The sequence below is a fragment of the Lissotriton vulgaris genome, unplaced genomic scaffold (assembly GCF_964263255.1).
Source record: "Lissotriton vulgaris unplaced genomic scaffold, aLisVul1.2 SCAFFOLD_5280, whole genome shotgun sequence".
In the NCBI taxonomy this organism is placed as follows: domain Eukaryota; kingdom Metazoa; phylum Chordata; class Amphibia; order Caudata; family Salamandridae; genus Lissotriton; species Lissotriton vulgaris.
The window spans coordinates 5349-77437 of NW_028243809.1; the positions used below are offsets into that span (position 1 = coordinate 5349).

Here is a 72089-nt window from a genome sequence, read left to right on the forward strand (position 1 = left end):
TCCTGACAATCCTGCTGAATATTTTCAGAGAAGTCTGTTTGACCTGAACATTCGTCTTACAGATAACGAACTTCAGACACACTTTCTACTTTTGTTCTATCAGTGCTACATTTCTCTAACACAGAATTCAACAAACAGCATAAACTTTGTTCAGAATTGATCACAATATGTTCTTTTAAAGTCTCTAGTGAAAAGACAACATTAACCACTACATTAGCATAGCAGTTGACACCAGAACTGTTTTCAAATTGAAAACGGACAACATCTTCAACAGAATCCATTTTCTTTCTGCTTACAATTTTCGGTTCATCGACTTTTGGGCTTTTTGCTACAACCTCCCTACTATTACTGATATTTCTTCGTTTCCGGCCTACCACACGTTTCTCAAATAAAGGATATTGAGGCAAATGTGGCGCATACTCTCTTCTTAACCTATTGTATTCCTTAACACAATCTAGATCTGCACAAATGTTTGTGACATCACAGTCAATCAAGTACAATCCTGATAAAGATCTAACTCGTGACAAAGCCACATATGCCATACCTTCCTTGAACACAGAACTTCCAATATTCACCAATGCACTATCTACACTTAAACCTTGCGATTTATGGATTGTCACCGCATATGCCAAGCAAACAGGAAACTGTTTACGGCGAACATATAAGTCTTTAACAAGCAAAAACCTTGCAGAACAACGACCAATTAGCTGTACTTCCTCAATGCCATCAAATTTAATTTTTAAAAATTCAATTCCATCTCTACTTCTGTATTTCTCAAAATCAACAACATTACCCATTGATCCATTTACCAGACCTCTTTCAACATGTAAATTCCTTCTCAAAATGATTCGGCAATTTAAACACACATTCAAAGTCTTTTCAAAACCCGCTGTTTTAGATATAGTCTTCTCTAATGAATCCAATTTTGATTTCAAATTCTCAGACAAAATAATTGTTGATCCCATATGCTCTATTCTGTCAATAGCTTCAAGTTTCACAATCTCTTGCTTTTCTAAATTCAACATTTTGTTGTTGAAGATGGCACATTCTGCAAGAGTTGGCATCAAACATATTCCGGATTTCTTCTCAGTAATTTTCTGAAAAATATTCTCAGGCACAACGACTTGTTCTGGATATAAATTTGACAGTAATCGTGCATGTAATGCTTTTTTTCCATGCTCGGTCACTTTTCCAATTCTAATATCTTGTAGAATATTCTTGTAATCTTCATCCTTTGCCTGACGCATATTTTCATGCAGTTCAGCATAATTGAAGTTTAACCATATATTGACGTTGCCAATGCTCCCTAGGCACTTCCTGGTATCTTCATGCGTGAGTATTTTGAACACAGGTTGTCCTTTTACTGGTGTCAGCTGTAGAAGATCTCCGAAAACAATGATGTGTTTGCCACCAAATAACACATCATACTCAGTTTTAAGAACTTCTTGCATTCTCAAATGCACAAAGGCAAGCATGACATTGGAAACCATGCTTATTTCGTCAATGATAAGAAGTTTCATTTTCCTCAAGACTCTTGAAACTTCACAACAAGCATCCCCAGATAACTTGTGGTATTGTAATTTGTTGTCATGCTCCACTGGCAGCATCAGTAGACAATGCAAAGTAATACCTTTAATGTTATGTGCTGCCAGTCCAGTAGGAGCGGTAACAACACAAGACAGCGATGACTCAGTCCTTTCCTGCAAATAACAAGAAATTGCTTTAATAAGGAAACTTTTTCCAGTTCCCGCTTCTCCACTCACGTACAGTCGGACAGGCTTCAACGACGTACATGAGCACTCTTTCTTCTCATGACTTAATCCATGATCAATTTGCTTGGTAACTTCGTCATATATTTTCCTCTGCTCAACGTTGAGTTGTTTTTCCAAGTCTTCTAAGTTAACCGCATCCTCCTGAGCATGTGCCATGGCTCTTTCCACTTCATTCATAGCAGTGGCAGCTTCATTTTCGATAATAGGTCCTCCTAGTGGATCCTGACTCAATGAAACAGAACTCTGACTGTCCTGAGAACTGTCTCTGGCAATCTCGGCTGTAATCGTTGCTTCCTGCTCAATTTCCAAAGTCAACATTTCTTGATATTTGGGAAAAGCAGGACATTCTATGGTCTCCTTGGCGGCAGTGAAAGAGTCTTCGTAACAGAGGAAATCTCCAAGCAGTTCCTCTTCTGCACGCCAAGGCTTGAACAGTTGCAAAAGTGCTAAATAGAAAAACTCCTTTTTTTCTGGAGATTCGCCACTCAATTTTCGATGATTTACCAAATTGCATTTTCTTTGCTTCACCAGACATCCCTCACTTCCAATTACAGCATACACTCCTTTCTCAATATCTTCTTTGATGTTCCTTTTGAATATGTAATTTTGTAGAACCTCATACAAACAAACATTCTCGAGGTGAGTGCTTCGATTTGGATAATATGTATCCAACATGTTGGTCTTCAAAATGTCGGTACTGTTTGGCTCCTTTTCCGCCAAATACTCAATTTCCCACACAGGTTTCAGAACTCGATTACGCGTTGCAGCAAGACCAAGACTCGCCCAAACGATACTCCTGGATTTAGAATAAAGACTTGCTGAAGACAACCGGTCAGAACATTCGTAAGCTCCAATTTCTCGATGCGACAACATCTTAAGACTGAAACTGTACAACTTCTTACTGAGGCTCTTTTCATGGGAAATGTCCTCCCACATATCCTTCAATTCTGTCTTTTCTTTTTTGGTGATGTAAGATGTCACATACCGAGCCACAGCCATACAGTTGTCAGCCACAAACTGTATATCCATGTTAGCATTCCACATGGACAAAATCACTGGGTTGTAGTCGTTGATGTACTTGGACTCTTCGTTCCTTTTCAAATTGTATGTATTTTTGGGTGATTTCCTCGTCACATTATGTCGCAGAGAAGACATTAAACTGTTCACTCTTCCTTTAGAAATCACCGGTCGTGGAAAGTTGAAACGACATTTGGTGTAGAACTTGTCCTTGTTTCTGAATTTACGACGACAGTACTTTCCACAACGATGGCTTTGGAAACGTAGAACTTGTTCTCTTAGGCTTTTCTTCTCCGTTGCGTTTGGAACAGCACACGTAGAATACTGTTCTATGAAATTCATCACTAAGTCATCCGGATCTGTTCCAAATTTAGGTGCATCCTTGATCCACAGCAACATATGTATATGAGGAGCACCTCTTGCTTGGTACTCCTTTCTCCAGAAGAAATCCAACACCTCTCCAAGAGGTGGATTCTTCTTATTTGTGATGAAAGACATCATAGCTTCAAATCTATGATTGAAGTACCTGCATACATTCACTGGATCCAAAGAGCACAGTTCTCAGGGTGTCTTGAATTCAATGTTTTCAATGTTTCCATTTGCCTCTTGTAGAAATTCAAGTAAGTCTTCCCAGCCATACTCGGCACAGCTCAGAGTGAGGAACCATGTCGGAGTTCCTAAGTTCCTCAGCATACATTTTAAATCACCATGACGACGGTACCAGTATTCATTAGTACCACGCTGACACGCCATGAGATTAATTAGGTGAGAATCCAAAATACTGTCTTGGACATTGACTTTATGCATAAAGTCACTTGCCGAGATGTTTCGCATCTGTATACCACTTTTTAAGATGTGGTTCACTGCATATGACAGTCCAGACAGATCGCTTTCAAACAGGAGATGAAACAAATAGGGAATACATTGACGAAACCTAGAATCTTCTGCATACAATCGTAAAGTCCGGTATTCAGACGCAGGAATTTGATGAGGTCGCTCATCATATCTTCCTCCTTGACCTGTTGGAAATAGCTGTGGGAAACACCGAGCTTCCAAACTTTCCTCCCAAACACTAATGGGACTCCCTTTGGCTTGTTTCATTTGAAACAACTCAATAGCATTCCCCATGACTTCCTTGGAATGCAAAGGATGAACACTATAATGTTCATATATTTCTTCACTTTTAGAGGCCTCTACTTTCTCAATTTGGCCAGAACACAAATCGCTATCCTCTTCATCACTTACTTCCTCTTCTGCAACATATACATTCTTATAGTACTTATTATTTTTCTTCAAATACAATGTTGCCTTTTTGACTTTCCTAATATCCACTAAATCTTGCCATATTTTCTTATTCTTTGTCGGAACCCCATTAACTAAGATAACCAGAGGTTCCTCTTCCACTTTTTCTACTCCAATTGTGTTTATGTTTTTGTTCAAATCTAGAGGCAAATAAACAACTCTTCCCTTTAATCCTCTCTGTAAATCTGATGGAGGCAACTTCCCTGTCTTTGGCTCCATTCTTACAATAGCCTGAAAGGGATGGATACTTTGAATCAAAATAGATTCATAAGTATTTAAATCCTTCAATTCAGAAGGAATCTCAACCAATTCCAGATTATTATGAGCCGCCCTAGCAGGCATCTGGTTTTGGTTTAATTTGTTACAACAATAAGTACACACACGTTGATCCGATCCCAAATCAAAACAATTTTCTACCATCAAGTATGTGGCAAAATCCTTCCATTCACTATTATTTTCCCTTTCAGTTTTTGCATATAAATCCACTAACTTAATCTGATTCTTGTAATAAGTGCGTCGACAACACACACAAGTGAAATTAGGCCTCTCACTTGATTTAATCTGAAACGTGGCAATTTCCTTCTGAAAATTATCTGTACTGGAAACCTGTACATTATCTTCAACATTACCCTCTACTTCTGGGTCAATTTGAACATTCTCATCTTTACTTCCAAAGTAACAAAACTCAATTTCTTCACAAATATTCTTGACATCTATTTCAGAACCATGCAAAAGAGCAGCACATAATTGTTTAAGCATAATTGCTGGACTCTTAGCATGATACAACATTCTGACTAATTTCCTCACTTTATTATGATGCACTGCTAGCATCCTGAAATGATGAAAAACACTCTGGCATACTCTCCTGGAAAGACAAGCCAGTGAATGACCACGCAAACCTGTCACTTGTCTCACTCTGCAAGGATCTAATTCTTGCAACAACTTCATTTTCTGCTTCAAACTTTTCTTATTAAATGTCCGTACAAAATCACAAAGCAAATTGATGGAATCCTGTTGCACACTGCAAATAGAACTACACTTCCAAATGTACACATGACCTTTAGGACGTCTTTCTAAAACCTCATTACCTAACATCTCTTCTATCTCTGTTGTCACAAGTTTTTCTTTTTCAACTGGACAACCATCCTTCACTTCATAAGCTCGACCACTGGTGTCAACTGCAAACACCAAATCATTACCCTGAAAATAACTCTCCTCATTAAAAAATGCCTCACAACTTGAACTATGCATCCATTCTCCGGAAAAAACTTCACAAAAATTACTTCGATTAACTACTCTCTTCCATCTACTATTTGATTTGAAATCAGAAATTACCTTGTTTAGTTTCCTAATTCTATTGATTACCAAAATAAATAACTTTCGCTTAATTTCGAAAGCATGATCAATAATTTTCTCTACATTTTTCTTTTTCTTAGAAAATGCCACTTTCTGTTGGCCTTTCTTAATATTTTTTAATAAATTAACTATTATCCTGTTGCGGAACATTCGTTTTCGAATGTCCCTAAACTGTTGTTTCCTTCTACTATCATAAACAGAGTTATCTCTTGCTCTAACAGTAACATTTTTGATTGGTCTTTTCTTTCCGTTTAAATTGCTTCTCTTTTTCTGGACTGAAACATTTTCTGTAGAAATACTTTTTTTACTACAAATATTTCTTATGAATGATTTTGTGGTCTTACCCGGAGCTTTCTTGGTGATATGACAGTTTTTTTTTGGAGAGGACTGCTGCAATAATAGACGATCCTGCTGTCTTTGACGTTTTCTAGCCTTTCTAATTCGATTCTTAGTTGGCATTTTCAAATTTTGAAATGATCTGCAGTTGAATCTGTGGAAAAATATAATAAAAAATGTTATTAACCACTATTACCAAACAGTAAATGAATAACAGTCATCAAAAACTTAACACCCTACTTATTATTTAACATAGCAAATCTTTTGCACCACCACTGCGTCACAAAAATGACGCACAGTGGTACAAAACAGGCATACACCTATCATAAATCTCTCCGTAACATTTTAACTGATTGATTCAGGATGACGATAAGGTGTGTCCTTTCCAGAGGTTTGTTTAAGGTGAGGCCTACTCACGGTTGCAGAAGAGTTTTTCGCTTGTTGAAGAATACAAAGGAGATAATACATGTGAAGGCCTACCAATGAAGTAAGTCATGTCCACTTCACTCTTGAACAAAGGGCAGACCTCTTTTGAATCTGTGGTCAGACCTAAACTTCATCTGCACAATGTCATTCATAAACTTAGGAAACACTACTAATGTAATTGAAAAAAGTGGTGTTTTTTTCCTTTTTTCAGAATTACATCACCTGTGTTTCCTCATTGTCTTAAAATGTCCTTAAGACACATGAACGCGTTTTTTGATTGCCCTTGCACCATTTTTGGGTCATTTTTTAAATGGCTATGTAACTCCCATAATCAAAATCAAAATTTGCCAAGCACAGGTGGGAGTGTATTTACAAGAAAGTTGCCCCATGGAGAAAGCTCTTCAATTAAAATGGGAAAAAATAACATCATAGACACTCAAATGCCTTATAAATATGGCCCAAACAACCTAAGAAGCTCTACCAGTACATATCCAGAAATGTAATTGTTTTCAAAAAATCGCTTTTAAACACAACATATAAAACAATTGTATACCTACATTCAAGAGGAAATGACTGAAAATGTCCTTAAGACACATAAAAGAGTTTTTTTTATTCCCCTTGCACCATTTTTGGGTCATTTTTAACATGGCTATGTAACTCCCATAATCAAAAACTAAATTTGCCAAGCACAGGTGGGAGCGTATTTACAAGAAACTTGCCCCATGTAGAAAGCTCTTCAATTAAAATGGGAAAAATAACATCATAGACACTCAAATGCCTTATAAATATGCTCCAAACAACCTATGAAGCTCTAGCAGTACATATCCAGAAATGTAATTGATTTCAAAAAACGTTTTTGAACACAACATATAAATCAATTGTATACCTACATTCAAGAGGAAATGACTGAAAATGTCCTTAAGACACATGAAAGCGTTTTTTTGAATGCCCTTGCACCATTTTTGGGACATTTTTAACATGGCTATGTAACTCCCATAATCAAAATCTAAATTTGCCAAGCACAGGTGGGAGCGTATTTACAAGAAACTTGCCCCATGAAGAAAGCTTTCCAATTAAAATGGGAAAAATAACATCATAGACACTCAAATGCCTTATAAATATGGCCCAAACAACCTATGAAGCTCTACCAGTACATATCCAGAAATGTAATTGTTTTCAAAAAATCGTTTTTAAACACAACATATAAATCAATTGTATACCTACATTCAAGAGGAAATGACAAAAAATGACCTTAAGACACATGAAAGCGTTTTTTTGATTGCCCTTGCACCATTTTTGGGTCATTTTTAACATGGCTATGTAACTCCCATAATCAAAATCTAAATTTGCCAAGCACAGGTGGGAGCATATTTTCAAGAAACTTGCCCCATGGAGAAAGCTCTTCAATTAAAATGGGAAAAATAACATCAAAGACACTCAAATGCCTTATAAATATGGCCCAAACAAACTATGAAGCTCTAGCAGAACATATCCAGAAATGTAATTGTTTTCAAAAAATCGTTTTTAAACACAACATATAAATCAATTGTATACCTACATTCAAGAGGAAATGACTAAAAATGACCTTAAGACACATGAAAGCGTTTTTTTGATTGCCCTTGCACCATTTTTGGGTCATTTTTAACATGGCTATGTAACTCCCATAATCAAAATCTAAATTTGACAAGCACAGGTGGGAGCATATTTTCAAGAAACTTGCCCCATGGAGAAAGCTCTTCAATTAAAATGGGAAAAATAACATCAGAGACACTCAAATGCCTTATAAATATGGCCCAAACAACCTATGAAGCTCTAGCAGAACATATCCAGAAATGTAATTGTTTTCAAAAATCGTTTTTAAACACAACATATCTGTTTCAGCTTACATGAGAGACCATGGAATGGGCTCCATGTACAACAATAACTTGCGTTACTGCATGCCAGATTTCTACACAGAATATGCAATTACAATTTCTCAAAGAAACAAAATCTATTTGTATATCACTTGAGACAAAGCAACATTTTAAAAACACAGCGTTCTTCATCATTTTCTCCTTAAATCATACTATTCTCTATCTTAATTAAATAAATCTTTTCTCACCTTAGCAAATACTTTTTGAGTTTCAAAACAGTCTCAGAAATACACCAAATTGTCTTCAGCAGAACAAAGAGGATGCACTCCAGAGGCTGCAGCTATAGAAAGCACAGAAATGCTGATATTCATTACACATATCTCTCATATTAGCCAATCAAAACTCTTCCCTCACTTTTTTTCAAATCAAAACCCTTCCCCCCTCTGCCCTCTCTGCCTTTTTTGCTTAGCAACCACCTCCTGAAAGACCTCTCATGTTTGCAAGTTCACACAACAATGTTTCAATTGAACTCTGAACTCTCAGTGCACCTGCGTATCCAGTGCAATCTTTCATTAAATGTTTTTTCCTTGACCATTCAAATTACATCTTTCAAAGAACACATCCATGCACCCTAACTTTCTGTTTTCAGAAATGGAAATGCACCAATCACTGCTAATGAATCATTAGCACTGGAAATCCACAGTTTTTTTCTTTACAAACTCCTACTGTTTCAACTGCCCTTTCATTATCACACTTCATCTGACTGCAGCACAACCTTCTCTAACCATGTTTTATGTCTGGATTGTTGGACATAGTTACATCTACTGGGCTCAAAGGTATGCTGAGAACAGAAATTTACCTAACCTCAATTTACAAGATGTGGAAATTAAGTGGTTGGGCCAAAGAGGATTAAAATGTCACCAATTGATACCATTGGTGAAAACCTTTATGCATTTGCCAAAACCTGACCTGTTAATTGTGCACTGTGGAGGTAATGATTTGGGCACTTTGACTGGGGTAGGTCTGGAAATGCTTTTAAAGGACACCTTTGAGCAATTAATGGCACTTTTTCCGCAAACTGCCTTGGTATATTCAAATATATGCCAAAGACAGAAATGGAGGTGGTCCAACCAATTTTGTCCACAAATTGAGAAGTCGAGGAAGCATGTAAATAAATCTGTTTCAGCTTACATGAGAGACCATGGAATGGGCTCCATGTACAACAATAATTTGCGTTACTGCATGCAAGATATCTACAGAGGAGATGGAGTTCACTTCTCAGATGAGGGCAACAGAATTTTCATTTTGAATTTAAGACTGTGCATTGGTACCTACTTATAAGTACCTAAATGTACCATAAACCCAAAAGCTCCTCTCAGAGCTACCCTACATCTGATCACTCACAATTATTATTTTTCTCTAACTTTTTTCTCTAATTTTCAACAAACTACGCTCCCCGGAGCGCTACCCGGTACGCGAACCGAAAGCTAACCACGCAAAATTTCTAAAAAAAATGTTTTTTTCCCGCACATATGGTCCTCCTCAGCCACCCTCAGAAAACCTAGGGGGTCAAGATACGTCTACCGTGCCCCCTTCTACCCATTCTGAACATTATTTGCCCTCCATCTTGTAGCTTGATTCGACCGAAACACAAAATGGTGGACTCCCGTAACGCTGCTGGTTCGCGAACCGGGACGCATACCGGGAAGCGGACCAATAAAAAAGGTGGGAAAGTAATTCACAGAAAAACGACTGGAGACACTCTCACCAAATATAGATTAGCTCATACTACATAACAATCCCTTTCATTTTCACAAATTTGATTGAAATTCCATTTAGCCATTAAGCCTGTAGACCTCTCTAAATACCGTGAGGTAAATTACTTCACAAAACACATCTGAAGTGTTGGAATTGACAACCAATGAAAATGTTACTTTCATTTTCTACTTTTATTACCTGACATTTGATTGGTTATATACCTTAATATATATAAAGGAAGAGAAGGAAACACAGCCATTTTGACTGCTACTTCTTGTTGTACATTACATTTGAATTATCACTAAACACTTCAACTTGTTTGTGAAGGTAAGTTGTTATTTTTAAAACTGAAGTATATTGTACACTATAAATTAATATGGTAAACTTTTTCTGATAGTTATATACTATCCCTCTGTAGTAGTTATAGATTTAGATAGACTTCTCTGTTATAGTTATGGATGGAGTTAGGCTTCTCTTGTATAATTATGAATTTACTTACGTAAAATCACATACACTTTTTTATAGTCCTACTTCCACTCTGATACTATACACTGCCAAAAGATAAATTCACTGATAAAAACTGCCTATCTAAAAATAATCCCAACAGTGCCCTATCTCTACTAATATATATATTTTTTTATCCAAATTTCAGGCAAAATGGAAGGCGAACAGAAAGTTGAATTTAAAATTGTCCTGCAAGAGAGCAGCCAAGAAATCATTGATCAAAATGAAAATGAATTTATGGATGAAAGTAGGGACCAAGAACTACTGCAATGTGTGCAAGCAGTAGATAACCTCCTTAAAAATGAGGACATTTTACACCCTCAGAGACTACAAAGTATATTCAATGAGAATTATGAAATTTCTGACAGTGAAATGTTAGAAAGTTTAATAAATTATAAAACACAATCACAATAAAAAAAAATTTGAAAAAATAAAGAAATTAAAAAATAATCAACAAAAACAACAAACAATTAACATACAGTATTTCAAAAGTCTATCATTCTTTTTTGCTTATAGTACGCTGCCCAGAACGCTTTCCGGTTCGCGAACCGGCCGCTCCCCACGCAAAATAATTTTTTTTTTTTTTTTTGCCCTGCTGGGCCCTTTCAAAACCTCCACATAAAACCTAGGGGGTTAACGAGGATCTACTATGCCCCCTTATGGTAATTTCCCCCTTTGTTTTGGCCTCCTCTTGTCTCTCGATCCGGACTGTTTAGAATGTTGACAGACACCAGAGAGCCAATCAGCTTCGCATCGCAAAGTTCCGTTACGCGAAAAGTACGCGAACCGGAGCGCTACCCGGAGCGCTGTTACAGATATATATCTTTTTTGAACGTTAATTTCTCAAAATCCACTGGAGCACATATATTGAGACCTAGCAAAGGCACATTGGGCTAACAGTCCCTACAATTAGACATAGAATTTTCAAAAATCCCATAGGGAAAAAATCCTAACTATATATACCTACTGGCGACCGCCAGTAGGTAATATATATATATATATTACCTACTGGTGGTCGCCAGTAGGTATATATAGTTAGGATTTTTTCTCTATGGAACTTTTGAAAATTCTATGTCTAATAACTTTGGCGTTTGTGGACGGAATCGGCTGAAATTTTCAGGAAAATGTCACATTTTGTTTCTGAGCAGCCCCTGAAAATTTGGGGGAGTTTCGTTAAGGGGGGGCCGAGAAAAAAGGGGGGTCCCAAAACGCGTTTTTCCCATTCATTTTTTCATAGGGCGTTTGGCCTCACTTTTAGCTCGAACGGCTGAATGGATTTACACGAAACTTGGCAAAATTGTAGGGACTGTTAGCCCGATGTGCCTTTGCTGGGTCTCAATATATGTGCTCCAGTGGATTTTGAGAAATTAACGTTTAAAAAAACAGATATATCTGTGACAGCGTCCCGGATAGCGCTCCAGATCGCGCACTTTTCGCGTAACGGAGCTTTGCGAAGCGAAGCTGATTGGCTCTCCGGTGTCTGTCAACATTCTAAACAGTCCGGTGCGGCCGCCATCTTGTCTCTCGGTAGGATCGAGAGACAAGAGGAGGAGAAAAACGAAGGGGGAATTTAATGAAAGGGGGCAAGGTAGACTCCTCTTGACCCCGTAGGAATGATGTTGGGGTTATTAAAGGGTCCCGTGGGGCAAATAAAAAAAATTGATTTTTCGCGGTAGAAGCGCTTCTCGGTTCGCGAACCGGGTCGCAAACTGGTAGCGAAACGGGAATTCGCCATTTTGTGTTTCGATTTAATTAAATTACAAGATGGAGGAAAAGCAATGTGAGTATTGGGTATAAGGGGGTATGGGAGACGTATCCTGACCCCCTATATTTTCTGAGGGTGGTTGAGGAGGCTCATATATGTTGATACTTGTCTTCCAGCGGTTGCGCGTGAGCGGTTTTTTTTTTTTTTGCTGCTTGACTTCTGTTAACGTTCGATTCGAAGGAAATCAGGAAGTGTTGACCGCCATTTTGACACTGCGAGTAAATATATTGTTAAAAATAATTGTTATAAATTAATCCGTATTGATAAACATTGTCTGCGCCATCTTGCTTTTTTTCCAATGCCACACTTTTGTCGTGCACGGCAGCCATTTTAGATGCCTTGACCAGACCCACTCTCTGCACGCCGCCGATCCTCAGCATGGCTCCCCACCCTCGCAAGCATCTCCCCCATGCACTGGTCACCCACACTCTCTCTCTCATGTATGGGCCATAAACCTCCTCCCATATGCGCTGCTCTTCCCTGAGAATCACACCCCGTGCTGAGGAAAATTCAGCCCAGATTACAACCGATGCCCAGGCTGCTGGCACAAGATGCCACTTAGTTCCCATCTTGAACGGTTACCAAATAAAGAGACGGGCGCTGGTAGCAGGAACACAAGAACAGAGTTTTATTTCTCATGAGGAGAGCCTGTTATTTCACTCTACATATCATACAAGTACCACTCAGCCCCCCGGCCCCCTAATCCTGAGGCAGAATTGCCACTGCAACAAAGGACTTAAACTCCTGCAAAGAACGCCATGTAACATTTAATATCATTTTCCACCAATGTTTTCATATATCAGTGTTGCTGAACTCACTCAGTGAAATGTCGCTCATTTCATTAAATCACTTTTAAAGCATGCCTTATAACAATGCACCCAATCCTATGTGGAAGTGCTTATATTAAACATGACATTGCTTTAACCAGGATAGACAAAGAAATGACACAGTGATGTAAAAGTTTCTGAAAGAAATGCCAAGAACGTCCCATGTGAAAGTGAATTTTATCTGGCAATTTTTTTCTTTTCCTTCTCATGAAAAGAAAGTTAATGCCAGGTTCGTTACCTGCCTCATCTGCAAAAAAAAAAGCTCGAGAGGGACCGAAAAAAAATATAGCTATGGTAATCATACCATGCATCGGCACATGGAGAGGTGGCACCCTCTTAATTATTCTAAAGCGCAACTTCGAGATTTGGTGGATAACCCCCGACCGGCAAAAACATCCACCAATGACTTAGCAATAAGTGAGTCAGAGGCAAGGGAAACAGTCCCAAATCTGTAAAAGAACTTTGGGCAGATGAGATTGACTTGTGTAGCATGTGGAAAATTAATTTCATGCGGAGAGATGAGTATTACTTTAATAAATAGATCATATGAAAATCATCAATGTCCAAAACGTCCTAGAAAGTAATTTTTGTCATTTTTGAGGAAGAGAGATAACCTACAGTGGTACGGGGTCGTTTTCGTTCGTACTAGGGGGGTAGGTGACATTCCTTCGGGGTGGCTTAGGGGCATTTAAAACAACTTCCCTGATACAGGTAGCATATAAAGTAGAGGCTAAATACCAGGATCTTTATCGATTGCTTTATGCTGTACAAAAATGAAAAACACATACAACAAACCTGGACCATTCATATTTTCAATGTTTCTGCGTACTATACTTTTTAACCCTTAACTAATTGAGCTGCTTCATTTCACCTGCTTTTTAAAAAAAAAAAAAAAAAATCGGAAACAGTGGCCATTTATTCGAAACTTACCAATCTACGCGTTACAACTACGTTTGCTTTTTCAAAAACCTTTAATAAAAATGTTGGTGCACAAATACGGGCCTACAACCCCGTGGGCCGGCCACGGAGCAGGCTGGAACTGTAAATGGGGGGGGGGGGTATTTATTTGTGGAAAACATAACAGAGTCAGTGGTCGTTGATTTCATAGTAAAAAGTGCGACAAGTGCAACAAAATCATTTCGATAATTCATTGTGAGCAAGTACCAAAAGTGTTGACAATTCGAACCTTCAATAATAAATACAGTAATCAATGATGCATTAGAACTTAATATCAATTCATTGTCCGAACGTGTAATCAGTACCCGTCCCATGTCAATTCATTGTTCGAACGTTTAATCAATACCCATCCTGGATCAATTCATTGTCCGAACATATAATCAGTCTTATCCCATATCAATTCATGTGCTAAAAACTGCATACATATCTCATGATATCAAGGCTGAGCAATCGGGGCACAACAAGGAGTTGAGAGTTTCATTTGTACCGGCGCCATTTAGGGTGAGGTCAGGAAGGTCCAAGTATAGTCAAAATGCCTCCACCAACTCGTGGTTGGACCGGGACCTCTTTCGGCAGTCCAAAAGTTTTCGTTGAAGGGTAGCAGAGGGGACTGCCGACATGAACCATCAGTCAAAGTGGGGTGGGAGGCAACAATCTCTCCTACCGGGTCATACTGGTGTCCCACCGGAACTGATCAAGTTGGTAGTCTTGCAGGATTTTGGTCATTTCAAGACTGAGGCCGGCGCCGGCATGAGCGCGCCGACGTCCCGCGGCTACGTCGTGGTCGTTCCGTGGGTGATCATGGCAGTCATTCCCCATCGGGGGTGTCTGCGGGGGTCGGGGGCCCCCGTGGCTCTTATAGAATCTTCAAAGTTGAGGAGAACGTTTCTGGACGCAGGACTCATTTTCTAGCTGAACTCAGAAGCGCTGTTGCACCGCAACAGTGGACGAGACCCCCGCTGGGTGAGCGGAGCATCATTGCCTCGTAATAGTGGACGAGACCTTTTGTCGGGTGAGTGGAGCGCTGCTGCATCGCAAGAGTGGAGGAACCCTTGTCGGGTGAGTGGAGCGTTGGGGGTGCAGCTGAGAGGCCCCCACCTGGGGGGGGTGGGAGAGGCTCATTCGCGCCGCCTCTCCCTCCCAGCGCACCCCACGCCGACACCTGGCGTTGATATCCGTGATGTCCGGACCAGGCGATAAGAGGGGGGGTCGGAGGCAGAGGCAAGACATCCCCCCCCGTGGCCTGCAGGGCGCCGCTTCAGGACCGAACGGGGAGCTCATACCAAGCCGGGGCCAGACCAGGAGATACGAGGGGAGGGGGGGGGGGGGTCGGTGGCATGTGCAAGACATCCCCCCAGTGTTGTCGCAGCCATTATTGAAGAAAGAAGAAGATCCCGTCGGCCTCGGCTCCTCTCCTGGTGCACCTTACGCGACAGCCTTTTTGTTGGGTGAGTGGAGCGTTGGGGGTGCAGCTGAGGGGCCCCCACCTGGGGGGGTGGGAGAGGCTCGTTCGCGCCGCCTCTCCCTCCCAGCGCACCCTACGCCGACACCTGGCGTTGATATCCGTGATGTCCGGACCAGGCGATAAGAGGGGGGGGTCGGAGGCAGAGGCAAGACATCCCCCCCATGGCCTGCAAGGCGGCAGAAGAAGGGAATCGGGAGACCAGTACATTTCGGGCCATCCACCCCACGGCTGATGGCGGTTAGCCGGGCCCCGCCCTGCACGTGTCGAGGTCTCATCTTCCGGATGGGCTTAACCGTGGCCCTGTTGCACTTCGGGAGTTTCCGGAATGGGGGTAGGTATCTGCTGATTTGTATCTATTTCATGTTACCGTTAATGGGCGTGGCGGGCGGTGGGACAGACATGCTTGGAGCAGTGGGGGGGTGCGGAGCCTAGCTACCTCGTGGCTGCCGTAACGTCAAGCTTGGCTTCTTTCACCACTTCCATGTTTCTTATTTCTAGCGAAGTCAAAAACTCATCAGTGGCCTACTGATTTTGTTCGATTTCTTTCCCTTCCTTTTCAAGTGTGTTTCATGCTAAAGTTTCTGTTTAACAGGATACAGTGATTACTTCGTATTTTACATATGTCTTCTTTATTAGGGGTACTCTCCGGTTGAGCCAGATGATGTACATCTAATAAATGGTCCGGGTGGAACTAGTTTCTCAATCAGTGGGGAGTAGATGGGCATGACAGATTACAACCAGGGACAAAGGTCCGCATCACCCACCCTTCACTACTTGCAAAGACTAGACAGAATATTTCTATTCCACGTTATTTGCAAACAGAGAATACCTCGAAAGAACTATTCCTTGAACAATAAATGTCCAGCCAATCAATCAATCTGTGGGGAGAAAAACAGGCATGACGGATTACAACGGGGGACAAAAGTCCGCATTACCTATCCTTCACTATCTGCAAAGGGAGACAGAATATTCCTATTCTTCTCTGTTTGTAGACAGGGAATATCTCAAAGAGCAATAATCGATAAAAAAATAGTAGGATTATAACACTTTAATAACTTATAAATATATACATTGCAACAAAAACAGTAAACATCTTAAAACATTTTTTATTAAAACAGAAGCAACAATGACAACTAACAGTAGTGATATCCTGGGCGGGTGATGGAACTGGGATTGTTAATGGAAAAAGATCTACAGAGAAAGCTATTGTTGAATTATACTTCTCCGGAAATTTAAAACTCACAAATGTTTTATTTGTGTAATCGTTTCAGGTCAAACGGATTGTGGAAAAATGTTCAGAATGGAAGAGTCACCAAAAGGCAAAAAGTACACTCATGTATGAAAATCTTACTATTAATGCTTGACTGAGGCCAAGGAGATCAGAGTGCATGAGTCTCATGCTCGATCGATTGAGCTAGCCGGATCGGGCAACAAAAAGTATAAAATAGTTATGTAAATAGTTATTTAATAAAATGTTTGGCCCTGTTACTTTGCTGGTGTGTTGTATATATTTATAATATTTGCATAGTGTTTGTCGTTATTTTGGGTGGGGTGGGTGGCAGAGCCGAGCTGTCTTGCAGCCATCATGGTGTGGAGCTCAGTTCATCTCGCTAGTTTCGTATTTCTCATGAGGGGTTGTTCTTAATGTTTCTATTTTAGCGAGGTCAAAAAGAGATCCCATTAGTGGCCTACTGATTTTGCTCGATTCCTTTTGTTTTTTTAAATGATTTTTCACTATCTGCAAAGACTAAACAGAGTGTTGCAACTCTGTGCTTGTTTGTAAATAGAGAATGAACCAAAGAGAACCAATTCTAAAACAGTAAATGCTTGGATAACAATCAATCAAATAGAGAGAGAAGCAGGCACGACGGATTACAACAGGGGCAAAGGCCTGCGTTAACTACCCTTCACTATCTGCAAAGAGAGAGTACTCCTAAGAGAAAAGAGGGGGGGGGGAGGGGGGGCAGCGTTTAAAGCACATCAGCGTGCATAAACACGAAAATGTTTTTACCTATCACGTACTTGACATTTGACAGCTTTTGATATTTGCTATTAAAAAACCATTGAAATTCACTGAAAAAACCATTGGTTATAGACCATATATAGTTAGGAATTAGCATTTACAAAACCTTAATTTACTCGCACAAAACCAAGGCATCATGGGACTTGTAGGTTGAAATTATTAACCCTCCAGTGGGTATTTAGAAAGAAATCCGGTTCGGTTCTCTGTGTGCGTTTCGGAGCATGGGGCAACCTTTTTTGACATTTATAATGGCCAGCCTAGGTCTTGGAGTCCGCACCGCCATAGAAAACATATGGGCTGCAGAGAGATACTGGAATTTCTCAAAAGCGGAAAGACAAAGCCTGCCTCAAACCGAACCGGATTTCTTTCTAAATACCCACTGGAGGGTTAATAATTTCACTAAGAAAGAGGATTGAAAGGCAGACACCTTTGGAAAAATGACTGGCGAAAGAAAACCTACAAGTCCCATGATGCCTTGAGACCTCTGCGCCGGAGCCAGCCCACCTGGGGGCAGGTAATCATCATTTAAATGAGGGACTTACAAAGATGACGACATCCCTGCCATCCATCATAGTACCGGTCCATGAACAAGAAGCAGGAGCTTCGAAATGCGTAGGACCTTGAACAATTAATTTTTGGAAATGAATGCCGGTTCGTATAGGATTAAAGAACCTCACTGCAAAACATGGGGTCCTTCTTTGTTCTTTGTGTGCGTTTCGGAGCATGGGGCAACCTTTTTTGACATATATATATATATATATATATATATATATATTCACTGAAAAAACCATAGGTTTCACACCAGTTATAGTTAGGAATTAGCATTTAAAAAACCTTACAAATTCACTGAAAAAACCATAGGTTTCACACCAGTTATAGTTAGCTGGAAATTTTACTGATATAAAACCATTGAAATTCCCACGTTATAGTTAGTCGGACTCACTATAACTTGCGCGTACAATGCACTGCTGATGACATCACATATTACATCACTCATGACATGGTCAGTGACATCACTCATGACACCATCCTTGTGACATAGTGACAGACCTCCTCTCAGTGTAAAGTAACCCTTGAGACACATATTCAAAAATAGAAACTGAAATTTTTAAAAAATGGACATACCTATATCAGTTACAACAAGCAATTCTGTACTTCCACTATCTATATACACATCCACTCATTCACCAACAGTTCTATATAGTCACTCATACATATACTCACTCATCATATGAAGAGATACACCTATACATCCTGTTACACACCGACATTCATCCAAAAGTTACTCACACACATATTCACACGTGCAAATAAACTATTGAACAACCATTTATTTGAATATAGAGTTATACACACACTTCCACCTTACTTCTATTGAAAATTACACATATTTATTCTCTTAAACAATCACTTATAGAAACACATACTTATTTAAACAGGAAATCTTACAATCTCTTACTCTCACATATACTCACTTATATACATCAATATTCATATATACTAGATTAAAACATATGTAGTTACTGATAAAGACACTAGTGAGACAGTCATTCACTCACTAACAAACACATATAGACACTCATCCACCCATACAGTCCTGTACATATGCTGTCTTCAAAACACATACAAACAAAGAGTCAGTCACTCATGCATCTATGTGCTAAGTAATACCTCCACCAAACCATATAGACACTCATACTAAAACTAATAAAAATATCAAATAACCCATATACATACGCATGTAGCTACTTATCAACACATGTAGCCACTTATACACAAAGTGAAACACTAATATATGTATTTAAATATTTAAACATAACTCACTAATATTTATTTTTCAGAAAGACACATATTCACTGGATGGTGTCATCAGTGATGTCATGAGTGATGTCACTGACCATGTCATGAGTGATGTAATATGTGATGTCATCAGCAGTGCATTGTACGCGCAAGTTATAGTGAGTCCGACTAACTATAACGTGGGAATTTCAATGGTTTTATATCAGTAAAATTTCCAGCTAACTATAACTGGTGTGAAACCTATGGTTTTTTCAGTGAATTTGTAAGGTTTTTTAAATGCTAATTCCTAACTATAACTGGTGTGAAACCTATGGTTTTTTCAGTGAATTTCATAGGTTTTTTTAATGCTAATTTCTAACTATAACTGGTGTGTAACCTATGGTTTTTTCAGTGAATTTCATAGGTTTTTTTAATGCTAATTCCTAACTTTTTATACAGACTCATACCTATGTGTTTTTTAGTGAATTGCTAAAGTATGTTTTTGTAAAAATGAACACTATAATGTATATTGAGATAATATTTTTAATTTAAAATATTTTTTTTTTATATTTCACTTTGGTGCGCTTTCGGTGCGCGCACCCGTGCGCGTACCGTCAGCGCACTAACAAAAAAAAAGAAAAAAAAAATGAAGGAGGGACTGTGTAATAGATAGTAAGACAGATAAAAAGTGTAAAAGGAAGTAACTGAGAAAAGAAAAATGAATAAGGGAGCAAAAGAAAGAAGAAATAGGAAGAACACTAAAGTAGAGGTTAAGGGAGAATATAAATGGATATTGAAAGTAAAAAGAAGGACAGTTAAGTATGAGAATGACAGGTAGTGACGGGATCAGAGGAAAAGAATAGCAGCGATTGAGGGAAAGTAAATATCAGTGAATATAAGTAAAGAGGGGTGAAAGAGGGTACATATAAGTGAATAAGGGCAACACATGGGGAGTAATAGAGAGAAAGAAGAGAGAGAGTAAAAGAAAGACAAAAGGAAGAACTAACTGAACTACAGTACAATGAGTGTGAAAGAAAAAAAAATGGAGAAAGAGAAAGAGGGTTAGGAAACTAAAGCAGTGGTACTAAGAGAATATAAAAAAGATAAAAAGTGGTGGAAGGAACTGAGGAAATGCAGATAGTTCCTATTAGATTAAGAAGTTGTGAATGAAGTACAGTAAAGAAACAGCAATGAAAAAAGATTGTAAATTATTAAAGAGAGGTAAATAAGGGTGAAAAAGAAAATGAGTGCATAACAATGTGAACACAATATAAATTACATAATGCAAACTACACAATAACTTCTACAATATGTTACATTATTTATTTTTGCTGTTCTCAGAATATATTGAATTCCACTTAAATTAGTGAGTTCAAAGTCTTCATCATATAACAGCGGGAAAAAAAAAACACAATCTAAAAGATTGTGTTTAAAAAAACCCATTCAAACATACATCTCATATATGTACACTAATCTTTGATTCACTTACTTTTCCATGAGGCCAAATAGAAGATAGTGAAGGTCCTTTTGGTAGAAAAAAAGTCTGCTGTTCCTTATGAGTTCCATTTCATCGACTTCCTATGAAAAAAGATCTAAAAACATCATACCATACACAATCCTCACGGCCAATTTGTGTCTGATATATCGGTATTTTTTACTTTGAGATCCACTTAAAGTATCTACATGAGATAAATAATTTCAAATATTAGATTAACTAACTAACTAACTAACTTTTATTAACTATTCCCGTCTTCAAAGGCCAATTCCCTTTACTAAAACTTTGGTTTTAAAAACACTAGATAAGAATTTGTAGAGTCATAAGGCAAACGTTGTTTATAAGTTAAATGAGAATCATTGCAGTAACTCCATCCATTTTCAGATTTTAAGTAGCATGTATAATGTCCTGAGGTGGTCGAAGGTCCATCATGATAAATAATAGCTTCAGTTGTAAAGGTCCTTCCAGAAATTGATAACTGAGAAGCCACAAAATTTTTGATAGAAGTTGTCAATTTAGTTCCATCAGGTCTACATCGTTGGAAAACTAAAATGATATACTGCCCATACCTTTGTATAAATAATGTGGACAGCATTGTACAGTTACATTGGGTACACACCATATTATGATCTGCTGCTTTAACTAGATTTTTAAAAGACACTGATTTACAGTCTGGTAAAGTCAAATATATAAATCTTTCAGTGTCTATTGTAGTAGTACTTGATAAACTACAATTGTGGCAGTCATGCTGCCATTGATAAGAAAGACTGAAAAGATTATCTACATCTACACCTTCATCTTCCAAAACACCAAACATATACATTAAAAATTCCTGACAATCCTGCTGAATGTTCTGTGAAAATTTATCTTGACCAGAACACAAATCTAAAATATTTCGAATTTCTGTTACACTTTCTATTTGTGCTGTAACACTGCTACATTTCTGAAACACAGAATTCAATAAACCACACAATCTTTGATCCCGATTTTCAACAATCTGTTCTTGTAAACTTTTAAGAAAAAAAACAACATTAACCACTACATTAGCATAGCAGTTGACACCAGAACTGTTTTCAAACTGAAATCCAACAACATTTTCTCCACAATTCTTTTTCTTCCTGTTTTCAATTACAGTTTTCTCTACTTTTTGTCTTTTTGCAACTACCTCACTACAATTATCCTCATTTCTTCTTTTTCGGCCTACCACACGTTTTTCAAACAGAGGATATTGAGGCAAATGTGGAGCATACTCTCTTCTTAACCTATTGTATTCTTTAACACAATCTAGATCGGCAGAAATATTTGTCTCATCACATGCAATCAAATACAATCCTGATAAAGTTCTGACTCGAGATAATGCCACATATGCCATACCCTCTTTAAACACAGATCTTCCAATGTTCACCAATGCACTATCTACACTTAAACCTTGAGATTTATGAATTGTCACTGCATACGCCAAACAAACAGGAAACTGTTTTCGGCGAACATATAAGTCTTTTACAAGTAAAAATCTAGCAGAACAACGACTTATTTGTTGTACTTGTTCAATGCCATCAAATTTTATTTTTAAAAATTCAATTCCATCTCTATTTCTGTAATTCACAAAATCAACAACATAACCCATTGCTCCATTTACCAGACCGCTTTCAACATTTAAATTCCTTCTCAAAATGATACGACAATTTAAACACACATTCAGAGTCTTTTCAAAACCAGCTGTTTTTGAAATACTTTTCTCCAATGAATGCAATTTAATTTTCAAATTTTCTGACAAAACAATTGTTGCACCCATATGCTCTATTTTATCTATTGCTTCTAGTTTCACAATCTCTTCATTTTCTAAGTCTAACATTTTTTGGTTGAAGATGGAACATTCTTGCAGAGTTGGCATCAAACATATCCCAGATTTCTTCTCAGTCATTTTTTTAAAAATATTCTCTGGAAGAATGTTTTCATTTGGATACAAATTTGAAATTAATCGACTATGCAAAGCTTTTTTCCCTTTCTCAGTCATTTTTCCAATTCTTACATCTTGTAGAATATTTTTATAATCTTCATCCTTGGCCTGTCGCATATTTTGAAGCAGTTCAGCATATTTAAAATTTAGCCATATATTAACATTTCCAATGCTTCCAAGGGACTTCCTGGTATCTTCATGCGTGAGCATTTTAAACACTGGTTGTCCTTTTACTGGAGTCAACTGCAATAGATCTCCAAAAACAATAATGTGTTTTCCTCCAAATAACACATCATAGTCTGTTTTAAGAATTTCTTGCATTCTCAAATGCACAAAAGCAAGCATTAGATTTGAGACCATGCTTACTTCATCTATGATAAGAAGTTTCATTTTCTTCAAGACTCTTGAAACTTCAGAACACGCATCTCCAGATAGCTTGTTGTAATGCAATTTATTATCATGTTCAACTGGCAGCATCAATAAACGATGTAGAGTAATCCCTTTAATGTTATGTGCTGCCAGACCAGTTGGAGCAGTTACAACACAAGACAGTGGTGAATCAGTCCTTTTCTGCAGATAACTTGCAACGGCTTTAATTAGAAAACTTTTTCCTGTCCCCGCTTCTCCACTTACATACAGTCGGACAGGGTCAAATAATATACATGAGCACTCTTTTTTCTCATGTCTGAATCCATGTTCAATCTGCTCTGTGACTTCATCATATATCTTTTTCTGCTCAATGTTTAGTTGCGTTACCAAATCTTCTAAGTTAACTCCATCCTCTTGAGCTTGTTCCATAGCTCTTTCCACCTCATCCATGGCAGTGGCAGCTTCATTTTGGATAATTGGTCCTCCTAGTGGATCCTGGCTCAATGAAGTAGAACTCTGACTATCTTGAGAACTGTTTCTAGCTATCTCTTCAGCAATTGTGGTTTCTTGCTCCATTTCTTCATTCAACATTTGCAGATAATTTAGAAAAATAGGACATTCTATGGTATCCTTAGTTGCATTAAAAGAGTCTTCATAACAGAGAAAATCTCCAAGTAGTTCCTCTTCTGTACGCCATGGCTTAAAGAGTTGCAAAAGAGCTAAGTAGTAAAATTCTCTTTTGTCTGGAACTTCACAACTCAATTTTCGATGATTAATCAAATGGCCTTTTTTCTGCTTCACTAGACATCCTTCATAGCCAATGAGTGCATATTTTCCATTATTGATATCTTCTGTGATGTTCCTCTTATAACTGTAGTTTTGAAGAACTTCATACAAACATGTGTTCTCAAGGTGAGTACTTCTATTTGGATAGTATGTATCCAACATATTTGTCTTCAAAATATCTGTACTGTTTGGTTCTTTTTCCGCCAAATATTCAATTTCTTGTACAGATTTCAAAACTCGGTTTCGTGTGGCAGCAAGACCAAGACTCACCCAAATGATTGTTCTTGATTTGGCATAGAGACTTGCTGATGATAACCGATCAGAACATTCATATGCTCCAATTTCTCGATGCGACAACATCTTCAGACTGAAACTGTATAATTTCTTGCTTAGACTCTTTTCATGTGAAATGTCCTCCCACATTTCCTTCAGTTCTGTCTTTTCTTTTTTGGTGATGTAAGATGTCACATATCGAGCCACAGCAATAGAGTTGTCAGCAACGAACTGAATATCCATGTTAGCATTCCACATGGACAAAATCACTGGGTTGTAATCGTTGATGTACTTAGATTCTTCATTTCTTTTCAAATTATATGTGTTTTTGGGAGATTTTCTCGTCACAGTATGTCGTAGAGATGACATCAAATTATTTACTCTTCCCTTAGAAATCACTGGTCGAGGAAATGCAAAACGACATTTCGTGTAGTACTTTTCCTTGTTTTTAAATTTTCGACGACAGTACTTTCCACAACGATGAGATTGAAAACGTAAAACTTGTTGCCTTAAATTGTTTTCTTCAGTAGATTTTGGAACAGCACATGTTGAATACTCTTCAATGAAACTCATCACTGTTTCATCTGAATCTGTTCCAAATTTGGGTGCATCTTTAATCCACAACAACATATGTATATGAGGAGCACCTCTCGCTTGATATTCCTTCCTCCAAAAGAAATCCAAAACCTCTCCAAGGGGAGGATTTTTTTTGTTGGTAATAAAAGACATCATAGCTTCAAATCTATGATTAAAATATCTGCAAACATTCACTGGATCTAAAGAACACAGTTCTCCTGGTGTTTTCAATTCTATATTTGGTATGTTTTCATTTGCCTCTCGTAGAAATTGAAGTAAATCGTCCCATGCATACTCAGCACAGCTAAGAGTGAGGAACCATGTAGGAGTTCCTAAGTTTCTTAGCATACATTTCAATTCTCCATGACGACGAAACCAATACTCATTGGTTCCACGTTGACATGCCATGAGATTGATTAGCTGAGATTCCAAAATACTGTCTTGCAGATTAACTTTCTCCATAAAGTCCCTTGCACATACATTTTGCAAATGAGGTCCACTTTTTAATATATGATTAACTGCATAAGAAAGCCCAGACAAATCACTTTCAAACAGTAGATGAAATAAATATGGAATGCATTGACGAAACCTTGGATCTTCTGCATATAATCTTAGAGTCCGGTATTCAGCTGCAGGAATTTGAACTGGTCGATCATCATATCGTCCACCACAACCTGTTGGAAATAATTGTGGAAAACAACGAGCTTCCAAACTTTCTTCCCATACACTAATGGGACTTCCTTTTGCTGCCTTCATTTGAAACAAGTCAATTGCATTTCCCATTACTTCTTTGGAATGCAAAGGATGAACAGTATAATGTTCATATATTTCTTCAGTTCTAGACACATCAACTTTTTCAATTTGACCAACTGAAGAATCACTATCTTCTTCTGTAGCTGTTTCCTCAACTCCAACACTTACATGTTTGTAGTACTCATTGTTTTTAACTAAATACAACGTTGCCTTCTTGACTTTTTTAACATCCACTAAATCTTGCCAAATTTTCTTACTCTTTGTTGGAACCCCATTAACTAGAATAACTAAAGGATCTTCTTCTGCTCTTTCTACACCAATTGTATTAATATTTTTCTTTACATCTAGAGGCAAATAAACAACTCTTCCCTTTAATCCTCTCAGTAAATCTGATGGAGGCAATTTCCCTGTCTTAGGCTCCATGCGTACAATAGCCTGAAAAGGATGGACACATTGAATCAAAATAGATTCATAAGTATTTAGATCCATCAATTCAGAAGGAATATCTATCAACTGAAGATTATTATAAACTGCTCTTGCAGGCATTCTATTTTCATTTAATTTTTTCAAACAATAAGTGCAAATACGCTGATCCAAACTCAAATCAAAAGAATTCTCCACCAACAAATAACTTACAAAATCCTCCCATTCACTATTATTTTCCAATTCACTTTTTGCATATAAATCAACTAACCTAGTCTGAATTTTATAATGAGTCCGTCGACAACACACACAAGTTACATTAGGCCTCTCACTTGATTTCACCTTAAACTTGATAATTTCCTCATCAAACTTTTCAATACTTGAAATTTGTCCATTATCTTCTGCATTACCATCCATTACTATATCTATTTCTACACTGTCCTCTTTGTTCCCAAAATAACAAAACTCAATTTCTTCACAAATAGTCTTCACATCCACTTCAGATCCATGCAAAAGAGCACTATTTAACTGTTTAAGCTTAAGTGCAGGACTTTTTGCATAATACAACTTCCTCACTAATTTCCTTACGTTATTATGATGCACTGCTAACATCCTAAAATGATGAAAAACACTCCGACAAACTTTTCTAGAAAGACATGCTAGTGAATGCCCTTGCAAACCTGTGCTTTCTCTCACTCTGCAAGGATCTAACTCTTGCAGGATCTTCATTTTTTGTTTGAGACTTTTTTTACTATATGTACGTAAGAAATTTCGAAGCAAATCAATTGATTCCTGTCGCACACTACAAATACTACTGCATTTCCATGTGTACACTGGACCCTTAGTACGTCTCCCTAAAACTTCATCAGCTAACACCTCTTCTGCATCTCTAGGTACAAGTTTCTCTTTTTCCATCACACAACTATCTTTCACCTCATAGGCACGACCACTGGTGTCAACCGCATGCACCAAATCATTTTCCTGAAAGTAACTCTCCTCATTAAAAAAAGGCTCAGAACTTGAACTATGCATCCATTCACCAGAAAATACTTCACAAAAATTACTCCGATTAATAATTCTTTTCCATCTACTGTTCGATTTGAAAACATCCATTGCCTTATTAAGTATCCTAATTCTATTGATTATTAAAATAAATAATTTTTTCTTAACTTCAAAAGCCTGATCAACAATCTTTTCTACACTTTTCTTTTTCTTGTAAAAAGCAGCTTTTAGTTTAATTTTCTTTTCATTTTTTAGCAAATTTAAAACTACCCTATTGCGAAACATTCGCCTACGAATGTCCCTAAAAACATTTACTCTTCTATTGCTAACCATTCTCTTCTCTCCTGGTCCAATGGAAACATTTTTTGTGGGCTTCTCTTTCCTTTTTAGATTTGTTGACTTTTTCTGTATATTCACATTAGCAATTTCATTTTTTTTCCTACGACATATGTTACGAAGAAAAGACTTAATTGGCTTACCAGAAGCTTTTCTGGTGTTTTTTGAAGTAGTTGTTGAAGAGGATTCCATAAACTCTGTTGTTGATGTTCTCCTTTTCCGTATGGTATTTTTGATATTTCTTTGCCTTGAAGGCATTTTTGCTTGCTTTTCAGAAGTTGATTTGAATCTGTTGTTCTGTTAAAAAAACACATGAAAGACCACTATTAGCAAACAACAAAGTAATGTTAAAAAGCAAACAATATAAACAATAAATTGCAACATATTTAAGTTTATACAATAGCAACTCATGGCTTTATTTTTAAAGGCCTTGCGCCACCAGTGCGTCACTTATTACCCATGTTTAAAGTCAAGCATCAGCTGCACATGCCATTCATAAATAAGGGCCAAATGCAAATACCAATCAATTGCACCCAAAAATCGATTTTTCAATAACATGTAAGAAACACTGCGCAAAACCTAAGTACAACCACTCAATATCATCAAACAAAGTCAGGGTCTGATTTATAAAGGCCTTGCGCCACCAGTGCGTCACTTATTACCCATGTTTAAAGTCTTGCATCGGCTGCACATGGCAATCATAAATAAGGGCCAAATACATATACCAATCAATTGCACCCAAAAATCGATTTTTGAATAACATGTAAGAAACACTGCGCAGAACCTATGTACAACCAATCAATATCATCAAACAAAGTCAGGGCCTTATTTATGAAAGCCTTGCGCCACCAGTGCGTCACTTATTACCCATGTTTAAAGTCATGCATCAGCTGCACATGGCAATCATAAATAAGGGCCAAATACATATACCAATCAATTGCACCCAAAAATCGATTTTTGAATAACATGTAAGAAACACTGTGCAGAACCTATGTACAACCAATCAATATCATCAAACAAAGTCAGAGCCTTATTTATGAAAGCCTTGCGCCACCAGTGCGTCACTTATTACCCATGTTTAAAGTCATGCATCAGCTGCACATGGCAATCATAAATAAGTGCCAAATACATATACCAATCAATTGCACCCCAAAATCGATTTTTGAATAACATGTAAGGAACACTGCACAGAACCTAAGTACAACCACTCAATATCATCAAACAAAGTCAGGCCTTATTTATGAAAGCCTTGCGCCACCAGTGCGTCACTTATTACCCATGTTTAAAGTCATGCATCAGTTGCACATGGCAATCATAAATTAGGGCAAAATACATATACTAATCAATTGCACCCAAAAATCAATTTTACAATAACATGTAAGAAACACGGCGCAGAACCTAAGTACAACCAATCAATATCATCAAACAAAGTCAGGGCCTTATTTATGAAAGCCTTGCGCCACCAGTGCGTCACTTATTACCCATGTTTAAAGTCATGCATCAGCTGCACATGGCATTCATAAATAAGGGCCAAATACATATACCAATCAATTGCACCCAAAAATCGATTTTTCAATAACATGTAAGAAGCACTGTGCAGAACCTATGTACAACCAATCAATATCATCAAACAAAGTCAGAGCCTTATTTATGAAAGCCTTGCGCCACCAGTGCGTCACTTATTACCCATGTTTAAAGTCATGCATCAGCTGCACATGGCAATCATAAATAAGGACCAAATACATATACCAATCAATTGCACCCAAAAATCGATTTTTGTTTAACATGTAAGAAGCACTGTGCAGAACCTATGTACAACCAATCAATATCATCAAACAAAGTCAGAGCCTTATTTATGAAAGCCTTGCGCCACCAGTGCGTCACTTATTACCCATGTTTAAAGTCATGCATCAGTTGCACATGGCAATCATAAATTAGGGCAAAATACATATACTAATCAATTGCACCCAAAAATCGATTTTTCAATAACATGTAAGGAACACGGCGCAGAACCTAAGTACAACCAATCAATATCATCAAACAAAGTCAGGGCCTTATTTATGAAAGCCTTGCGCCACCAGTGCGTCACTTATTACCCATGTTTAAAGTCATGCATCAGCTGCACATGGCAATCATAAATAAGGGCCAAATACATATACCAATCAATTGCACCCAAAAATCGATTTTTGAATAACATGTAAGGAACACTGCACAGAACCTAAGTACAACCACTCAATATCATCAAACAAAGTCAGGCCTTATTTATGAAAGCCTTGCGCCACCAGTGCATCACTTATTACCCATGTTTAAAGTCATGCATCAGTTGCACATGGCAATCATAAATTAGGGCAAAATACATATACTAATCAATTGCACCCAAAAATCGATTTTTCAATAACATGTAAGGAACACGGCGCAGAACCTATGTACAACCAATCAATATCATCAAACAAAGTCAGGGCCTTATTTATGAAAGCCTTGCGCCACCAGTGCGTCACTTATTACCCATGTTTAAAGTCATGCATCAGCTGCACATGGCATTCATAAATAAGGGCCAAATACATATACCAATCAATTGCACCCAAAAATCGAATTTTGAATAACATGTAAGGAACTCTGCACAGAACCTAAGTACAACCACTCAATATCATCAAACAAAGTCAGGGTCTTATTTATGAAAGCCTTGCGCCACCAGTGCGTCACTTATTACCCATGTTTAAAGTCATGCATCAGCTGCACATGGCATTCATAAATAAGGGCCAAATACATATACCAATCAATTGCACCCAAAAATCGATTTTTGAATAACATGTAAGGAACACTGCACAGAACCTAAGTACAACCACTCAATATCATCAAACAAAGTCAGGCCTTATTTATGAAAGCCTTGCGCCACCAGTGCGTCACTTATTACCCATGTTTAAAGTCATGCATCAGCTGCACATGGCAATCATAAATTAGGGCAAAATACATATACCAATCAATTGCACCCAAAAATCGATTTTTGAATAACATGTAAGGAACACTGCACAGAACCTAAGTACAACCAATCAATATCATCAAACAAAGTCAGGGCCTTATTTATGAAAGCCTTGCGCCACCAGTGCGTCACTTATTACCCATGTTTAAAGTCATGCATCAGTTGCACATGGCAATCATAAATTAGGGCAAAATACATATACTAATCAATTGCACCCAAAAATCGATTTTTCAATAACATGTAAGAAACACTGCGCAGAACCTAAGTACAACCAATCAATATCATCAAACAAAGTCAGGGCCTTATTTATGAAAGCCTTGCGCCACCAGTGCGTCACTTATTACCCATGTTTAAAGTCATGCATCAGCTGCACATGGCATTCATAAATAAGGGCCAAATACATATACCAATCAATTGCACCCAAAAATCGATTTTTGTTTAACATGTAAGAAGCACTGTGCAGAACCTATGTACAACCAATCAATATCATCAAACAAAGTCAGAGCCTTATTTATGAAAGCCTTGCACCACCAGTGCGTCACTTATTACCCATGTTTAAAGTCATGCATCAGCTGCACATGGCAATCATAAATAAGGGCCAAATACATATACCAATCAATTGCACCCAAAAATCGATTTTTGAATAACATGTAAGGAACACTGCACAGAACCTAAGTACAACCACTCAATATCATCAAACAAAGTCAGGCCTTATTTATGAAAGCCTTGCGCCACCAGTGCGTCACTTATTACCCATGTTTAAAGTCATGCATCAGTTGCACATGGCAATCATAAATTAGGGCAAAATACATATACTAATCAATTGCACCCAAAAATCGATTTTTCAATAACATGTAAGGAACACGGCGCAGAACCTAAGTACAACCAATCAATATCATCAAACAAAGTCAGGGCCTTATTTATGAAAGCCTTGCGCCACCAGTGCGTCACTTATTACCCATGTTTAAAGTCATGCATCAGCTGCACATGGCAATCATAAATAAGGACCAAATACATATACCAATCAATTGCACCCAAAAATCGATTTTTGAATAACATGTAAGGAACACTGCACAGAACCTAAGTACAACCACTCAATATCATCAAACAAAGTCAGGCCTTATTTATGAAAGCCTTGCGCCACCAGTGCGTCACTTATTACCCATGTTTAAAGTCATGCATCAGTTGCACATGGCAATCATAAATTAGGGCAAAATACATATACTAATCAATTGCACCCAAAAATCGATTTTTCAATAACATGTAAGGAACACGGCGCAGAACCTATGTACAACCAATCAATATCATCAAACAAAGTCAGGGCCTTATTTATGAAAGCCTTGCGCCACCAGTGCGTCACTTATTACCCATGTTTAAAGTCATGCATCAGCTGCACATGGCATTCATAAATAAGGGCCAAATACATATACCAATCAATTGCACCCAAAAATCGATTTTTAAATAACATGTAAGGAACACTGCACAGAACCTAAGTACAACCACTCAATATCATCAAACAAAGTCAGGGCCTTATTTATGAAAGCCTTGCGCCACCAGTGCGTCACTTATTACCCATGTTTAAAGTCATGCATCAGCTGCACATGGCATTCATAAATAAGGGCCAAATACATATACCAATCAATTGCACCCAAAAATCGATTTTTCAATAACATGTAAGAAACACTGCACAGAACCTAACTAAAACCACTCAATCTCATCAAACAAAATCAGGGCCTCATTTATAAAAGCCTGGCGCCACCAGTGCATCACTTATTACCCATGTTTAAAGTCATGCATCAACTGCACATGGCAATCATAAAAAAGGCCAAATAAAAATACCATTCATTTGCACCCAAAATCGATTTTTAAATAACATGTAAAAAACACTGCGCAGGACTTATATACTAACATACAATTTCACTTCTAAAACATAACTATCTGCTTCCAAATATTCTCCATAGAGAAAATAAATCTCTATCTAAATTAAATGAATCATTACTTACCTTTAGAAATGCTTTTGGAGATTGAAAACAGTGTCAGACACACACACCAATTTTTCTTTAGCAGAGGAAAAGGTGTGCTCTCAATACACTGAAACCAAGACTGGCATAGAAAATCTCTATCTTTGTACACATATGCCTTAATTCAACCAATGAAAACTCTTCCCTCACTATTTTCAAACCAACACCCATCCCCCTCTCAAACCTTTCTATCTGTTACCATAGCAACTCCCTCCTAACTGAACTCTAAGGTTCAAAAGTTTATCTTACAATGTTGCAAATTAACTCAGCAAGGATGTTTGACCTGTGAATACAGCAGCCTATACAGGGTATTTTTGCTTTTGGTGATTTTTTTTAAACCATTCAAATTGCTTCTTTCACACAACATAACCATACACCCTAACTTTCAGTTTTCAACTATCTGAATCCACCAATCATTGCTAGTGATTCAAGAGCACAGAAACTCCACAATTATTTTTTTGTGAACTCCTACTGTTCCAACTGCCATTTCATTCCCACACTTCATCTGACTGGACCAGAACCTTCTCACATCATGTACTCTGTTTGGGTTATTGGACATAGCTACATCCACTGGGCTCAAAGGTATGCAGCTAGCAGAAATTTTCATAACCTTGATTTATCAAATGTGGAAATCAAGTGGATTGGCCACAGAGGATTAAAATGTCACCAATTGATACCATTGGTGAAAACCTTTTTGCATCTGCCAGAACCTGACCTTATAATTGTGCACTGTGGTGGAAACGATCTAGGCACATTAACTGGGGTAGGTCTGGAAATGCTATTAAAGGACACCTTTCATCAATTGATGATACTTTTTCCCCACACTGCCTTGGTATATTCCAATATATGCCAAAGACAGAAATGGAACTGGTCCAACCAATTTGGTCCACAATTTGAGAAAGCACGGAAACATGTAAATAAATCTGTTTCTGCTTACATGAGAGACTATGGAATGGGTTCATTATACAATAATAACTTGCGTTACAACATGCAAGACATCTACAGAGGAGATGGAGTGCACTTCTCAGATGAGGGGAATAGAATATTCCTCCTGAATTTAAGAATGTGTATTGGAACCTACTTGTAGGTACCTAAATCAACCACAGAACCCAAAAGCTCTTTTCAGAGCTACCCTAACTCTGATCATTCAAAGCGTTTATTTTTTTCTAACTTTTTTCACTATTTTTCACCAAAGTACGCGTACGAGAACGCTTAAAGGTGCGCGCACCAGGCGCTTCCCCCGTGGAAAATTAAAGAATTTTTTTTTTTTTTTTACGTTTATGAGCCTCCTAAGCCCCCCTCAGAAAACCTAGAGGGTCAAGAAGTCTCTACAGTTCCCCCTTCTATCCATTCCGAACATTGTTTACCCTCCATCTTGTGTCTCGATTGTTCCGAAACACAAAATGGATGACTCCCGATACGCTGCCCGTGCGCGTACTTGAGCGCGCACTAGTAAGCGCAAAATAAAAAAAGGTGGGAAAGTAATTTACGGAAAACCCAATGGAGACACTTTCATCAAATATAGAATACGCCCTACTACATAGCAGTCCCTACCATTTGCCCAAATTTGGTGAAATTCCATTGAGACATTTAGGCTACAGGCCTGTCTAAATATCCTGAGGTAAATTACATGACAAAAACACACTTGTAATGTTAGAATTTACAACCAATTAAAAAGTATCTCTCATTTTCTACGATTTTTTCCTGTCGTTTGATTGGTTAAGTACAACAATATATATAAAAGAAGAGAGGGAAACACAGCCATTTTGACTACTGCTTCCTGAAGTACACTTGAAAACAAATTTCACTGTCAACTTCAACTAATTTCTCTAAGGTAACTTCTAATTATGGAAGTATATTGTACACATTAAGTTTATTTCTTAAAAAATATTCTGTTAGTGATATGCTATCCCTCTTTAATAGTTAGAGATAGACATAGACTTCTCTGTAATAGTTATGGATTGAGTTAGGCTTCTCTGGTATACTAGCTCTACTAATATAGTTAATTTATATGCAATTTACAGAAAGAAAATGGAAGGAGAAAATAAGGCAAATGATACTTCTATCAAAGTAAAGGTGGAAAAACCAGAAGATGAAAAAAAAGAAGTTGATTTCATGGATGACTCTTTGGATGAACAGTTTATAGAATGTTTGGAAGAAATTGAATCATGTACATATAATTATGAGGAAATTCCGGACAATATTATGTTAGAAATTTTATTAAATTATGAAACAGAATCAGAGGAATAAATTTATCTTTAATAATATCAATTGTATCAGACAATATTCTTTTTTATATGTAATTCATGAAGTATAAACAAATAAAAAAAAAAAACAATTCATAAACATACAATTTTTGAAGTGATTATTTTTCCATAGTACCCTCCCCGATACGCTCCCCCGTGCGCGCACCAGGCGCTTCCCCCGCTCCCCCGTGCGCGCACCAGGCGCTTCCCCCGCGAAAATCGAAAAAAAAAAAAATTTTTTGAGGCCCCGCGGGGCCCTTTAATGGCCCCCATATCACACCTAGGGGGTCAGGGGGGTCTACCCTGCCCCCTTATGGTCAATTCCACCCTTTGTTTTTGCCACCTCTTATGACTAGATTTTACCGATAGACAAGATGGCGGCCGCTCCGGACTGTTTAGAATGTTTACAGACAACTGAGAGCCAACCAGCTTTCTGCGCGCAAGTCGCGTGTCGCGCCGGGAGCGCTCACGGGTGCGCGCACCCGAGAGCGCCTATAGATATATATATTTTTTTGAACGTTAATTTCTCAAAATCCACTGAAGCACATATCTTGAGACATAGCAAAGGCACATCGGGCTACCAGTCCCTACAATTTTGCCAAGTTTGGTGGAAATCCATTCAGCCGTTCGGGCTAAAAGTGAAATCGACCGCCCTATGGAAATTAACATGGGGAAAACGCGTTTTGGGACCCCCCTTTTATCTCAGCCCCCGCTTGACGAATCCCCCCCAAACTTTCAGGGAAGGACCGGACCGCCATGAGACCATTTTCCTGAAAATTTCAGGCAGATTCGACAACCGGCGCCAAAGTTATTCAAAATAGAATGTTGAGATTTAACATTGAAAATTATCCTAACTATAACTACCTACTGGCGACCGCCAGTAGGTAATATATATATATATATATATATATATATATATATATATATATATATATATATATATATATATATATTACCTACTGGCGGTCGCCAGTAGGTATATATAGTTAGGATTTTTTCTCTATGGGATTTTTGAAAATTCTATGTCTAATAACTTTGGCGTTTGTGGACGGAATTGGCTGAAATTTTCTGGAAAATGGAACATTTTGTTTCTGAGCAGCCCCTGACAATTTGGGGGGGTTTCATCAAGGGGGGGCCGAGAAAAAAGGGGGGTCCCAAAACGCGTTTTTCCCATGTTATTTTTTATAGGGCGGTTGGCCTCACTTTTAGCTCGAACGGCTGAATGGATTTGCACGAAACTTGGCAAAATTGTAGGGACTGTTAGCCCGATGTGCCTTTGCTAGGTCTCAATATATGTGCTCCAGTGGATTTTGAGTAATTTAGGTTCAAAAAAAGATATATATCTGGGCGGAGCCTAACCACACATCTGATCTGATTGGCTGTCAGCACTTCATCCAAGAAGTGTTGGCAGCCATCTTGGGACCAATATACATGATAGCACCTCATTAAAAAGCATTGTAGTTAATAGAGGGTTTTAGGACTTTAGTTACATTATAAATCATTTGTTGATGGTACCATACTCGTTTTAGGAATTGTCGTGGGTTCTAAGGTGATTTTACCATGTGAAAAAACCTTCTGCTGTGATATCATGAATATTGTTTGAAAGAAAACTAATATCTCATGATTTTCCCACAGTGGTTTGGAAGGGGATCTATAAGCTAAACTGAAAGCATATTTTCTGTAAATTCACATTATCTTTCTCAGTCAGGTGAAAATGAAGTCTGACATTCTCAGTAAAACATGTACATCCAACAAGGACAGAGACTGTCAGTTGATTCCTTTGTGTTCTACTGCAGCCTCCTAGAGTGTTCTAAAGAACAACTAGAGCGCTAACAGTCCTACTTATTACAAAGGTATGGCACACCTGAAGCCATCTTGATTGGAATAAAGTGGTAACTCTTAAAACATTTAATTTAAAAAGAAACAACATGAGGGGGTATATTTTGCCATAGAAAGTATGATTAGTGCTGCAGAATGAAAAATTAGGGCACATTTTGAGTGACTTCTCAAATCCTTTTCTATTTCATTAAAACATTCTGACATGCAGTCTCCCAAAATGGCCACCAGAGACAAAAGAGCCCAAATGTAGCCCAAATATCACCCAGATGTAGCCCAAGTATAGCCCAATGACAGAATGTCCCAGAGTGTTCTAAAGAACAACTAGAGCGCTAACAGTCCTACTTATTACAAAGGTATGGCACACCTGAAGCCATCTTGATTGGAATAAAGTGGTAACTCTTAAAACATTTAATTTAAAAAGAAACAACATGAGGGGGTATATTTTGCCATAGAAAGTATGATTAGTGCTGCAGAAAGAAAAATTAGGGCACATTTTGAGTGACTTTTCAAATCCTCTTCTATTTCATTAAAACATTCTGACATGCAGTCTCCCAAAATGGCCACCAGAGACAAAAGAGCCCAAATGTAGCCCAAATATCACCCAGATGTAGCCCAAGTATAGCCCAATGACAGAATGTCCCAGAGTGTTCTAAAGAACAACTAGAGCGCTAACAGTCCTACTTATTACAAAGGTATAGCACACCTGAAGCCATCTTGATTGGAATAAAGTGGTAACTCTTAAAACATTTAATTTAAAAAGGAACAAAATGAGGGGGTATATTTTGCCATATGAATTATGATTAGTGCTGCAGAAAGAAAAATTAGGGCACATTTTGAGTGACTTCTCAAACCCTCTTCAATTTCATTAAAAAATTCTGACATAGAGTCTCCCAAGATGGCCACCAGAGACAAAAGAGCCTAAATGTAGCCCAAATATCACCCAGATGTACCCCAAGTATAGCCCAATGACAGAATGTCCCAGAGTGTTCTAAAGAACAACTAGAGCGCTAACAGTCCTACTTATTACAAAGGTATGGCACACCTGAAGCCATCTTGATTGGAATGAAGTGGTAAGTCTGAAAACACTCAATTTAAAAAGGAACAACATGAGGGGGTTAATTTTGCCATAGAAAGTATGATTAGTGCTTCAGAAAGAAAAATTAGGGATCATTTTGAGTGACTTCTCAAATCCTCTTCTATTTCATTAAAAAAATTCTGACATGCAGACTGAAACATGCACTTTGAATACCAGCAGCAGACGTCCCTGGTGAGCAGTAGCTTTACTACAGTGATCTAATGTGCAACTAGAGTGCTAACATTCAGAATTTATGGCAAATGTGTGACACATCTGAATGCCTTCTTTATGGAACCAAAGTAAACAAGCATTGAAAATGCAATAGATCTCGCCCTCGTTTAAGTTAAAGCCATTCTGTTTGTAATGAGGTGGCTTTTTAGCTTTGCTTTTATTAGTGTTTTTTCAACTTTCATGTAAATAACATGCATCTGTATGCATATAAGTGTATGTATGCATGCATTTATGTTTGTATTTATATAGATATACAGATGATATATGTTTATATATGTATGTATATATATATATATTCACTGAAAAAACCATAGGTTGTAGACCATATATAGTTAGGAATTAGCATTTACAAAACCTTGAAAATTCACTGAAAAAACCATAGGTTATAGACCATATATAGTTAGGAATTAGCATTTACAAAACCTTGAAAATTCACTGAAAAAACCATAGGTTATAGACCATATATAGTTAGGAATTCGCATTTACAAAACCTTATTTTACTCACACAAAACTATTGAAATTCCATATATAGTTAGTTGCACTAACTATATATCGCGCACCCGCAATCCACTGCTGATGATGTCACATATTACATCATTCATGACATGGTCAGTGACATCACTGATGACATCACTGATGACATCTCAAATGACATCGCTGATGACATCACTGATGACAACATCCAGTGACTGTATGTTTCTGTAAAGTTAAAATATGTCTTACATATTGAAGAATGAGTGGATGTATAAGTGTCTGGATGAAGGATTTAGTAGGTGCATGATTGACTGTATGAGTGAGTGATTAAATGTGTCTCACTGAGTGCATGGGTTAGTGACTAAACTGTCTTAATTTGTGCATCATTATGTCTGTTGTTCTGTAAACTGTTGCATGTGTTGATAAGTAGCTATATGAGTAACTATATGGGTTATTGATTGGTTGCCCAAGTATTTGTATGGGAGACTGAGTGTGTGTGTGGGTGGCTGGGAGGTGTATGACTCTGTGCATAGATGTGTGAGCAGTTGATTCACTAGATGTATGGTTTCAAAAGTGCATGTGGAAACAGCTGTATGGGCGGTTGACTGTGTGCATGAGTGTATTGGTGAGTGAATGGATATCTCAGTGCTACATGTCAAAGTAAGTACATATGTAAAACACAGTACATGTGAGAGTTGACATATATAAATAACTGTGCATAAGAGCCAGTGAATGTGTGAGTGGCTGTATGAATCATTGTGAACTTGTATCAGGGATTGTATAAGAGAGTAAATATGTGTTAGTATATGTTTGAATAAGTAAAGTTTGTATAACTGTATAGTTGAGGAAATGGAGGTGTGATTGATTCTTTGCATGACTGACTAGGTGTGTGAGTAACTCCATGGATGAGTGACAGTCTGTGAGTGTCTGTTTACACTGATTGTATCTAAGGTTATATTAGAGTCTGAAGAGGTTCATCGTATTATCACATGAATGATATCATCAGTGATGTGATCAGTAATGTCAAATGAGATGTCATCAGTGATGTCGTCAGTGATGTCATTTGAGATGTCATCAGTGATGTCATTTGAGATGTCATCAGTGATGTCATCAGTGATGTCACTGACCATGTCATGAATGATGTAATATGTGACATCATCAGCAGTGGATTGCGGGTGCGCGATATATAGTTAGTGCAACTAACTATATATGGAATTTCAATAGTTTTGTGTGAGTAAAATAAGGTTTTGTAAATGCGAATTCCTAACTATATATGGTCTATAACCTATGGTTTTTTCAGTGAATATATATATATATATATATATATATATATATTCAACACTAGCTGTCCTGTCGCAGAGGGAGCGCTTAGCTGGTCGGTGCTGGAGTCGAAGCCAGGACAGGGCTCCGTATTTGCATTTCTCACAAAAAAAGTATTCCAGCACTCCGTTAGTCAGAAGTTTTTGATTTATTCAGTGCAAATGTACAAGCCTACGCGTTTCGAACCTCCTGGTTCCTTTTCACGGCGGCATAAACAATTGTCCTACTTCACTTTCAGTATTTAAGTGATTGTAGTTACTTGGTGCATTGTGGGACATGTAGTTAGTTGTGGAAAATTCCCACTGACATTTCAAATATAACGAAATTTACACTGGGTTTAGTGTTAAATAAAAATTCAAGCAAATACTTTTTTAGCTTTTGTTTCGCAATTATGGCTAAGTGCCTTAATTGTAGTTATAGTCCCAAAATTTGCACATATTGGCAACCTGGCAGTGTTCATATTCTGCAACTGTTGTGGATAAGCATGTTCCAATTTACAAGGAATAATTGGTGGTTTTTACATTCCCATGTGCAGAATTCTTTTGTTTCTAGGGCTGAGTGCCCTTGCCACTGCCACTAAATGGTCGCCATTAAACAAAACTTACATCAGATACCAACCAAAAGAAGTGTGTACAATTAGTCAAATAATTACTATGTAGGTGCAGTTCTAGGAACTGTCAACTTATTTACATAGGAATGTCTCTTAGTAGTGAACCAGTTCATAATAGTACTTAGTCGGTTACTGTATATAGGAAATGTCAAAATGTTTTTACAATGTTTTTACAAGTGGAAATAAAGCTCCTCATCCCCGTTCAGAGATCGAGAAGCCGAAAAGTTTCCTCCCGCACCGACTGGTAGAGCGCCGGAGTGCCGAGTCGGAGGACGCGGACACGACCGGGAGTCTCCCAGATAAGCGTGTGCCTGTGTGTAGGAGTGTAACGCGGAAAGAATACATGTCGAGGTGCGGCCACAATACCAAGAACTCTGAATGAAAGAGATTTAAGTAACAGTAGCGATACTCTATCTGTTCTACTGAGGTCGCGTTAGTCACTATCAGTGCAGTACGATAAGGCTTCCCAGCAGAGGGAGGACCTTTACAAAGATCAGCAATTGGAGCAAACAAACAGAAGTTCCTACGCAGCAAACTACATCAAATCACAACCGAGTGTGACAATACCCGATTATACAAAATAATTGGCAACCATCAGGATTTCATTATGGAAGAGCGCGCAGCAAAAAGAGCAACTGCGGCAGAGAGTCTGTTTGAGAAAGGAAAAGACAGACCAGAACGCAGGGAAGAAGCAAGAAAAGAACAACAACTAACCGCGACTTCTGGAAAACAGTTGTTTGCGCAATTAGAGAAATTGATGCGCAAGGAAATCTCCAGATCATGGGAAATAATCACCCTGGAAAAGTACATAGAACACAAGATGGTTCCGAGAGGTTTAAGAATTTTCACGCTTCCTAATCACCCTGACACTAAACCGGAGATGCTAGAAGAATGGGGCATTAACAACATGGGATGCTCGCGCAATATGATGTTGATCATAATAAAATACGCAAGGAAAGATGTGGAAGAATTTCATGACAAGATCAGGGACATTGAAAATCAAATTACAGCCCTTAAGGAAGATGAGGGCACCCTTAAGAAATTACGCAGTGACATGGAAAAAAATCTAGACAAACATGAGGAAGAAGTAAAACTGAGAAAACAAAGAAAGTTCCGTAGGGATGAGGATGACTATGAATTCGGCACCATCCTGACGTTTGCGAAAAAATATGACATCCTTAAACAGCACTGGAAACCAGTGGCAGATCCCACAACCTCTGGAAGCGAGCCTGAATCTGAGGTCAGCGATGGGGAACAACGACCAAATAAAAACATGAGGAGGTTTACTTTTTTAGAGGAACTGACCCTGTCTTATCAGGAACAACAGGCACCGAAAGGCAAATCAAGAAACAGAAGTTACCAAACATCCCGACCAATGGGGAGAGGTGCATATCAATCAAGAGGACAAAACGTAAAACAAGGAGAGGACGAAACAAAATCAAGCGGGTACAACCTGCGGAATCGCAAACAATCCAAAAAATGAAGAACAAACAACCTTGCGATAAAACATCACCAAATTTAATCATAAACCTGTCCAACTACACACCAAATCAAGCAGAAACAACCCTTTTGAACAAAGGCTTATCGTTCTGTCCTGAATCACATCAAGACATTGTGGACACAAAAATCGATCTTTACAAATATATAAGGAAGTTGAAACTCAGGAAACACTTTACCAAGCATCCCCAACCAAGAACAGAATTGGCCCAACAAGAAGTCCAACTTACAGATGAAGCAAGTGGCGAATACAATATCAGTGAAATTCCATGTCTACGCACTGCATATGAATTAGCCCATGACACCACATCATCCCAAATCACGGACACACAATTACTCACAGAAATGGACGTCACAACTGATAAGAGAAGAATCACCGGACTCAAAAACAAATCCAAATTTTGCCCAATCATGAATCCAGGCAATAAGATTGACACATTCTATCAATTGGTATTAGGCGAATTGGATAAAATGAAACCAATCTCACCAGAAGGGAGAGAAAACCTCAGCAAACAAGAACGGCTGGCCATAACAACTTTGAAAAACAACCCAACTATAGAAATAAAACCAGCAGACAAGGGCGGAAATATAGTAATTATGGATAAAACAGATTATATCGAAGAAGCCATGCGCCAGCTGAAAGATCTCAAGAACTACGAATGCCTATCCAAGGACCCGACACTGAACTACAAAACAGAACTGGGCAACAAACTGAATGAATGGAAGGAAAACGGACTCATCTCAGACGAAGAAAGGAAATTTTTGATGGTGGAGCATCCAATCACCCCCACCATATACTTCCTCCCCAAGGTTCATAAGACTTTGATAAAACCTCCCGGAAGACCCATAATCTCCAGTTGTGGCAGCCTGTATGAGCATGTGTCCATTTTCGTTGACCACTTTTTGGCTCCGATAGTCCCCACTTTGAGTTCCTACATCAAAGACACGGGGGACTTTATGCGTATTCTGATGAATACTGAATGGCAGCCCAATTACTTACTAGTGACAATAGACGTCATCTCGCTATACACGTCAATAGAGCACGAGATAGGCGTGAAAGCGATACAGTACTTCTTACAACAATGCCCAGTAAAAGAACGAGAACACTCCAAGATGCTGATCGAAATGATCAGATTATGCCTCTACAATAATGTGTTCCTTTTTAACAAAAAGGTATACAGGCAGAAATGTGGGACAGCCATGGGAGTTTCTTTCTCTCCAAGCTATGCTAACCTCATGATGGGGTGGTGGGAGAGGAGCATAGCTTGGAGAGAAGAAAACGACCATTACATGGCACAAGTAGCGTTATGGTTACGCTTCATCGACGATCTCTTCCTATTATGGAAGGGAACAAGGTCTGAATTTCAAAACTTTTTTGACGAACTGAATAACAACACTGTAGGTCTGAAGTTCACACATACCATCAGCAATAAGGAAGTGGTATTCCTGGACACAAAAGTCTATGTTAACAACAACCAAATCCAAACAACAACTCACAGGAAGGAAACGGCAACGAACAGCCTATTGCACGGACGCAGCTTCCATCCTCGAAAATTGAAACAAAGCATTCCTTATGGAGAACTGCTAAGAATGCGAAGAAATTGTTCGGAGGAAACAGAAAAAGAAAAAAACTTCAAAGAAACTACAGTAAGATTCACACAAAGAGGGTACAAACACCAAGACATCAAAAAAGGAGAAGAAAAAGCCAGAAAGAAAACAAGAGCTGAAACCCTACTGCCCCTGCAAGAAAGACCAAACAAACAGGATAAGGACAATGACAAAGAACCGCCAAGGATGATCGTCACGTATAGCAAAGAAAGCTACAAGATACAGACAATACTAAAAAAATATTGGCATCTAATTCAAAAAGATCCTGACATAGGTAAAACATTGGAGAGAGACCTCTAGTAACCTATAGAAGAGCATTGAACCTTTCAGATCACTTGGTGCACAGCCACTTTGAAAACACCAAAAAAACGAACAACTGGCTGACAGATAAAAACAAAGGCTTTGTAAGATGTAAAACCTGTAAGGCTTGTAAAATAGGAAAGAATGTCAAGAATATAACAGATCCAGCGGGCAAAACATTCACAATACGGGAACATATAACCTGTGAAACCAGTTTTGTGATATACATGCTCCAGTGCTATTGTGGAAAAAGATACATAGGCAGCACAAGTCATACCAACAAGTCATGGCAAGATGTGCAATTCCTCGGTCTAGCAACGATTCCACAACATGAACGTGGCGGAAACAGAAAACTAAAACTACGCAGAATGGAATCAAAATTAATCATGCGGTTCAAGACCAAGATCCCCACAGGCCTGAACGGGGATGAGGAGCTTTATTTCCACTTGTAAAAACATTGTAAAAACATTTTGACATTTCCTATATACAGTAAACGACTAAGTACTATTATGAACTGGTTCACTACTAAGAGACATTCCTATGTAAATAAGTTGACAGTTCCTAGAACTGCACCTACATAGTAATTATTTGACTAATTGTACACACTTCTTTTGGTTGGTATCTGATGTAAGTTTTGTTTAATGGTGACCATTTAGTGGCAGTGGCAAGGGCACTCAGCCCTAGAAACAAAAGAATTCTGCACATGGGAATGTAAAAACCACCAATTATTCCTTGTAAATTGGAACATGCTTATCCACAACAGTTGCAGAATATGAACACTGCCAGGTTGCCAATATGTGCAAATTTTGGGACTATAACTACAATTAAGGCACTTAGCCATAATTGCGAAACAAAAGCTAAAAAAGTATTTGCTTGAATTTTTATTTAACACTAAACCCAGTGTAAATTTCGTTATATTTGAAATGTCAGTGGGAATTTTCCACAACTAACTACATGTCCCAAAATGCACCAAGTAACTACAATCACTTAAATACTGAAAGTGAAGTAGGACAATTGTTTATGCCGCCGTGAAAAGGAACCAGGAGGTTCGAAACGCGTAGGCTTGTACATTTGCACTGAATAAATCAAAAACTTCTGACTAACGGAGTGCTGGAATACTTTTTTTGTGAGAAATATATATATATATATATATATATATGTATATATATATATATATGTATATATATATATATATATATATATATATATATATATATATTACCTACTGGCGGTCGCCAGTAGGTAGTTATAGTTAGGATTTTTTTCAATGTTAAATCTCAAAATTCTATTTGGAATAACTTTGGCGCCGGTTGACGAATCTGCCTGAAAATTTCCTGAAAATGGCCTCGCGGGGTTCCGGTCCTTTCCTGAAAGTTTGGGGGGGATACGTTAACCGGGGGCCAAGATAAAAGGGGGGTCCCAAAACGCGTTTTCCCCATGTTAATTTCCATAGGGCGGTCGATTTCACTTTTAGCCCGAACGGCTGAATGGATTTCCACGAAACTTGGCAAAATTGTAGGGACTGGTAGCCTGATGTGCCTTTGCTATGTCTCAAGATATGTGCTCCAGTGGATTTTGAGTAATTTAGGTTCAAAAAAATATATATATCTATAGGCGCTCTCCCGTGCGCGCACCGGAGTGCGCTCCAGGCGCGACACGCGACTTGCGCGCAGGAAGCTGATTGGCTCTCAGTTGTCTGTAAACATTCTAAACAGTGCGGAGCGGCCGCCATCTTGTGTCTCGGTAAAATCGAGACACAAGGGGTTTGAAAAAAAAAGGGGCAAATGACCATAAGGGGGAAGAGTAGACCCCCTCTGATCCCCTAGGTTTGATGTAGGGACTAAAATAGGGTCCTGCAGGGCATTAAAATTTTTTTTTCGTTTTGCGCGGGGGAAGCGCATGGTACGCGCACCGGCGAAGCACGGGGAAAATCCAGGACCATATTTATGAAGGCCTTGCGCTGTTAGTTTTGCGCTTCCTGTGCGTCAATTTTTGTGACGCACCAGCGGTGTAAAAAAATGCGCATTGTTATGCAATATTTAAAAAGTGACGCATCTATCTAGATGCGTCACTTTTTAAATATAGTGCAACGAGGTACATTTTATTACACTGCTGGTGTTATGCGTCACTTTTCTGTGCGCACTCCTTATGACATTCCAGATGTGTCATATTTAATGTATGACGAATCATGTTGCAAGGAGTTACAGATACGTCAGTATTTCTGACATATCTGTAAACATAAAAGTGATGCGAGGCAGGTGCAAGATTTTGACGCAACAGCATCCTAAAAGTGACGCAGAGAAATCTTATAGATTTCAGTACGTGGTTATTACCAAGCTTTTTGCGGGGGAATGCCCCCTTTGCATACATTATACCTGATGCAGATACAATATGGCGCAGAGTTTTAAAAAGTGACCCATGTACCTAGATGCGTCACTTTTTAAAAATAGCGTCAGGTATAATGCATGCAGAGGGGGTGTTCTCCCGCAAAAAGCTTTGTAATAGCGACGCAGTGAAATCTTTGAGATTTCACTGCGTCAGTTTTAGGATGCTGTTGCGTCAAAATCTTGTGCCTGCTTTACAGCAGGTGTTAGACTGAGGCAAGACCTTTCATATGCTGCTTTCCCCATTTGAAAGGACACATTACTGGAGTTGCGTCACTTTTGTGACGCACTGCAGCAATGCGTTACTTGGAATGTCATAAGGAGTGCGCACAGAAAAGTGACGCATTGCACCAGTAGTGTAAAAAAATGTGCCTCGTTGCGTTATATTTAAAAAGTGAGGTATCTAGGTAGATGGGTCACTTTTTAAAATCAAGCGCCACATTATATCTGCGTGAGGTATAATGCATGCAGAGGGGGTGTTCTCCCACTAAAAGCTTTGTAATAGCGACGTAGTGAAATGTTTGAGATTTCACTGCGTCACTTTTAGGATGCTGTTGCATCCTTTAAATATAGTGCAACGAGGCACATTTTATTACACTGCTGGTGTGATGCGTCACTTTTCTGTCCACAGTCCTTATGACATTCCAGATGTGTCATATTTAATGTATGACGAATCATGTTGCAAGGAGTTACAGATACGTCAGTATTTCTGACATATCTGTAAACATAAAAGTGATGCGAGGCCGGCGCAAGATTTTGACGCAATAGCATCCTAAAAGTGACGCAGAGAAATCTCATAGATTTCAGTACGTTGTTATTACCAAGCTTTTTGCGAGGGATTGCCCCCTCTGCATACATTATACCTGATGCAGATACAATATGGCGCAGAGTTTTAAAAAGTGACCCATGTACGTACATGCGTCACTTTTTAAAAAATAGTGTCAGGTATAATGCATGCAGAGGGGGTGTTCCTTGCAAAAAGCTTGGTAATAATGACGCAGTGCGTCACTTTTAGGATGCAGTTGCGCCAAAATCTTGCGCCTGCTTCACAGCAAACCTTTCACATGGTGCTTTTTCCATGTGAAAGGACACATTACTGGAGTTGCGTCACTTTTGTGACGCACTCCTGCAATGCGTTACTTTTGTGTTTACAGATATGTCAGAAATACTGACATATCTGTAACTCCTTGCGAATTGATTAGTCATATATTAAATATGACATATCTGGAATGTCATAAGGAGTGCGTCCAGAAAAGTGACGCATCGCTATTTTCACGTAGCGATGCGTCACTTTTCAGAAATGAGGCCTCCAGTTTATTCACTGTGTCATAACTTTCTTTTCTAACACTCACCTTCTTTCATTCCTCCTACTTCACTTCCTTTCACCTCTCATACCTTTCTGTTCTTTCTTACTCATTCTCCTTTCAATTATCAATGCACTATATTTCACTTACTCTTCATTTTTTAAGATTATAGCTCTTTGATGAGAATTGGAGGTAGTTCTGAAAAGAACTTTTGGTTTTCTTCTTTTAACTGAACAGGAACAAAAACAGGGAATAGAAACTGCTCAACAGGAGCAAAAAGAAAAGAAAAAAATTAGGGGTGGGAAGGGCAGTGATGGTTCTCCAATGCCCGAACCATGAGCAGGACACTTTGCTCCCCATAGGTGAGGAGTTGATTGCAGTATCTGCATCTGACGACCCCATGGTTGAATGCAGGTTGAATGTTTGCTACCTGCCCCTGAGATTGTTCTCTTCCAGAAGAAGTTGCTCCTCCTGTTGATGTAGAGGCCCCATCTCTGGGAACCTCCTGTGCCAGAGCCCTGACACTTTCCCGGGAAAAATTCTGGGGGTGCCTCCTCTCCACATGGCGAATCATGGTGAAGTTGCCAAAAGAGTATTTTTTTTGGGGGTTACCCCGTGACAGGACCTGTTTGCAGATCCTGCACTCTACTTTTGGTGCATTCACCTTCTTCTGGCCTGCTGGAAACTTAAAAAATTTCCAGATGAAATGTTCCTTCACCTTTGGGGTAGGAGGCTCTTCATCAATGAAATCATTGGAGTCATCTTCACTGCTGGATGGTCTGGCAGCCATGATGAATCCAGGAATATGGAGCAGCAAAAAAGGCAGGTCTTTCAGTCACAAAAGTGAAAGAAGAAGTGAAGGAAATGGGTGGGGATTTCATTCATTGTAAAAAAAAACTGTTAGCAACCAATGAAAAGTGTTATTTTAGGGTCACATGACCCGACGCGTTTACGCTGCGCGCTCCGGTGCACTTCCGGGTGCGTTTACGCAGCGCGATCGTAGGCGCTTCCGGGGCGCAAACGTGGCGCGATCGTAGGCGCTTTTCCGTGCGTTTCGGCGCCGCGCACGTATGCGCTTCCGAGGGCACTTACGTTGCGCGCCGAAGTGACGTCATCAATCTTTTATAGAAATGCATAATCATTTTCCATATTAAAAAAAACAAATTTTATTTGTATGGTACGAAATGTTTTGCATTATTATTAACTTTTCATTCATATTTTTTTTTCACGAACGACAGTTGCGCTCTGGGTGCGCTTTCAGATGAGCTCTCGGAGAAGCTTACTGGAGAGCTTAGCTGAAAGCTTCCCGGAGCGCGCACCCAGAGCGCAAAAGAAAAAAATTATAAAAAAAAACAAAGAATACTTAAAAAAAAACAGCAAATTGTAAAAAAAAAAAAGGTTAGAAACTCGATATACAAAGGAATTAGCATTTAAAAAACCTATGAAATTCAGTGAAAAAACCATAGGTTTCACACCAGTTATAGTTAGGAATTAGCATTTAAAAAACCTATGAAATTCACTGAAAAAACCATAGGTTTCACACCAGTTATAGTTAGGAATTAGCATTTAAAAAACCTATTAAATTCACTGAAAAAAACATAGGTTTCACACCAGTTATAGTTAGCTGGAAATTTTACTGATATAAAACCATTGAAATTCCCACGTTATAGTTAGTCGGACTCACTATAACTTGCGCGTGCAATGCACTGCTGATGACATCACATATTACATCACTCATGACATGGTCAGTGACATCACTCATGACATCACTGATGACACCATCCTTGTGACACAGTGACAGACCTCCTTTCACTATAATGTAACCCATGAAACACATATTCAAAAATAGAAACTAATATTTTCAAAAAAGTGGATATACCCATACCAGTTACAACAACCAATTCAGTAATACCACCATCTAATACACATCCACTCATGTGTATGTATATGGGTTATTTGATATTATTATTAGTATCAGTATGAGTGTCTATATGGTTTGGTGGGGGTATTACTTAGCACATAGATGCATGAGTGACTGACTCTTTGTTTGTATGTGTTTTGAAGACAGCATATGTACAGGACTGTATGTGTGGATGAGTGTCTATATGTGTTTGTTAGTGAGTGAATGACTGTCTCACTAGTGTCTTTATCAGTAACTACATATGTTTTAATCTAGTATATGTGAATATTGTTGTATATAAGTGAGTATATGTGAGAGTAAGAGATTGTAAGAGTTCCTGTTTAAATAAGTATGTGTTTCTATAAGTGATTGTTTAAGAGAATAAATATGTGTAATTTTAAATAGAAGTAAAGTGGAAGTGTGTGTATAACTCTATATTCAAATAAATGGATGTCCAATAGTTTATTTGCATGTGAGAATATGTGTGTGAGTAACTTTTGGATGAATGTCGGTGTGTAACAAGATGTATAGGTGTATCACTTCATATGATGAGTGAGTATATGTATGAGTGACTATATAGAACTGTTGGTGAATGAGTGGATGTGTATATAGATAGTGGAATTACTGAATTGCTTGTTGTAACTGATATAGGTATCTCCATTTTTTTTAAAATTTCAGTTTTTATTTTTGAATATGTGTCTCAAGGGTTACATTATAGTGAAAGAAGGTCTGTCACTATGTCACAAGGATGGTGTCATGAGTGATGTCACTGACCATGTCATGAGTGATGTAATATGTGATGTCATCAGCAGTGCATTGCACGCGCAAGTTATAGTGAGTCCGACTAACTATAACGTGGGAATTTCAATGGTTTTATATCAGTAAAATTTCCAGCTAACTATAACTGGTGTGAAACCTATGGTTTTTTCAGTGAATTTAATAGGTTTTTTAAATGCTAATTCCTAACTATAACTGGTGTGAAACCTATGTTTTTTTCAGTGAATATATATATATATATATATATATATATATATATATATACATATATGTATATTACCTACTGGCGGTCGCCAGTAGGTATATATAGTTAGGATTTTTTCTCTATGGGATTTTTGAAAATTCTATGTCTAGTAACTTTGGCGTTTGTGGACGGAATTGGCTGAAATTTTCAGGAATATGGAACATTTTGTTTCTGAGCAGCACCTGACAATTTGGGGGGGTTTCATCAAGGGGGGGCCGAGAAAAAAGGGGGGTCCCAAAACGCGTTTTTCCCATGTTCATTTCCATAGGGCGGTTGGCCTCACTTTTAGCTCGAACGGCCGAATGGATTTGCACGAAACTTGGCAAAATTGTAGGGACTGTTAGCCCGATGTGCCTTTGCTAGGTCTCAATATATGTGCTCCAGTGGATTTTGAGTAATTTAGGTTCAAAAAAAGATATATATCTGGGCGGAGCCTAACCACACATCTGATCTGATTGGCTGTTAGCACTTCATCCAAGAAGGGTTGGCAGCCATCTTGGGACCAATATACATGATAGCACCTCATTAAAAAGCATTGTAGTTAATAGAGGGTTTTAGGACTTTAGTTACATTATAAATCATTTGTTGATGGTACCATACTCGTTTTAGGAATTGTGGTGGGTTCTAAGGTGATTTTTCCATGTGAAAAAACCTTCTGCTATGATATCATGAATATTGTTTGAAAGAAAACTAATATCTCATGATTTTCCCACAGTGGTTTGGAAGGGGATCTATAAGCTAAACTGAAAGCATATTTTATGTAAATTCACATTATCTTTCTCAGTCATGTGAAAATGAAGTCTGACATTCTCAGTAAAACATGTACATCCAACAAGGACAGAGACTGTCAGTTGATTCCTTTGTGTTCTACGGCAGCCTCCTAGAGTGTTCTAAAGAACAACTAGAGCGCTAACAGTCCTACTTATTACAAAGGTATGGCACACCTGAAGCCATCTTGATTGGAATAAAGTGGTAACTCTTAAAACATTTAATTTTAAAAAAAACAACATGAGGGGGTATATTTTGCCATAGAAAGTATGATTAGTGCTGCAGAATGAAAAATTAGGGCACATTTTGAGTGACTTCTCAAATCCTTTTCTATTTCATTAAAACATTCTGACATGCAGTCTCCCAAAATGGCCACCAGAGACAAAAGAGCCCAAATGTAGCCCAAATATCACCCAGATGTAGCCCAAGTATAGCCCAATGACAGAATGTCCCAGAGTGTTCTAAAGAACAACTAGAGCGCTAACAGTCCTACTTATTACAAAGGTATGGCACACCTGAAGCCATCTTGATTGGAATAAAGTGGTAACTCTTAAAACATTTAATTTAAAAAGAAACAACATGAGGGGGTATATTTTGCCATAGAAAGTATGATTAGTGCTGCAGAATGAAAAATTAGGGCACATTTTGAGTGACTTCTCAAATCCTTTTCTATTTCATTCAACATTCTGACATGTAGTCTCCCAAAATGGCCACCAGAGACAAAAGAGCCCAAATGTAGCCCAAATATCACCCAGATGTAGCCCAAGTATAGCCCAATGACAGAATGTCCCAGAGTGTTCTAAAGAACAATTAGAGCGCTAACAGTCCTACTTATTACAAAGGTATAGCACACCTGGAGCCATCGTGATGGGAATAAAGTGGTAACTCTTAAAACATTTAATTTAAAAAGGAACAAAATGAGGGGGTATATTATGCAATAGAAGGTATTATTAGTGCTGCAGAAAGAAAAATTAGGGCACATTTTGAGTGACTTTTCAAATCCTCTTCTATTTCATTAAAAAATTCTGACATGCAGTCTCCCAAAATGGCCACCAGAGATAAAAGAGCCCAAATGTAGCCCAAATATCACCCAGATGTAGCCCAAGTATAGCCCAATGACAGAATGTCCCAGAGTGTTCTAAAGAACAACTAGAGCGCTAACAGTCCTACTTATTACAAAGGTATGGCACACCTGAAGCCATCTTGATTGGAATAAAGTGGTAACTCTTAAAACATTTAATTTAAAAAGGAACAAAATGAGGGGGTATATTTTGCCATATGAATTATGATTAGTGCTGCAGAAAGAAAAATTAGGGCACATTTTGAGTGACTTCTCAAACCCTCTTCAATTTCATTAAAAAATTCTGACATACAGTCTCCCAAGATGGCCACCAGAGACAAAAGAGCCTAAATGTAGCCCAAATATCACCCAGATGTACCCCAAGTATAGCCCAATGACAGAATGTCCCAGAGTGTTCAAAAGAACAACTAGAGCGCTAACAGTCTTACTTATGACAAAAGTATGGCACACCAGAAGCCATCTTGATTGGAATGAAGTGGTAAGTCTGAAAATACTCAATTTAAAAAGGAACAACATGAGGGGGTTAATTTTGCCATAGAAAGTATGATTAGTGCTTCAGAAAGAAAAATTAGGGATCATTTTGAGTGACTTCTCAAATCCTCTTCTATTTCATTAAAGAAATTCTGACATGCAGACTGAAACATGCACTTTGAATACCAGCAGCAGACGTCCCTGGTGAGCAGTAGCTTTACTACAGTGATCTAATGTGCAACTAGAGTGCTAACATTCAGAATTTATGGCTAATGTGTGACACATCTGAATGCCTTCTTGATGGAATCAAAGTAAACAAGCATTGAAAATGCAATAGATCTCGCCCTCGTTTAAGTTAAAGCCATTCTGTTTGTAATGAGGTGGCTTTTTAGCTCTGCTTTTATTAGTGTTTTTTCAACTTTCATGTAAATAACATGCATCTGTATGCATATAAGTATATGTATGCATGCATTTATGTTTGTATTATATAGATATACAGATGATATATGTTTATATATGTATGTATATATATATATTCACTGAAAAAACCATAGGCTATAGACCATATATAGTTAGGAATTAGCATTTACAAAACCTTGAAAATTCACTGAAAAAACCATAGGTTATAGACCATATATAGTTAGGAATTAGCATTTACAAAACCTTGAAAATTCACTGAAAAAACCATAAGTTATAGACCATATATAGTTAGGAATTCGCATTTACAAAACCTTATTTTACCCCCACACAAAACCATTGAAATTCCATATATAGTTAGTTGCACTAACTATATATCGCGCACCCGCAATCCACTGCTGATGATGTCACATATTACATCATTCATGACATGGTCAGTGACATCACTGATGACATCACTGATGACATCTCAAATGACATCACTGATGACATCTCAAATGACATCACTGATGACATCACTGATGACATCTCATTTGACATTACTGATCACATCACTGATGATATCATTCATGTGATAATACGATGAACCTCTTCAGACTCTAATATAACCTTAGAAATAATCAGTGTAAACAGACACTCACAGACTGTCACTCATCCATTGAGTTACTCACACACCTAGTCAGTCATGCAAAGAATCAATCACACCTCCATTTCCTCAACTATACAGTTATACAAACTTTACTTATTCAAACATATACTAACACATATTTACTCTCTTATACAATCCCTGATACAAGTTCACAATGATCCATACAGCCACTCACACATTCACTGGCTCTTATGCACAGTTATTTATATATGTCAACTCTCACATGTACTGTGTTTTACATATGTACTTATTTTGACATGTAGCACTGAGATATCCATTCACTCACCAATACACTCATGCACACAGTCAACCGCCCATACAGCTGTTTCCACATGCACTTTTGAAACCATACATCTAGTGAATCAACTGCTCACACATCTATGCACAGAGTCATACACCTCCCAGCCACCCACACACACACTCAGTCTCCCATACAAATACTTGGGCAACCAATCAATAACCCATATAGTTACTCATATAGCTACTTATCAACACATGCAACAGTTTACAGAACAACAGACATAATGATGCACAAATTAAGACAGTTTAGTCACTAACCCATGCACTCAGTGAGACACATTTAATCACTCACTCATACAGTCAGTCATGCACCTACTAAATCCTTCATCCAGACACTTATACATCCACTCATTCTTCAATATGTAAGACATATTTTAACTTTACAGAAACATACAGTCACTGGATGTTGTCATCAGTGATGTCATCAGTGATGTCATTTGAGATGTCATCAGTGATGTCATCAGTGATGTCACTGACCATGTCATGAATGATGTAATATGTGACATCATCAGCAGTGGATTGCGGGTGCGCGATATATAGTTAGTGCAACTAACTATATATGGAATTTCAATGGTTTTGTGTGAGTAAAATAAGGTTTTGTAAATGCGAATTCCTAACTATATATGGTCTATAACTTATGGTTTTTTCAGTGAATATATATATATATATATATATATATATTCACAGAAAAACACATAGGTTTCAGGGACATTATAGTTAGTTCGAGATTTCACTCGTACAAAACCATAGAAATTCAGCCGTCATAGTTAGCAGACCTAACTATAACTCACCCCCCCCGCAATGCACTGCTGATGACGTCACATATTACATCATTAATTACATACTAAGTGACATCACTGATGACTTCACTGATGACATCTCAAATGACATCACTCATTTTTTTTTTTTTTTTTAAATATATTTTTATTGCAGGAATCAGTAAATCAATACAGTAGCGACCAGCATTGTATTATGAACAACATATACAAAATAAGGCCTACCGACCCTCCTCCATAACGTTTGTACACAGCCAATTAGCCCATACCCCTGGGGTTGGGCGGCAAATGCAGCAGGGGTCAATAGAGTGCTGGAGCTGGTCCGGATAACACACTGTCCGTCATCTGCTTTTCTAAACAAACCCAAAACCCCCAAAATAAACCCCCCCCTCGGAACACCCATTAACTGTGAACCCCCCCCTCCCCCTCCCCCCCACCATCAGCGCCAGGGAGCTCATCAACATAGGATCCACTGCTTGACCCACGGGGAAGGTAATAGTGCTGTCAATGCTAATGTTTATCGGGACTCGGGGCGAGTTGCTTCTTCACCTTCGGAGTCGCTGGGGGTACAATAATCCCTGAGGGCCTGCACCAGCGTTTCCCACTCTAACGCGGCCTCCTGCGCCTTCTCATTGCCCTGCCTCCAAGCCAGCTGGTATCTTAGCGCGCTCTCACCCGCCGCCCATTTCAAAAGCTCACTGTGCCATCTGCTGCCTGCAGGACCAGCTCGTGCCTTCCAGTTCCTGGTCACCTCTCGCTTAGCAAGTAGGAGCCCCAGGTCGATAAATTTACTGGAAATTTTATTCCGGGGGGTATGGGGGAACCAGTGCAAGAGCCCTACCGCCACATCGAATGATAAGTGCCTCCCTGTCACCCCCTCCAGAGTCGTCGCTACCTCCTGCCAGTAGGACGTCAGTCCCGGACAGGCCCATAGCATGTGTAGGAGGTCCGCCTCCTGAGCCGGGCACCTAGGGCATTCCGCTGAAGCCGTGGCAAAATAACGCCTGATCTTAACCGGGGTCAGGTACGCTCTATGGAGAACATAATAGTGGACCAGTTGGAAACGGGCGCTACGTGTACCCTTCCAGGCACGCCTCACCAACTGGGCCCAGGTCGTCTCCGGGATCTCCCTACCAATGTCCTCTTCCCAGCGGGACTTCAATGTGGTGAGAGGAACCAACCCCTCGGTAATCAACCTGCCGTAGAGGCAAGTGACCGCCTTCACCGTGCCCGCTGACATCATTACGTACTGGCACACCTGAGACAATTGGGGTTCCTCTAGCCCGTTCTGCCAGTGCGCCTGGATCGCTCGCACAATGGCCGAGTGCAGCAGAAAGTCGCCCCGGGGGATCCCGAAGCGGTCAATGAGATCCTGAAAGGACAGGAGCACTCCGTCCTCGTACAGGTCCCCGACGAGCTGTAAACCGGAATCCTCCCAGTCCGCCAATCGTGACCAATCCCCTCCGTGTGGGAGGGCCGTCAGCATCCCCAACGGTATTTCAGGCGCATATGGCGTCCGTAGGTGTCCTCTAGCGTGAGCCCGATTCCAACATAGTCGGATAGTCCGCTCCTCCATCGACAAGTCCCGTAGGACCAAGCGTTGTCGCAGCGCGATAAAGGAGAGGACGTGCCTGGCCATACCCGTCCCTCTACCGCCTTCCGGGCCTCTGAATTCCCTGGCTACCTCCTGGGTGTAGGTCTGGAGCTGCGCCGCCAGATAGTACTTCTCGAAGTCCGGCACAGCGAGCCCCCCCTCGTCCTTCGGCCTCATCAGGGTATTGAGGGCCACCCGCCGCCGGCCCGTTCCCCAAAGGAACCCGACCACCATAGAACGCAGGCGGCGAAACGTGGCCGGTGGGACCCAGATCGGCAAGGTTCGGAAGTAATACAATAGCCGGGGGAGCGCCACCATTTTGAGCAGGGCGATACGACCTGCCACTGAGAGCGGCAGCGTGGCCCAAAAGTCCATGCAACCTCGGAGTGCTCGCATGCAACGGGCAATGTTCCCATCCAGGAGGTCGGGTTGGTCGTGGTACACAAATACCCCAAGGTATTTAAAGCAGTCGGGCTCCCATCTGATCTCCTTACTTAGCGCAGGGGCGGGGGTACCCCTGCGCATCGGGAAGAGGCAGGTCTTAGACCAATTCACTTGGAGGCCTGAGACCGCTCCGAACTCCGTTAGCGCTACTTCCGCTCCCCGCAAAGCGTCGACCGGCTCCTCCAGGAAGAGCAACAGGTCGTCCGCATATAGCGAGACATAATGCGGGCCCGCCGCCGTCCACAGGCCCGTATAGTGGGCTCCCGAGCGAAGGCGCATCGCCAGTGGCTCCACCGCCAGCGCAAAAAGAAGCGGGGACAAGGAGCACCCCTGCCGCGTGCCACGCTCCACCGGATATCGCGATGAAATCAAAGGGCCCGATCTGACCCTGGCCGAAGCGGAAGCGTAGAGGACTGCAGTCCATTTGACAAACCCCTCCCCGAGGCCGAATCTCCGTAAAACCGTGCATAGGTAGTCCCACTCTAGGCTATCAAAAGCCTTCTCCAGGTCCACCGACAAGACTACTGGGGACGGGGCATCCACGAATGGTTCCCCAAGCAAGCGAAACAACCTTCGGATGTTCATGGTCGTATTCCGCCGTGGGATGAAACCGGCCTGGTCCTCATGCACTAGGGAACTCATATGTCCCAGCAGCCTCGAGGCCAAGATGCTGCTCAATATTTTGTAGTCCACCGTCAACATTGATAGGGGACGGTAGGACCCCGGGTCAGATGGGTCTCGGCCCGGTTTGAGAAGAGGAACCACCAACGCCTCACACATCGAGCCAGGGAGTCAACCCAACCTCTTCGCTTCCCTGTAGACCACCAGTAACCGAGGGGCCAAGAGGTCAGCGTAAGCTGCATAGAACTCCACCGGAAGGCCATCTAGTCCCGGGGTCTTGTTCCTCGCCATCCGTTTGATGGCCCCGCGGATCTCCCCCAAGTCGATATCAGAACCCAGGGTTTCCGCTACTTCCTGTCCTACTGTGCGGAGTTCCAGTGGGCTAAGATAGTTATCAATCCGGTCTGGGTCACGTGCGGAGCGACTGCGATATAAACTTTCGTAGTAATGCCGGAAGCAACTAAGAATCTCCGGTTGGGTGCATACCTCGGTCCCATCTGCCCTACGCATATTTGTCGTCGTCTGGGACTGGCGCGTAGGGTTGGCCAACCACGCCAGCAACGCACTCGACCTGTCTCCCTCCGCAATAGACCGGACCGTATAGGCCTTATAATCAAAACAGCGGAGCCGTTCGACCTCCACCGCTACCTTCTCTCTCGCCTCTACCGTTTGTGTTTGCAATTCCGGGTGTCCGGGGCGGCTAACTTCAAGCTCGCGGAGTGCCCGGTCCGCTGTGTCTAAATCAGCCAGGATAACACGCCTCATGCCCACCTTCTTAGAGATACAGTAGCCCCTCACCACTACCTTAAAAGCATCCCATTCGAACGCCCTAGTATTCGCGGAACCGCCGTTGGACGCAAAATAATCCGTGATTCTCTCCCCTAGGTCCGCCTTGAAGACACTGTCCTCGAGGATCTCGGGGCGCATCTTCCAGGTGGGTACTGCCGGCGTCCCGGGGAACCAACGAATGTCCAACAGGAGGGGGTTATGGTCCGAGATGGTCCGCGATAAGTACTCTGATCGGATCGCTGCCGAAACTAGTTCGGGCGAGCCAAGAAAGCCATCTAGCCTGACATGCAGCTCATGGAGGCTCGAGAAGTAAGAATAATCTCTAGACGCGGGGTGATGCGCCCTCCAAATATCCGTCAAACCCCAGCGGGTCTGCCAGTCTTGACGACCCTTAGCCGTACGCCGGACCGGGGAATCGGGGAGCGGGGGATGCGAGCGGTCTATGTCCACATCCACTACGGAGTTAAAGTCTCCCCCCAGCAGGAGGGGCCCGGCGAAAAAGTGGGCCAACGAGCCCGATAACCTGGAAAGGAAGGCAGTCTGGTCTACATTAGGAGCATACACACAGCAAACGTTCAGGTCCCTCCCTCCTAGCGTGCCTGAGATGGCCACGAAACGCCCCTCTGGGTCCAACACCGTCCTCGTGACCTGGAAGGGGACTCCTGCCCTAATCCATATTAGCGCCCCCCTGGCATAAGCAGAGTACGCCGTGGAAAAGACCTGCCCTCGCCACCTACGCTGAAGCGCCGCCCCTTCCGCCTTGTTCAGATGCGTTTCCTGCAGCAGCGCCATTTGCACTCCCCTACGCACTAAATAAGCATGGACCTTGTGACGCCTGGACATAGTGTGAAGCCCCCTCACGTTCCAAGTAACACATTTCAAGTTAGCAACATCAGCCATTGTCCCAGAGTGTTCTTGCACAGTCTCCCCGTTCGGGTCCCCACAAAGAAAAAGCATCATTCCTCCCAGCGCTGATGGCGGCCATTTTCCCCAACCAAAACCAAACTACCCAAAAACCAACAAAGCCCCCCCCCAACCACCCCAGAACAGGACCCAAACTACACCATCTAGATCCCATCCAAACCTCGGCGTATATCAACCCAAAACCCCCACTAGTCCTACGGTCGCCACCGTAGGAAGGCCTTATGGGCCAGGTGCGGGCTGGGCGGAGGCAGTGGGCCCTCGTCGCCCAGGCTACCAGGACTATAGCAAGCCCCCCCCGGTGTTAAAACCTTCCGGGGCAAGAGCAGAGGCCCCCCAACCCTCCCCCCTTCGTTGTCAGCAATAAAGGACGGCAACCGCCTCCCCCCTGCCGGGCCCCCACCCAAAACAGGGCAGCATACCCCGTTACCCTTGTCCGTCCAGAAGGTCCTCCACCGAATTCGGTGTGATCACCGGTGTATGAGTACTGTCTGCCACTGAATCCTCCGAGTCCGATGGTGCCCCCTGAGCACCCGGGTTTTCTTCCTCCTCCTCGATGGCTCCGTCTCTTGCTCCCGACAGTTCCGACAGAACTTCCAACACTCCCCTCCGTTCCGATGATGTCTCCGCAGTCGAGGGCCCTCCCGTGCGGCCGCGGCGATTCCTGACCCTCTTGGATCGCCTCCTTTGTTCCGGCTCATCCGCCTGTTGGGTCGAGGCGCCAAAACCATCTTTCCCTGTCCGGTACAGTTCGAGCCAGTCACAGACCTCCTCCGGGGTGTCGAAGAACTGGGTTTTGTCGTCGACAATGACGCGGAGCTTCGCAGGAAATAGGAGTGAATATTGGATGCCCTCACTCCTGAGTTCGCGCTTAACCGCCAGGAAGGAGAACCGCTTGCGCTGCGTCTCGTAGGTGTAGTCAGGGAAGATGTTCACCTGACTGTTCGCAACTTGGAACGGGCCATTGTGCCTGGCGGCATTCAGGATCAAGTCTCTGTCCCGAAAATGTAGCAACCGTGCCACCACCGGCCTTGGGGTACGGCCCAGCTGTGGGGGCCGTGCTGGGACTCTGTGGGCCCGTTCTAGAGTGTAGAAGGAGGACAGACCCTCCGGGACCACCGTGTCTCGGAGCCAGGTCTCCAAGTATCGCACCATATCGCCATCCTCGATTTTTTCCGGCAGGCCCACCACTCGAATGTTATTTCTCCTGTTGCGGCCTTCCGCATCCTCCGCCCTCCGTTCGAGGGTCTCGATTCGGGATAAGGCATCCTTTATCGTCGCAGCCAGGGTTCTCTGCGCCGGTTCCAAAGTTTTCACCGTGCCCTCCACCTCCTTGACCCGGTCTGAGAGTTTACCATGGTCCGCCCTAAGGAGGCCCAGGCCCGTCGCCACCTGAGCAATGTCCTGTTGGAGGGCCGACCGCGTAGCCTCTATCGCCTCCAGTACACGGTCGAACTGTTGCTGCAGCGGTGCGCCACCAGGTCTTTTTGGGTCGCCATGCTCTTCCTTGTCCTGGGCTTCAGAGTCCGAGGTGGTCTGGTTGGATCCCTTGGCTCCTTTAGGTTTCCCCATGCTGCCAGGGGCTCTCCGTGAGGGTCCCGGAGTAGGCGTCTCTGTGTACAGGTGTCGATCACGACCTTCCCGGGAGTTCGTTCTCACTTCGGGTATGGGCGATCTCCTTCTCCAGAGCCTGTGGAGACTCCGCCGCTTCGGCTCACGCCACCGCCACGGCGTCCGAGGGCACCGATGAGGGGGCGGAGACAACCGTCGCCGGGTCGGGCAGGCCCGTTCACCCACTATAGCTCCGGGGTGAGGGCCACCAACTCCCTCGGTTGATCTGTGGCGCCAGAGTGTCGCGCCTCCCATGTAGTTGGACTGGCCAGGAGATCGTAGCTAGTTGCGGAGTCGCGATGCGGATCACCGCCTGGATCCTAGGGCACCCGCACCCGGTGCCCTCTAGTGCGTGGGCACCCGCCCGGTCGTCTAATCGAGTATGAGCCCGTTGCAAAAGGTCCGAGCCTGTCAATGTCCAATGTCTAAAACAACCGAGGATGGTGACGCCGGGTGCCAGTCGACACCCGCGAGACCTCTTCAATTCAGTAATTTCGATCAAGGGGACAAAGGGGTCCGGGCGCCATGTTGGGTCGCACTCCGCAACTCCGCAAACTTCGGCATTTCTCCGGAGCAACCCTCGTCCAAACTTCACCAAGGCCCCCGGCAGGGTGTCGTCGCCTCGCTCAACCGAATGCGGGGTTTGGGGTGCCCCTCAGCCTCCGATGTTCAGGATAATCTCGGGCTCAGTCCCGGAGCCGAACGCTCAGGCGACCATCGCCATCGGCGCCCAAGCCACGCCCCCCTCAAATGACATCACTCATGACTCAATATGTTTTATATATATACATATATATATGCCAAGGTGTACTGAAGTATGAGTGGGTGTATGAGTGTCTGAATGGATGATTTAGTAGGTGAGTGATTGACTGTATAAGTGAGTGATTAAATGTGTCTTACTGAATGAATCAGTTAGTGATTAAACTGTGTGATTTCTAACTATAACATCCCTGAAACCTATGTTTTTTTCAGTGAATTGCAATGGGTTTTTTTAATGCTAATTTCTAACTATGCCTACAAAGGTAGGACATGTGAAGAAAGAGGATGAAAAGCTTAGAAAGAAGCAAGACATATGCAAAAAGCGGCAACAGAAGTCCAGAAATACGAAGAAAAGTGCAGGAAGAAGAAGAGATGTGCATAAAGAACCAACAGAGGAGCAGAAAGTCCTCCTGTGCTCCCAACTCATTGCTGATGGGTACTGGTGGTTACTGACTCTGACTAACCAGGCCTCGAGCCAGTGCTATGCTAAAAGACACTTAGAATACAGTGAAAACACCTACATACACTAGGGAACACCATGTGTTGGGGTACCCTTGTGATTAGCATGACCTCCACTGTATTTGCCATGAGTTAATGCCTGGGTCATTGCATGAGTACATAAGTGGTGACTGGATGATTAGAGTGTTTTGTTTCAGTGATTAGATAAGCACATAGGATTGGCTGGGTGTTTGGAGGACTGCATAGATAGTACCAGAGAGATTACTGGACTGTCTCAAGGTATTGCAGCAGTGCATGTGTTAGTGACTGGGTCATTGCATGAGTACATGGGTACTGAGTAGATAAATTAGAGTACTGCAAGGAGAGTACGTGATGAATTTATAAGTGCTTGGGTATTGGAGGAGTGTTTGGATTAGTACATGGTAGTGGCTGGGTGACTGGAGGAGTGCACAGGGAGTGAGTGGGATTGCAGGACTGCATGGGTACTACCTGGGGAATTGAAGGAGCAAATGAGAAGTGTGTAAGTGGGTACAGGACTGTATAGTACAATACGAAACCTATGCACACTCTAAATATTAAACAGTGGTGTCAATGTGGACATTTGTGACAGTGGAGACAAAGCCTATTAATATCAAATCGAAAAAAAGAAAACAATGTTTTTCTTGGAATCAGTAGTTAGAAAAGGTGTCTTTAATATTCATGCGAACCAGCCGACACGTGTTTCATCGCATAAGGGACAGTCTTCCCGCGACTCCTCAGGACTAAGAAAGAATGAAGTGTCGTTGGGAGAGTCGCTCCGTCGGTGATAATACCGACCCGACAGGCCCCTGGACTATTTAATAATATGGCGGTGGATCGATTGTTTAATAATTAGAGTGTGCATAGGTTTCGTATTGTACTATATGCTGTGTTAGCCTGTTCTGACACTACACTGGGGGGGGGTTATAGGGCTTTTCCCCTCATCCGTTTTGCACCTCAATTTTTACTAGAAATCACTGAATATCTTTGGGCCAATACTTAGCTGTGCGCCCTTTTCTTGAACCTGACTAAAAACCCTTTTCTCAGACTCTTACAGGACTGTATGGGTAGGGCATATGGGATTGCAACAGTGATCAGTTAGTGCCTGGATCATTGCATGAGTACATAACTACTGACTGAAAGATTAGAATACTGCAAGGAGAGTCCCTGAGTGAATGTATAAGTGATTGGGTATTGGTGGAGTGTTTGGATTAGTACATGGGAGTGGCTGGGTGACTGGAGGACTGCACGGGGAGCGACAAGGTGATTGCTGGACTGCATGGGTACTACCAGGGGAATTGAAGGGGTGAATGAGAAGTGTGCAGGTGGTTAGAGGACTACATGGGTGTACACAGGGATTGTAGCAGTGCATGTGTTGGTGCCTGGATCATTGCATGACTACATGAGTAGTGACTGGATGATTAGAGTACTGCGAGGAGAGTGCATGGTGAATTCATAAGTGCTTGGGTTTTGGCGCAGTAATTGGATAAAGATATAGGACTGGCTGGGTGATTGGAGGACTGCATAGGTAGTACCAGGGAGATTACTGGACGGCATAGGTAGTCCTCAATGTATTGCAGCAGTGCATGTGTTAGTGACTGGGTCATTACATGAATACATGGGTAGTGACTGGATGATTAGAGTGGTGCAGGGACAGTGCATGGTGATTTTATAACTGCTTGGGCTTTGGAGGAGTGATTGGATAAGTACATAGTGCTGGCTGGGTGATTGAAGGAGACCATGGGTAGTGACTGAGGGATTTTATGGAGTGCATGGGTACTACCTGGGTAATTGGAGGAGTGAATCAGTAGTGTGTAGGTGGTTAGAGGTTGGCATGGGAAGTGCTTATGGGATTGTAGCAGTGCATGTGTTAGTGCCTGGGCCATTCCATGAGTACGTGGGTACTGACTGGAAGATTAGAATCCTGCAAGGAGAGTGCATGGTGAATTTATAAGTGCTTGGGTTTTGGTGGAGTGATTGGATAAGTACACGCATGTCACATCAGTCCCGCCCCCTCCCTTCACCACTGTGCAAACTCGCCCCCTGGCAGGTTTTAAGTTGGGGGATTAATTCCCCTTGAATCCTGAAGGTCGCTGGGGGGTAACTAGCCCACCAGATACCTCCAGTAAGCACCACAGAGCTGCATTGCAGAGAGGTGGTCCAAGGCCATGCCCTTTTTTACACCTCTCTGCAAAGCAGCTCTGTGGCTCTTACTGGAGGTACCTGGTGGGCTAGTTGGACCCAAGGTGCCCTCAGGATTCAAGGGGACTTAATCCCCCAACGTACAACACACCAGAGGGCCCGTTTGCACAGAGGTGAAGGGAGGGGGTGGGGCCTGATGTGACAAGTGGGCAAACACGCTCTGTGGCGCGTTTTAAGTTGGGGGATTAAGTCCCCTTGAATCCTGAGAGTCCCTGGGGCCCAGCTAGCCCACCAGGTACCTACAGTAAGCCCCTCAGAGCTGCGTTGCAGAGAGGTGGTCCAAGGCCACGCCCCTTTTTTTGCCTCTCTCCAACGCAATTCTGCTGTGCTTACTGAAGGTACCTGGTGGGCTAGTTGCCCCCCCAGAGACCCTTAGGGTACAAGGGGACCTAATCCCCCAACTTAAAACACACCACGGAGCGCATTTGCACACTTGTCATATCAGGCCTTGCCTTCACCACTGTGCAAACACGCCACATGGCTCATTTTAAGTTGGGAGATTAAGTCCCCTTAAATCCTGAGGGTCCCTGGGGCCAACTAGCCCACCAGATACTTCCAGTAAGCGCCCCAGGGCTGCGTTGCAGAGAGGTGGTCTGAAGCCACCCCCTTTTTTACACCGCTCTGCAACGCAGCCCTGTGGTGCTCACTGGAGGTACCTGGTGGGCTAGTTGGACTCCAGGGACCCTCAGGATTCAAGGGGAATTAAATTCCACAACTTAAAATGCACCACAGGGTGTGTTTGCACCCATGTCACATAAGTCCCTCCTCCTCCCTTCACCACTGTGCAAACGCACCCCGTGGCACATTTTAAGTTGGGGGATTAAATCTCCTTGAATCCTGAGGGTCCCTCGGGTCAAACTAGCCCACCAGGTACCTCCAATCAGCGCCACAGAGCTGTGTAGCAGAGAGGTGTAAAAAGGGGCGTGGCCTCGGATTACCTCTCTGCAAGGCACGATGCCGGTCTTTTTTTTAGAATGGGAATGTGTGGCCCCCCTTCTTTTTCCATTTTTTTGGGCCCTCGGGACCCCATCCCCCAGGGCCTGACCCCTTAAAAAAAAACCTGAACAGGATGGGAGCTACGTGGCCCCCCTTCCCGTGGCCAATTCTGACCCGGGCACCCCATCCCCCGGGGCATGGCCACATTTATTGAATTTTTTAAGGAGGGGGGGCTGAGTGGCCCCCCTTCTGAGGACTCTATTGGCCCTACGGACCCCATCTCCTGGGGCCGGCATTTGTTTTTATGTATTTTTTTATTTCTTTATTTGGGGAGGGCAGGCCACTCGGCACCCCTCCTGGGCCACTTCTGGCCCCGGGGAACCCTTCACCCGAGGCTGACTCTCTCCATTGGGGATCTCAATCCCCCCACGGTCCCGTCAGCTCCCCGCGTCCTGAAGAGCCGCCATTGCTTTTCCACACAGGGAGCTGCTGACATGCAGCTCCCTGTGTGGAAAAGCAATCTGCTTTGGATTTTGGAAGAGAGAGCAGGTTTCCCCGCTCTCGCTTCCAAAACCCAAAGCAAGTTTGCTACGACAGGTCGGGAACAGCAAGGCTCCCACCCTGCCATAGCAAACAGCAGTGTCCCGGGGGTGGGCACCCCGGGACACTGCAGGAGCCAGCCTAGGGGTGGCGGTCCCAGGGCCTTTGAGGGCTCCTGGAGGCGGCTGTGTGGCCCCCCTCCCTTACAGGTTAAAGCACCAGGGAGGTGGTAGTACCTGGGGCTCGGGGGTCCATACCAGACCCCCATTTGTCATTTTTAGTGCCCCGGGAGGTGGCACTAAAAATGACAAATATTAAACCTATGTGGGATGGCTCAAGCCCCCCCACATAGGTTTAATATTTCCATAAATTAGAAGCCCCGGGGGTGGCGGTCCCCGGGGCAGCGGGCGGGGCTATATACCCCCACCAATATTTGACAAAAGCCCTGTGGGCGGTGGTCCCTGAGGCTGGGGCGGGCCTTGGAGGCCCCCACAAATTAAATAAGCCCCAGGGGTGGCGGTCCCTGGGGCTGTGGGAGGGCTGCGTGCCCTCCACATATTCAAAACCTAGCCCCGGGAGGTGGCGGTCCCTGGGGCTGCAGGAGCCCCCGCGGCCCACTCATATTTTTTTGCAATGCCCCCAGGACCTGGCCCACCCGGGGGCCTCAATTAAATGAAGCGCTGGAGACCACACATCTTTTTTTTTTAAATAAGCAAGATTCGCGTCCCCAATTTCGCTAACAAAAATGTAAAAGCTTTTTTTGGCCCAGGGGGTCCTTTTGGGTTCCCCTGAGCAGGCCTAGGGGGTCAGGGTGTTACTACCCTGCCCACTTCTCTTGTTCTTAAACATTTTTTTCACTGTTTTCTTGTGACTCAGTTCTACTGAGTCACAAGATGGCTGCCAACACTTCCTGGTTTGGAGTGTTGGCAGCCAATCACAGTAAAACTCGGGAGGGTTGCAACTCCACTGCGTCCCTAGATATTGAAACTTTTTCTTTTTCAAATTTCTCAGGAACTACTGAACAGATTTACACCAATTAAAAAAGGGTCTCTTTCTGAATCAAGGGCTACCTTTTTGCCAAATTTGGTGTAATTCCGTTCAGCAGTTCGGGCTGTAACCGTGTCAAAAGTTTCCTATGGAAAATTACATGGGGAAAACATGTTTTGGGACCCCCCTTTTTTCTCAGCCCCTGCTTGTCGACTCACCCCGAAACTTTCATGACAGGAGCTGACCAGAGTTTTGAAAACTTTGCAAAGATTCGTCAACTGACGGCAGAGATATTGACAAAACAAACACCGCTTTTCCTATGGAAACTAAGTCCTAACTATAACTACCTACTGGCGACCGCCAGTAGGTAATATATGTATATATAGATATATATATCTCCGCTCCACTGCACCTTGCCAGCGCACTCTTGGGCGGGTGCTTCGATCGCGGAGGTGCGTCCGCGAAATTAAATAGCCGCTCCACTTCTCCTCACATCCGTTTGAAGAAAAGAAAACGGATGTGAGGAGAAGTGAAGCGGCAATCTATATATATATATACATATATATATATATATACACACACACACATATACGCACACATGTATATATTCATTGAAAATAAGAAAGGTTAAAGTGCACAATCATTAATGATGTTACTTCAGATGTTCTACTGATCTTATCAATGATGTTATAGAACATGTCATGAGTGATGTAATACGTGGGTTATTTATCTGTGCGTGTCGAGGGCGCAAGTTATAGGCAACATAGGGCATGAGTTACAGTTACTAGAGATAACTAAAACTGGTGAATTTCAATGTTTTTCTCAGGTTTAAAATGTTATGTTGTCACTGAAATTTTCACCTACCTATAATGTCTCTTTAACTTTTGTTTTTTCGGGAATTTTTTTAAAGTAAAGTAATATTTTATTACTATACATAAAGCGACTCCCGGCAGTGTGCGTCAGCTGACGGTTGACTGGCGGTGTGGGTGGACTGGCGATTGGCTGGCAGTGTGCATGGACTGATGCTTGGGTGGCAGTGTGTGTGTGTGTGTGTGTGTGTCTGTACAGGAAAATATACCAACTCTAGATATTTGTGTAAACTAGACACACATGAGAATACAGGGTAGTGTGCCTCTCGTCAATCCCATCAAGTTTTCTTACTCACAGTGCTGTGAGAACCTCAAAATATAACTAAAATCACACATTTTCCTTTCATTTCTCTATCTTATTGTTCCAGAGTATGAGGGAAACCACAAAGTTCCTACCACCCATCATTATCCCAGGTCTCCCGATAAAAATCCTACCTTTCTCGAGTGGGTAGGCCAAGTGCCCATGAGGGGGGAGGGCCCAAAACATATTGTGGAAACATCAAAATGATCTATCACAAAACGACCTGGTTTTGAGTGATGTCATGAGTGATGTAATATATCAGGTCACAAGCAGTGCATTGCAGGGGTGTACTTTATAGTTAGCTCAGCTTTAACTATAACTGCAGAATTTTTCTGGGTTTATAAATGTAAGCCTAAGTATAACGTCCCTGTAACCCTTGTTTTTTTCAGTGAATTTCTATGGTGTTTTTAGTTCTGTTTCCTAACTATACCATCCTTGTAACCTTTGGTTTTGTCAGTGAATTTGTAAGGTTTCAAAAAATCTATTTCCTAATTATAACGCCCCTGTAACCTTTGTTTTACTAGGTGAATTCCAAAGTTTTTTTTAATTCTATTTCCTAACTGTAACCTGTTGAGCTATAAATCCTGTGAAATGAGCATAAAGCCTGACTGAATCCTGCCCTGCATATTTATCCTAGAGGATACCACCATTTTGTGCAATACCTCTACCTAACTGGAGTACTTTCCACTGGCTAAAAAGTAAGTGCTACCTCATTCAGTAAATGTATAGTGCATCTCCTACACCACACCTGCGTAAAGGATGCAGAGGAAATGTCTCCAGGGACTTTGTGTGTCCGTAACTTTGCCAATGTGATTGTTCTTTGAGGGTCTTCACCAGATAACTTTCTGAGGTAGAACTGCAGAGAAAATGCACTTGGCTGATTTGTACTTTACAGAAGTAAGTGCTTCTTTGTTTGGTGCAGAAGTGATCGTATTCCTAGGCATCAAGACCCCGTCTCCAAAATCAGTAGGAAACGCACTCCGGGAGCCTTTTTAGTAAGTTGCCCATCATCCTGGAAACGGGCGCGAAGACATAGCATATTGCTGCTGCTAATGTATATGAGATGGGGCCAAATGAGCGGGATTTCTAGACAATTTAACATCCTTCCAGTTTTTAAAAGTTTGAGACACAGTCTCTGAGCTGAGCAGCAGATGACAAGAAAGAACCCCCTCCCCAGGCCGATTTCCAACCCTCTTTATTCCTGATACCCCCAGAGCACCCAGTGACCTCTCTTGGTGCAGCTTCAAGGCCACCGCAGTCCCAGTCGGCTCCCCAGATCCTGGGGGAGCCAGCATTGCTGTGACAGATAGAGAGCTTTATCTGTTTCTCTGAACACATATATGCGTGCAAGGAAACAGAAGAAAACTCCACTTTTTGCAAGCCGGAGCAGTTTGACAGCTCCGGCTTGCAGAAAGAGGAGTTATGTTTGCTTTTGCTTGGTGGAAGCTGTCAGCTCCCATCAAGCAAAAGCAAACAACTACCTGCCGAGAGTGGGCACCTTGGGAGGTAGCAGGCGCCGGTGCCAGCCCTGGGGGTGGCGGTCCCCAGGGCCATAAATGGCTCCACGAGATTGGCCCCATGGCCCCCTCCATCGTGCAATTTAGCCATGGGTAGGTGGCGGTCCCTGGGGAGCGGGTGGGCCCAGTGGGCGTGCCCGCATATGTATTTGCTATGTCCTGGGGAGGTGGCATGCCCCAGGGCGGCAGTGGTGTCGCACATGCCCCCAACATTAATTTATTTTGATTACCTCGGGGAGGTGGTGGTACCAGGGTATGTGTGGAGGCCGGGCAGGCCTGCTCATTTATTTAAACATTTGCCCTGGGGAGGTGACAGTCCCCGGGACATGAGGACTGCTCCGCCTGCACCCCAAGCATCTTTATATTTGCTGATGCCCCCAGGGATCTGGCCCAACCAGGGGGCTAAAGATTACAGAAGTGCTGGAGCTTGTGTTTTTTTTATTTTGGGGAGAGCCACGGTTCCTTTTTTTGCCATGCATGACAACCCCCCCCCCCCCCCCCCCATGAGGCCTTGGGTCATGGTGTTCCTACCCTGCCCCCTTTTCTTTAAAAAAAAAAATTCTGGGACTCGGCTGAAGCTGAGTCCCGAGATAGATGCCAACACTTCCTGGTTTGAAGTGCTAGCAGCTAATCAGATTTGACCACCGAGGCTGTCGGATTCTCCGCGGGTCAGTGTCCCCATATACACAAAGTTGGATTTTTCTTAATATTTACAAAACTACTGAATGAATTTATAACAATTTACAAAAAGGTTCGCTTTCTGGATGAACTGCTGCCTTTCTGCCAAATTTGGTGTAATTCTGTTCAGCTGTTCGGCCTGTAGTCATGTCTAAAACACGCATGTTTTTTTACCCTATCCCCTTTTTTTCAAGCCCTGTTTGATGGATTGCCCTGAAACTTTCCTTGCACAACAAGAAACACCAGTCCATTCTGTTCGGACAACTTGGTGAAGATTTGTCAACCAGTGGCAAAGATATAGGCAAGTCCTATGGAAACATGAGCCTAACTGTAAATACCTAATGGCAACTGCTTGTGGGTAATATAAAACAATTATGGGTGGGTCGCTGTAAAAACTGGGGGTACATTCAACAGAGTGCCATTGACAATGAAGGGAAACCTGCCATGTACATGATGATGTCACTTTAAAACCCCATGATAAAAGCATCCATGTTGGTGACAGTTACCGTTCTACAATCTATATAGATCATGTGTGCCCTCCCCAGCACACCATAAGTTGATGTCATGGATCCCATGTGCAGGACGAGAGAAGCCATTGGAAAAATATGCACCAAAATTACCTTACTGACCCACACTCACTTGCTTTAGGCTCCTTTTGCGTTGTATATATTTAAAAAAAGATCTAAGATTCTCCATCCTATCTCCCTGTGACCTTGCTGTTCTTTCGCTGGGAAAATAATGTATAAACACTGGGCCCGATTCACAGAATGAACTTCAGACTCAATCCTATATGTACTACTATTTTGGTATTCACAGATTGCACTTACTACTTTTGGCATTCACAGGATGAACTTACTACTTTTGGTATTCACAGAAGTTAGGATTTTGTCTTAAGTTTGTCTTAAGACAGACTTAAGACTGACTTAAGACAGACTTAAGATAGACTTAAGACAAAATCCTAACTTCTTTGAATACCAAAAGTAGTAAGTGCCTTCTGTGAATACCCAAAAAGTAGTACGTTTAGGATTGAGTCTTAAGTTCATTCTGTGAATCGGGCCCACTGTTTTGTATCACACACCATCTCAGTAACTCCTTTCCCCTAAACTCCTGCCCAAATAGTACAAAAACAATGGGGCAGATTTACAATAAGTGGTGCATCCCTGCATATCATCAGGGATGCGCCAGTTATTGTGCATCACGGCTCCGCCACCATGGATGCTCCACATTTAAAATGCGGCGCACCATGGGGCAAAAACGGCACAGATGCGTGACGTGTCTGTGGTGTCAAGGCGGTGCATTGCTGGAGTTGCGTCGCAAGCACGACGCAGCTCCAGCAATGTTCTGGGGGCCCTATCTGTACAATGCTGCGTCAATCCTTATGCCTGCTTCAAGCAGGCGCAGGGTTTTGATGCAGCATGGGCTTAAAACTGGCGGAGTGAAATCTTGTAGATTTCACTCAGCCACTTTTGGGAGGCGTTCCTGTGCTGGAATGCCCCCCCCCCCCCCCCCCCCCCCCCCCTGCGCAGGAACGCCTCCTTCTGGCACAGGGCTTTACAAAGTGACGCATCTCCCAGATGCGTCACGTTGTTAATACCCCGCAGCATGGCGCCTCTTTTGCGCCGCCGCTGCACGGCAGCGTAAAAGAGGCACAAGGGGCTTGTAAATCTGCCCCAATGTGTCTTTCCACATTTCCCAAGCCCCCTCTTGGTTCTCCCTCTTCCTTCCTCCCTGTCTGAGATTGGGGAGCAGGCACCTGAAAGCTGATTCCCATAATGTTCAAGAGGAACTCTTTGAATCAAACATGGTTATTCATGGGGGCGGGGGGCAGAAAAGATATGGGGAAGTCCAAGGAATTCAAGGCGCAATAAGGAGATTCAGTAAGAAATAGGCTTCTTGCTCAGGAACCGCAGGCTGCGCATAATAGTTCAGTGGTCCCAGGAGTCATTGAGGATGTTGCTTCTGAAGTACACTTCCGTTCGGAAGCTGAGACTCAGTCTTATATTTTGCCATGACTCAATTTAGCCTTTTACCATGATTGCATCATTCAACAATGGCCCGATACTGGTACTAAATCCCTTATTTAATGCTGGAAACCTTCCTCAGCCTTTAATTTGCGTCAGTGGCTGCTTGTGGGGGCCACTGGAACTAATTTTTGGGGGCTGGCATCAGATATTTTCCTAGTGCAAGAGAGGCAAAAACACACAGATTGGAAAGACTGAGGAAGAGAAAGACAGAGAAACTGTCACAAAGGGAGAAAACAGGAACCTGCAAGAGTGAGATAAACAGGCAGGGAGTGTCTGGTAGTGATTTAAAGAGGCATGAGGTGGCTATAAGACTGCAAATCTTGGTACTGGGTCCGATGTGGTTAAATGTCACCAGCTGATGGCTTCTGAGCAGTGATTCAGGCACCAGCACTTATTCTTTTACAAAATAAACATTGGCTTTCCTGGGTTCCTTT

General features: G+C 41.4%; 1 protein-coding gene across 1 annotated transcript; it reads right to left on the reverse strand.

Moving 5' to 3' along the window:
• Window positions 1-19634: 19634 nt before the first annotated feature.
• LOC147668227 (uncharacterized) lies at window positions 19635-32201 on the reverse strand. Its single transcript, XM_086948688.1, has 2 exons — window positions 32097-32201; window positions 19635-27410 (listed from the first exon to the last, which is right to left on the reverse strand). The coding sequence occupies exon 2, from the start codon at window positions 27369-27371 to the stop codon at window positions 20913-20915; it is 6459 nt and encodes a 2152-aa protein (XP_086804814.1). The 5' UTR covers window positions 27372-27410; window positions 32097-32201; the 3' UTR covers window positions 19635-20912.
• Window positions 32202-72089: the final 39888 nt, after the last annotated feature.

What these genes read in the sequence shown, in the direction of transcription:
- LOC147668227 (XM_086948688.1), bottom strand. Translation starts at nt 27,371, where the DNA reads ATGCCTTCAAGGCAAAGAAATATCAAAAATACCATACGGAAAAGGAGA.